This window comes from Chenopodium album, chromosome 6 (assembly GCF_948465745.1).
Source record: "Chenopodium album chromosome 6, dcCheAlbu1.1, whole genome shotgun sequence".
Taxonomy (NCBI): domain Eukaryota; kingdom Viridiplantae; phylum Streptophyta; class Magnoliopsida; order Caryophyllales; family Amaranthaceae; genus Chenopodium; species Chenopodium album.
In genome coordinates this window covers 11,173,316-11,245,404 of record NC_137839.1, presented here as the reverse complement: position 1 = coordinate 11,245,404, position 72,089 = coordinate 11,173,316, and the positions used below count along the sequence as shown (strand labels likewise).

The 72,089-nt window shown below is 34.9% G+C and overlaps 4 protein-coding genes, 1 non-coding gene and 1 pseudogene across 6 annotated transcripts; 1 reads left to right on the top strand and 5 right to left on the bottom strand.

Moving 5' to 3' along the window:
• Window positions 1–9,380: 9,380 nt before the first annotated feature.
• On the bottom strand, window positions 9,381–15,954 carry LOC145636675 (3,7-dimethylxanthine N-methyltransferase TCS1-like). The gene is made up of 5 exons (XM_081688238.1): window positions 15,880–15,954; window positions 12,568–12,987; window positions 11,164–11,439; window positions 9,655–9,969; window positions 9,381–9,446 (listed from the first exon to the last, which is right to left on the bottom strand). The coding sequence occupies exons 1-5, from the start codon at window positions 15,952–15,954 to the stop codon at window positions 9,381–9,383; spliced, it is 1,152 nt and encodes a 383-aa protein (XP_081544364.1).
• Window positions 15,955–20,584: 4,630 nt separating this feature from the next.
• LOC145637598 (small nucleolar RNA R71) lies at window positions 20,585–20,691 on the bottom strand. Its single transcript, XR_014114365.1, has one exon. It is a non-coding gene; the product is annotated as a small nucleolar RNA R71 (small nucleolar RNA).
• A 2,967-nt stretch (window positions 20,692–23,658) lies between these two features.
• Window positions 23,659–35,458, top strand: LOC145636674 (nuclear poly(A) polymerase 4-like; annotated as a pseudogene). The gene is made up of 8 exons (XR_014114143.1): window positions 23,659–23,814; window positions 31,627–31,650; window positions 33,235–33,348; window positions 33,549–33,612; window positions 33,720–34,049; window positions 34,140–34,304; window positions 34,510–34,798; window positions 35,136–35,458. The product of XR_014114143.1 is annotated as a nuclear poly(A) polymerase 4-like (transcript).
• Window positions 35,459–51,505: 16,047 nt separating this feature from the next.
• Window positions 51,506–60,425, bottom strand: LOC145636673 (uncharacterized). The gene is made up of 8 exons (XM_081688237.1): window positions 60,194–60,425; window positions 52,782–52,881; window positions 52,567–52,697; window positions 52,420–52,498; window positions 52,189–52,300; window positions 51,934–52,112; window positions 51,730–51,850; window positions 51,506–51,640 (listed from the first exon to the last, which is right to left on the bottom strand). Exons 1-8 carry the CDS (start codon window positions 60,423–60,425, stop codon window positions 51,506–51,508), a joined length of 1,089 nt encoding a protein of 362 aa, XP_081544363.1.
• Window positions 60,426–67,265: 6,840 nt separating this feature from the next.
• Window positions 67,266–68,333, bottom strand: LOC145636672 (uncharacterized). The gene is made up of 2 exons (XM_081688236.1): window positions 67,748–68,333; window positions 67,266–67,675 (listed from the first exon to the last, which is right to left on the bottom strand). The coding sequence occupies exons 1-2, from the start codon at window positions 68,331–68,333 to the stop codon at window positions 67,266–67,268; spliced, it is 996 nt and encodes a 331-aa protein (XP_081544362.1).
• A 95-nt stretch (window positions 68,334–68,428) lies between these two features.
• On the bottom strand, window positions 68,429–70,264 carry LOC145636671 (uncharacterized). Its single transcript, XM_081688235.1, has 5 exons — window positions 70,029–70,264; window positions 69,487–69,941; window positions 69,196–69,391; window positions 68,944–69,118; window positions 68,429–68,857 (listed from the first exon to the last, which is right to left on the bottom strand). Exons 1-5 carry the CDS (start codon window positions 70,262–70,264, stop codon window positions 68,429–68,431), a joined length of 1,491 nt encoding a protein of 496 aa, XP_081544361.1.
• Window positions 70,265–72,089: the final 1,825 nt, after the last annotated feature.

The window sequence follows — 72,089 nt, the reverse complement described above, 5'->3', positions numbered from 1 at the left end:
TTATATTTTTAAACAAATCGTTGAGTGACACGTATCCACTGTGAGCCCCACTAACGGATTCCATCTAAGAATCCGTTAGATGGTGGTAAAATCAAATTTTTTTGTGGTGTTATAATAAAATGTGAGATAATGTGGAGTTAATATCCATTTTTTGTGAAATTTGTAGTGTTATTCTATTAACAATGATTTTTTTTTTTTACTGTAATTTATACTATGTAGTATTATTTTATATAGGAGACGAGGATTAGGTGGCTCTTGAGTGGGGATTAGGTTGGTGTAGATATCCAAGTAGAAGGGGGGGACGGAGATGGTTTTGGAATTTTACCCACCGGGCCGGGGATGAATTTTGGACCCGCCACGGAGATAGGGATGGGGATGGGGATAGGTATGGGAATGTAACGCAGGGCTAGGGATGGGAAGACCAACATCCGCCCCGCCCCGTCCCATTGACATCCCTACTGGTGGCTAGTGGGTGAAGCTGGGCAAACACGTAGGAGAAAAGAGTGATTGAGAGAGGCAAGGGAGAGACGGGGAGGACAACCGAATCTAGTGGTTTGCTCGCTGGCAGTTTAGGTAGCCGTTTCACTCAATCGATCTTGTGGTTTGTTCGCCGATTGGTAGCCAATGGAAGGTGTTTTAACTCACTAGTTAGCTGTCAATATGATGGTTGGTGATTGATGGGGTGGCCTCCAGCCTGCTGCTCATCAGATGTGATCGGTGTCTCAGTGAAGGTGTAGTGAGGGAAATTGAAAGTATGGGAGGGAGACTAGGAAGGTGAGAGAGGAAGATCGAAAACCTGAAATCCCCTTGTTTTTGTGGACTAGGGACCAAACCTGAATCCACCGATCCAGTCTGGTCTCGTTCGATCCAAACTGACTCGGTTCCGGTTTGGTTTCATGTCCTAGTATATATGAAAATGCACACCCTACTTCTTTTTTTCCTAAAAACAAAATAATCGGAGAATGCTACACTTATGGATTGAATACTAGAAAACAATGAACACTTATTTTGTTGTTGTCTCCTCCACCAATTCGACATTTTTTTAATAAATTTAAATTGTCCTCTAACAAAAAAATTGTTAACATCTCATAAGTTCCTTCAATTCTATTATGAACTTGAAAAAAAACTATATCATGCACATGAGTGTACCTAAACACGTTAATCGCATAAACAATACCCAAGTGCACACCCTGGCCACAAGACATTGCATGCACACTCAGGTGTATGTAATAATTTGCGGACAAAAGTCGAGAATCAAAGGTTGCTTTACAATGGGGAATAGTAGTATTTGTAGGTGGCCAGTTCAACTTTTATAATTGAGAAGTAATTGATGTGAAAATGATGGGAAAGATTTGTGTAAACAACAGTGGTGGATTTGTATCATCCTCTTCCTACTTGTTGCTCGGCTCCACATTATTTCACATTATTGTGCTCTTCCTTCCTTTAATTACCAAATGCATCTTTAGAGGGTCTTAGAATAACATAGGTGCATATCAACATGATTATTACTTGGCTTTGCACATGTATCATGACATCTCGATTATTATATTTTATTCTTTTTATTATACCAGATTACCAGTATACATTGACGTTTAAAAAAAAAATAAATGTTCAAACAATGTTGGAACTCCTGCTCTTATATTTCATGTAAAATAATGTACAGTTGTATTACTACCACTACAAATGAAAAACTTATATATGGGCAAATACAAGTTTATCTGTCAGATAAACGAGATAAATAATGTTTTGTTAATCTGGTGGCATTTCTGTAAATATATTCAAAAAACGTGGTCACTTATTCAGTACTTTTGGTGATCTGTTCAATTATTGTTTGCAACTTGCATTTACTGTTTGATGGTAAAATTACACATGTACCCCTCCACTAGTACTTGAAAAGACGGTTATTTAATTTGTTTATCATACTAGACACAACTTCTTATATATATGACTCAAAAGTAGTTTAAAAAAATATTAAAAATAAAAAAAAGGAGATCGAGCATTCTTATAAATGTTACAAGTAAGACTAAATTGTAAGTTGTAGATTTTTGCAACATGCAATCTATGTAACAAAATTTGTTCATTCACTCATATATAAAGTTGTCAAAGATATATTAGGTCCCTAGCCTCTCTTAGTCTCTCCTCCCATGGTTTTCTCTTTCGGAATCTCAAAACTCAACTTGTATATATGAAAAAAAAAATGTTATATTAAGTCCGTACCCTATATTTGTATATACTTCGTAATTTCGTTTATGAGTAGAAATAATAGAATAGGATTTACTGTGGTGGGCATTGGTATTGTTTGGTGCACTATTGCGTGAGGTTCTTGAGCCACACGTACGACTGTTCATTTAGGCCTACAAGTTGAAGAGTACAATATCATGGTCCAAAATTATTAGTGTCTACAACTTATTGACGAGCCTAGGGCCTTAGGCTTTGTATTATTAGAGTTTTGTCCTTCAATGTAAACATAACATGACAAATTGTTGGTGAATTCTACTCCTAGTCTCCCTTTCTTTAAGATAGAAGCTAGGTTTAATTCAACATATTCAATAAAAAAATTCAGTATTTGATTGAGTTGGTTATCTAACATACTTGTAGTATTTAAAACCAGTGTGATAAAAAGATTATGGCCCTGTTTGATAGTTAGCTTATTGGGGGTATATTAGCTTATTTGACTAACTTTAGCTGATTGACTAGTCAAACAAGCTAATACAAGTGTTTGGTACTAAGCTTATTGAAAGAGCTTATTCCACTAAATAAGCTCTTTTTGAAAAAGCTCATATTAGGAGCTTTTTCAATTAGCTTATTCATTAATTATTGTGAAATTACACTTATAACCTCATTTAATTTAAAATCCTATCTAAACTACCTACCCCACAATTAGCTTATTGGTCATTTTACATACTCATTCACCTTTAAGCTATCAGCTATTTACCAAACACTTTTATATAATCAGTTAATACAATAAGTTAGTCAAATCAGTTAATAAAATCAGCTAGTCAAAATCAGCTAACTCAATCAGCTTCAGCTTTCAGCTTTCAGCTTTCTCCCAAACAGGGCCTATGAGTTTAAATCTCATTCACCCTTATGCGTCGGTATGGAGAGTTTCCAACTGCATCCACATTTCAAACTATTGTAGCTCTCACGCAAGAGAGTGTGATAAAAGCATACAAAGTATAAATACAAAGTAATGTATTTATGTAAAAATATATATACAAAGTTGGAGGGCTAAAATCAAATAGTAAAGGGTTATTTTTTTTTTTTGAAAGAAAGAAAATGGTTAAAATTAAACAGTGGAGGGTTAAAATAATAACTATTGGAGTATACATAAAATATAGTAATCGGTTATGAATAAATAAAAAAAGAATTTAAAGTTTGTAACAAGTTTATAATAAAAATGTAAAAAAAAAAAAAAAAAAAAAAAAATTATACTTTGTTACTTCTTGTGGGAAAATTTCTAACTAATCTTTGCTCTATAATCCTTCTTTTTATATCTTTGTTAGCATTACTAATATGACTGTATTCTTTAATATTGACATTAGATAATTGATTATTATTAGACACTTCAATTAATCTTGTAATATATAAAAACTAATTATTCGATCAATTGTTTTACCAAAAAGTTAAATTATATATGCAAAACTAAATATTTTCAAACTATATATATTTGTTAGCATTGCTAGTATGATCTCATTCCTTAATATTAATATTAGATAATAGATTATTATTAGACACTTTAATTAATCTTGTAATATATAAAAACTAATCATTCGATCAATAGTTTTATCAAAAGTTGAATTATGCAAAACTAAATATTTTAAAAGTAAGAAGTAGCCGCTGAAATACTCAATATTGCTTCAAGCACCAATTAAATAACACATTCACAATAAAACTTATATCTTTATACTTTGTTTTGTGTAAAAAAATCTCTAACTATTTTTCGTTTTATCATCCTTTTTTTCAAAAGATATAATACAAATGCAAATTAAGTAAAACTTTTAAATTTCCTCAAAAAAAAAAAAAAAAATTAAAAGTTTTAATTTAAATCATATTTATAATAAAACTTCTAATTTCAATACTTTAATTTGTTTACTTTTTGTAAGGAGAAATATCACTACTTTTTTTTTTTTTTTAACTACTAGTAATGGTCTCATTCCATCATTAAAATATAATATTACATCCGATTTTTTTTAGTTGCAACTTTGGAATATTTTATATCTCTCAAATAATACCCCAAAGTTGCAACTAAAAAAGAAATTTGAGGTAGTATAATTGATTAATATAAGGCACACTAAGCCAATTATTAATTTTGAATTTTTTTTTTACGTACTAAATAGCGAAGGATTAAAGTGAAGGATTAAAATCAAATAGTGAAGGGTTAAAAATAATAAAATATCAAATTCATAAAATAGATATAGGTTACTAATAAATATAGCATTATGTGAAATAAAATACAATGCAAATAAATAGAAAGTTTCAAATAACATATTCACAATAAAACTTATATATTTTTTTTATACTTTATTTTTATATAAAAGCTCTCTAACTGAGGGTGTGTTCTATTCACCTGATTTTCACTGATATGAACTTATCTTAACTTATCTGAACTTACATGAACCTTATTAAAACTTATTTTAGTTGTAATTTGTAATTGGGTAACCCTTATACTTATCAAATCTGATCTGAATTTATCTGAACTTAATTAATTGAACTTATCTGAACTTATAATTACACCTGAAATAAGTGAAAATAAGGTGAACAGAACATACCCTTGTCTTCATTTTATAATTACACTTATATATTCTCCTATTGTGTCAATTGTATAATGTCTATAGTTACTAAACAAATAAAGGGAATACTATTCAAATATATACTATTACTAAACAAATTAATAAAGTGACACTTGTAAACATATAAGATTCGAACTCGAGACTTGAATACATGGAACTCATTTTGAATGTTGCAGTTGTAACTGAGATTGCGTGATATTCACCATGTTAACAAATTGATGCCCCAAATAATTATAGTATACATCTCTCTTATTTGCAAACTATAATATGAGTTCGAATACTATTCAAATAAATATTGTTACTAAAAAAATACAAATTTACAATCTTTTCGTTAATAATATACTTGAAATTTATTGCCCAGTTTATGTTTTAATTTCATTTTTAATTATCATATAATAATGGACTTAAACATTTCATGGATTAAAAAGCTTGATGTTTAACTCTAAACTAGAAGTTTAATTTCTTTCTAATCTATTATTATGATAAATCAATGAGCTTCATGTGTTGTCTTTGTGAAGAATCAAGTATTGAAGAAATATAAAATTTTAATGTTTTAAAATCTGGGAAAAATGAAGAGCATTGGAATTAACGATAATTCAATTTCATAATACACCATTATTGAAAATTTATAATCAATTTTAATTTACATTGTTAGGATGACAATATATTTTTATTTGTCTAAAAACAAATTGCTTAATGAAAAACAAAACATTAAAAAAAAAAACTTATTAGAAATCAACAACATGAAAGCAAAAATTTAAGACAATCTGGAAAAATTAAATTATTTTTATTTTTTTTAGTTTCGAACATAAGATTCGTACAAATCTAAACAAAAGAAAATTTTATAAAACAATTTTGTTGGTCAAAACATTGCATATTCAACAGAATCTTTGTAAAAAGAAACAAATTTTAAAGCAAAAGATGGAGAAAGTATATAATAAATAATTTACATGTTAAACAAGAACATAAAGAAATCTATAAAATAGATTAGTTTGTTTAAGCATTTCTAAATTCAATTTATTTTATTGAAGCAAACTTGAAAATAGATTTCGTTAAGCAATTACATAAAAATTCTGTTAAAAAAAAATAGAAACTAAGTAGAACATGATGAACAGAAGAGAGAGAAGCGAGAACAAAAATGGAAGCAAAAAAAATTACAGAAAAAAATGAGATGAGAGAGAAGGGGTAGTTGAGAATTTGGAACCATTAATTATATCTTGAAAATAGAAATAGAATTTGAAATTCAGACTAAAATTTTCATTTAAATTTGAAAAAATAATCTGAAATTTTTATTTTGGGCCCCAAATTAACCACCTACCATAAGTTGACACACTCCAAGTGTATATATGGCCCACATACACCTAGTGTATGTATAGCCTTTACGATTCATATATTTCGTATATACATTCCTTATATCAACAATTCAGTGCTCCCATGATCCCATCACTAATAACCGACAATATATTTTCAAGAAAAAGCTGATGTCAAATTTTATTCAAAACATGAGACATGATCACACTAGGCTAGATAGACCAATAGACATGAGAATAGGATATTTCTACAGTGTCATTTTTCAATAAATGACACCACAACATAATGATGTATCAAATTATAATTGGTCCATTTTTTATTTATTTTTAAAAGACTAAATGTACTATATAGTATATATGCTTGTAAATACATGTACTCCGTATTTTTTTATAAAGAATAGTGTACATCATTATACGAGTAGTTTTTTTTTAACAAATCATTTCCAAAAATTAAATTAAAATTAAAATTAAAATTCTGAAAATCAAACTTAAAAAATCAAATCAAATATTCAGTGTGTTCATCATCGTTAATGGCCATTTTTTTTATGATCTCTCTCCTGGGCAATTAGGGTGCAGCGATTAGGTTGCAGTTTCCGACGACTCCTCCGGTGCACGTGGATCCGGCAAAGGTTCAAGGCAGCGGCTCAAGGTTTCGACGAATTTTCAAGCGGTTTTAGGCGTATTTTGGGTGCCTTTTTGGTGCTTTTTTAGGGGTCTTTTTGGGAGGGTTTCTGGTGCGGTTTTCAGGCATTCCGGCATGGCAGTTCTTGGACTATTTGGTGACGGTTTTAGGATCGGTTTTGGTCAATCTCAGGAAGGTTTCAAGCGACTTTCCCGGGAAGGATTAAGGATATGGTCACTTTTCCGGCAATTTCCAGGCAATGTTACTGACTGTCATTCTTCTTCTCTAGAAGCATATTCCATGATCTTGAATTGATTTTTAATTATAAGTATATTTTCGAAAATTTATTAATATTATAAAATAGATTTTCACAAAGATGATGAACGATGATGAACAATTTTGATGTAGATGATGAACGAATTTAATTTTATGATTCCTAATTATAATTAAAAATTCGAAAATTAATTTTTATTATAAATTAGATTTTTCATAATTTATAATTTTGTATTAAAAAGAATACAAAAAAAAAAAAACAATTTGAATACATTATGGACATTAAAAATAATTCAAAAAGAAAATAAAAACACAAAATACAGGCTAATCAGATTTTGCCACATCAACAAGTTGTGGTGTCATTTTTAAAAAAATGACATTATAGAATTTTTACATGAGAATATAGCTGATCTCAACAGTCAATTGCCTTATTTTTCAGACAACCACCATTACATACAATTATACAAGGATCATTATCAACATGAACAGAATAATAAGTTACAAGATAAAAAAAAAAAAGAATAACGGAAAAGAATAAATTCAATAAGAAAAGCGACATAATATTATATTATGTGAAACTTAGGAATATTTTATATCTTACAAATCATACAAAAAATTGCACCTAATATGCAAAGGAAGTTGTTTTTGGAAACAATATACTCCTCAGGTATTAAGGTAATAATATCAAGATGCGATGCCTTAGAGACTAAGTTCAATGAATGTTCAAATGTTCTTCAGCTCCGCTTAGCAAGGGTATATCCGAGGGCTCCACCTTGATGTCCGAGAGCTCGGCATGCAAAACAAATAAGGTTAGCTGCCCGGGGGGGGGGGGGTGTGACCCGGGAAAACTCCTTCGATGCTTAAGTCAGCGAATATGCTTTCTAGAGAGAGAAAGTAGAGAGAGAATAAGAGAGAATTAGGAAAAAAAATTTCATCATTAATAATTGGAGAGCTATTTATAGATGTACTTATCTGGTGGTAAACATCGGCACGGGCCCGACACGACTCCGGCACGGCCTAGAACGGCACGGTCGCCGGCACGGCACGGCACGGCGGCCCACCTGTGGGCCTAGGCCGTGTCGTGAACACTTTTTTGGAAATCGGCACGGGCACGACACGTAGCACGGCGGGCGGCACGGTGGCCGGCACGTGGGCCGGCACGCTGGCACGACCCGCCGGCACGGCACAAGGCACGGCCGGGCACGGCACGGCACGAGCCTGCCATATAATAAAATAATTTAATTATTTTGTATTATTAAATTATCGTACCGGCTACCGTCATATAATAAAATAAGTTAATCTTCAATTTTTTGTGTTTTCGGATTATCGCACTCGTATTTTTTTTTTATTTTTTATTATATGCATTGTTGTTTTTTGCTAAATTAATAAAATTGTTTTTATTTGTTTATATAAACTTAAACATAATTATTAATTAGATAAATAATTTATATAACCTAAATTAAAATAAAGTTGTTCAAAAAATGTAAACAAATTATATTAACATTAACATAAACATAAATTAATCACATATATTAAGTTGTACTAAAAAAAAATATATATATCGTTTAATTCGTTTTTTTTTCATTTATTAAAAAAAAAAATTAAAAAGGGTGGCACGATTTGGCCCGCGGCCCGGCACAGCACGGCCCGCAAGGCACGTGGGCCGTGCCGTGCCGTGGGCTGGGGTGTGCCAATTTCAGGCACGGCACGGCCAGGCACGGCCCGCGGCGGCACGGCACGGCCCGTTGCCCATGTTTATCTGGTGGCAAAGTTGTATTTGTGTGGAGCCGGGCCCACGGTATGGGACCTCTAATGGTTTGAGTATATTGTCAGGCCAAAAGTTGGGGACCTTTAATGACATTAAGTATTCTGGGCCAAATTGAATTGGATCAAGTGATCATTGAGTTAAATGGACCTTACATGTGAGGGGGAGTGTTGAAGATTATCCTACATTTAACACATGTAAGTGTCCCTCGTTGATAAAAAGAAGAGAGAGTTAAACACTTTGTAAGGCTAAGGGTCTACTCCTCCTATTGCCATATGGTTTTGGGATGAAATCTCCTTGGATTTGTGAAGTGGACTCTCTCTCTCTTGATTTGCGGGTACGGCCCAGACCCGCATTTAATACTAATTACCACTTTATTTCATGTCAAGAGAATATAATCTCGAGTTTCGATAGCGAGTTGCCCTAATTTTAGGAACAACCAATTTACATACACTTAATACAAGGATTAGTAGAAACAAAAATACAAAAATAATATGCTAACAAAGAGATTAATAATTGGAAAAGAACAAATACAACAAGAAAAGCAAGATAGAAGAGCAAAGAAGCAGCAATGCATCCTTCTATACTAACACTTAAATAATTTCTTCTTTTTATCTTAACTAGGACTCTTCCTTGAGACCTTGACCTCGAAACCATTGATGAATCGATACCAAATGATCCAACTCCTTCACAAATATGAATAAACCAAATCAACCTAACACACACAAAGTAAGAAATGAAAATAGATATTCCTTGTTTCTTAAAGTTTTCTGGTTTGACTTTTTTGTGCGACAATCACTCTATAATTAATCAAGAATAACTTTTTGAAACAGAGGGAGTATTTATCTATGTTCATGCATATCATGCTTATTTTTTTCTAAGTAAAATCGTAACAGAATAGTGTTTTGCAGCTTGATCTTGAGCCAAATACTGGTATGCATAATATTTAAACTTCTCATATAAAGGGGTAATTATTTCTTCACCAAAATGATGCGAAAGTACTGATTCTGTGTATGCTCTAACGAGGTTCGTAATTATCTGAGATCTTTCCCGTTTGTCCTCAATTTCAGGTACCATATCAAGTTCCATTGTCACTGAATGTTCGACTAAAAATGACCCTTCCTTCTGCACTATGCTTCCAAGTTCATCTGTGTTTGCCAAATACAACGGAAACTCAAAATTGTCTAGCTTCTCTTCCTTGATTACTCCCTGAAAAATATTCATTGTAAGCTATCATTAATAACTTCTTCTAGCTTATTCGAAAAAAAAAAAAAAATTATCTACAGATCTACTCCATATGATACATATAATAGAATTAAATCAAAATACTACCTCTGTTTCATACTACGTATTTACTACCTCCGTTACAAGTTATATGCAACGATTAAACATTTTCCCTCTCTGCTTTATGTTGGAATTTTAAAACAAAGAAGTTACAGTGTTTATTCTTTTGACTGTTGGGATTTATTGGCTATTGGAATCCCTTAATTTTAGCTTCCTCTTATTGCTAATTTAATGGGCATTATTGCTGATTAATGTTGTCACTTAAAGACTAGCCGTTACCCCTTTTAATGTTGATAAAAGCTAGCTCTTATTGGGGATTAATGGGTGGATGTTACACCACTTGATTGATGACCATTTTCCCCTTAATTGTTGGTTGTTTTTACTCCCTCCAATGCCTTATAAATAAACCTTATTGACCTCCGAAAGAAAAACAACAATCAGTCTTCTCTCTTTTTTAAATATATCTAAACACGAATTCTTTCTGTTCTGTTTTCTGGGCAAGTATTCTGAGTTCCAGTCTGGTTTGTGAGTGCACATAAACTCCGGCGCCGTGCTTATCCTAGAGGGCGACCGCTTCTAGTCTACTGCACCGGGAGGTAGCGCAGAATCGTCTTTTAGGTCGGTGGTTCACCATGACACGACAATTGTCAATTGGTCTACACAACATTGAGATAAGTATTTTCTGTTTAATTTGCTTATTTACTGACACTTTATGTCAAATCGTGACACATAACCTGTAACGAAAGTAGTATCATGTTGTTTTTCATACCATACTTAGTTTCATTACCAAGATCCTTAGGAATTTTTTTATTTGATTTTGAAACAATTTATTTTATCTAATATATTGTGCAAGTCTATGTACGGGTATTAGGATATGGGTAAGTTGACTAGGGAGTAGGGACGAGCCGACGAGGTCTTATGGGTCGTGGGTAGGGTTTGGGTAGAATATGGCTCAAAAAACATTATATCCAGACTCGTTTCCTACTCAATGCCACCTAGACCAACCACCTATACCCTACCCGACCCATAAGGTCTGGGAAAAAAAAAAAAAAGAACATATGCATTATGTAGCAAAAACGCAAAATTAGAAGGAAGTTGATAATGGAGAATGTGTAAGACCTCTAAAACAAGACAAGTAAGGGCTTGAGTCATTATTTTGGTCATCAAGAACGGCGTCCATGGCAATGAATCCGTCAAACATGGTGAACCGGTGATTGTTAAGAGCATAAATCCATTTGGTACTACTTCTTTTGAGCGACATTTGAGAAACTGATTGAAGTCCTGTTCAAATTGAGCCCAATAAGCTTCAGCAACTGGTTTGGGACTTGTTTCGGCTATGTGAGTGTTCCCCTTGTTTATTGACATGCCTTGATCATCATAAAGCCCGGGTGGAATCTGTACATATCTCAAATCGAGGTGTTAAAAATTGACACGACTCAAAACAATTTGATGTAATTTAAATTGACCTGATCTAGAATACAATTGGTACGGACACAAATATTTAACAAAATTACAATCTAAAATGACTCAATTAACTAGACCTAATCCAATGGCATAAAAAATTTTGATTATAAAAATGTAGTACTAATTTTTTTATCTCTAAATAAAAATCTCATTTCTCTAAATGCTATCGTATATATACAAGTAGTTATTATTGTAGTTTATAGTACATTATATTGTGCTTGAATGAAAAAGTTTTTGAGATAGTTCGATCTTGCAATCACATATTGATAAAAAAACCAAGTTTGGCTTATGTATATTATACTCTGTATAATAATGATAAGATGTAAATAGTTCGTTGCTGGTTTATTTGAGGAAGACTATTTTGCATAAAATAACTCACAAGTAGGGTGTGCAAAACAAAGACAGAGACCTTAATCAGAGCGGAACCTAACTTGGTTAGATCAGACCGAGCCAGAGTATCTAGGTCCAGTCTCCGGTCCATGGCATTAGACGATTCCTACCAAATTTCTGGTCTAGATTTTATTTTATTTTATTTGTACCAGAAACCCATGGACCAATAGTCCAATACATTTTTTGTTTAATTAATGTCAAGCTTACATTAACTTTGTCACGCATTATACACTTGCGTACATAGTTACATCTAAAAAACTAAGAAAAATATGTGGCCATTACAATAGTTGGAAAAGACCCATTTTTATTCATTTTGTACATTGAATCAATAGTCCATTATGGGTCTGAACATTTTAGACCCGACTAACAAGGCAATACGTCAAGGCCGAATTTGAGTTTGCATTAAAAAAAATTGAGTTAGGGTCTATATTGTAATATAATGTAATATCTAACACAGTCACACAAATTTGACCTATTTTCATCTCTAGAAACAACGTTAAATTTAATTATCACTCCTTATATATATCACATTGAATCGAAGGATTGATTTAACTAGCCACACATTAAATGTGGGACATTCTGCCACAACCACAACAAATCACTAAAGATAAAGAATGCTCAAAGTAAGAAAAAAAAAAATCAACTTAACAAGTGTTTAACAATACAAACCTTGGATAACCAATGAAGAGTGTAATTGGAATGAACAAAGTGCAAAGTCTTGTGAGGAAAAAGCACGTCATAATAGGAACCGGGCACACCCATCAAGAAGCAAACCGGCTCACCTTCATCCTTTCTTTTTAACACCTCCAAATTCAGCAAATCTTTAAACAATAAGCTAAAATCATTTGAGGGAAGGTCATTCATGTACATATGAAGTTTAGGTTGTTGATGAACTTCACTATCATGCTTCAATTCCTTGCACTTCCTTTGCATAATTTCTATCACCATTGATACTAGGGCCAATGGAACTTGTCCTACTCCACATCCCAAATCAGCTACATTAAGACCTTTAATTAAGCCTTTATCCTCCGAGATTAGAGATTGTATTGTACTCTCTATTATGTGTTGGTTCATTAACCATACTTCATTCTGTTATAATTGAACATGATTAAAATATAATTAACACTAGTTTAGACACGGTCAGTCTAATTTATTTATTTTGTAAAAAAGTTAAAGTTATTATGTCTAATTTTATTTATTTTTGTACGGTAAAAAAAAGTAATTCTTTTAACATCAATAATATAAATCAAATTTTTTGTTACTACTTTTTCTGGAGAATCTAATATTATTCCATTTATCAATATTTAAAAAGAGGTTGGAATAATAGTTTAGATAAATGTATACGGGAGAATCAAAAAGGAAAAAAAGGGTTTTGGAGGGAAAAAACAGCATCAAGATGTGACATGTGTCACTCCCAGTGTTTGTTTTAGTATTAAGGTTATTGATTGATGGATTATTCTTAAGTAATTCATGCAAGAGAGGACAATTTTGATAATTATAATAGCGCCATATATATGTTTTTTTCAGGGTAAGATACAATGGGAGAATTGGTTCGTCTTCTCCCAAGACCAAAACCTAATCTATCTACCATATATGTGAAACCATGAATAATTTTTGTTTTGGTATTAGCATTGGTAATCGTTGACTTTAACCCAATCAAAGGAGAAATCTATCTACCATATATGTGAAACCATGAATAATTTTTGTTGGAAAATTTGTCAAAAATAAGCCAACCTTTATGGGATTAGCTCAAAATAAGTCAACCTTTCAATTAACTCAAATTAAGTTGACTTTTATTAGATATCTTCTCAAAATAAGTGGTAACCTGTTAAATTAAAAGGTGACAGGTTGTTAAGGTAAAGTATAACACGTGTCATTATGTAAGTGGTTGGTCTGTTTTTTTAAAAAAATATTAATTAAGATTTTTTTTTGATTAATTTAGTTTATATTCAAATAAATAAATAAATAAAATTAAAAAAAAAAAAACTAAAAAAATAGAAAACTCCCAGCCACCACTAGCTGCCAAGCCCCCTCCCCTTTCCAGCGACCGACTGGCGGAAACTTGGGAGGGCCGGCGACACGACCTCTTTGTCGGCAACACCGTTCCTTCCCTTTCATCACTCCCTTCCCTAAATCCAACCCTAAAAAACCCTTAACCCAACCCCTGAAACCACCATAATCGACATCCAAATTCATTAAGGGTGGTTTCGTGGGTTGGTTTTAGGGTTTTTAGGTTACGTTACTGGGTGGGGAAGGGGTCGATTCAGGTGGGGGACGAGGAGAGGAAGCAGTTTCCGACAAGGGGGGAACGGGGAAATAGGTGGTGTCGGACTGTCGGGGTAGGGGGTGGGGAGCGGGAATGGGAATGGGAAACTGTTAAACTAACTGCGTAGGATTTCGTGGGTGGGGGAAACTGGGAAAGGGAGGAGAGTAGGGTCACCGGCGCTGGGGGATGAAGGTGGTCGTCGGCGTCGGCCACTGGCAGGGGTTGGCTGTGGTTGGGGGTAAAGGGATGGCTGGGTATCTTTTTATTTTTTTAATTTCAAGATTTGTTTTTATTTTTTAATGTTTATAAAGTATTTTATATAAAAAAAATGACCTATTTGGCAGGTTGTAGGTCATTTGACCTATTAAAAGAAAATACCCCTTAAAAGTCTGCTTGTTTTGAGTTAATCAAAAGGTTGACTTATTTTAAGTCAACCGCGCAAAGGTTGACTTATTCTTGACAAATTTTCCATTTTTGTTTTGGTATTAGCATTGGTAATCGTTGACTTTAACCCAATCAAACGAGAAATTAAGGATTAAACATCTATAAATCCTTAGTGAAAAAAAGGATTAATTGTATTTTACTATCATTTAATTTGTGTTTGTGTAAAATAAATCAATTAATTTGTGTTTTGTTATGAGAGAAACATCTTTAAATGCTTAGTGAAAAATAATTAATTGTATTTTAATAGTTCTCAAAATACCATGTTTTGATTTAACCACCTGTTTTTTTTTTCTTTTACTTTATTTAACAACCTACGCACTAAAACACAAAACTTTAGATTTCACTACCTCTTAACTAAAAAAATATCGATTTTTATGTCAAACTTGTTTTATTAAGATTTTAGGGGTCACTGTTATCCTTTAGGTTCGATTTGAGGTAAAAAAAAAGTATAAAAAATGTTTCATTTTATGTGTGTCACGCAAACCAAGGTAGTTCTTAGCACGTAAATCGAGACATTTTCAGTAACGTTTTTCAATTTTGATCTCAAATCAAATCCTAAGCTAAAATGACTCTCAAAACCTTAAAAGAGTTGGAACAAAAATCGATGTTTTTATTTAAAAAAAAAAAAAAATTTATTGTTTAGAGGTGGAGAAATCTAACATTTTGCATTTTTATAGGTGATTAAGTAAAAAAAAAATAAAAAATGGGTGGTTCAATCAAAATAGGATGTTTTGACGGTCGTAAATAAAATTATAAAAACATAACGGATCAATGTACAATTTTAAAGATTGGTGGACAACTAGACAAATAAGGTCAAAGTTTAACCAAATATAGAAAGAAGGCCTTAGTGGGGCAAACGAAACCCATTTTGAACGGGGTTTTATCCTGGCTGGGCTCATTTCAGCGGAGGGGAAGGGTAGGAAAAACCCGCCCAAAGTCCCAAAATGCCTACTAGACTACTAGTACTAGTAGCATTAAATTATTAATTATGAAATTATTAATATTGATAAATAATTAAATACATATGATCAACTGACAGTGCCTTTTTTGAGTAAAAAATTTTCTTAATCAAATAATGGTTAAATATTGATAATTGATAAATACTCTATTACTCAATATTTATAAATCAATTTTTTTTTTTACTTATGGTCATAAGTACATGTGAAAATGCATTAAAAAGGGTTAAATACATGTTTAAGCTAATCAAACAGATTTTTTTTTTAAAAAAAAAAAATCAATCAGAAAATTCGAGATAGATAAATCAAAATTACCTGGACAAAAGAATTCTGAGCATAACTGAGCTCCCCATCACCTTTATTCATATGAAGAAATTCAATAATTCCCATTTTTTTTTTTTTTCTAATATCTAGCTTCTCCTCCTTGTTTTTTCCTTTCTGAAATCTCCACTATAAAATTGATATTCCTATTATGGCAAAAAAAAAAAAGCTATTTAAAGCAATTGAGTCTTCACTAATTAAGCTTTATTTATTTATTTATTTATTATTTTTACACATGGGCCGGTAGGTGTTAAGATAATAATATTGTAAGTTTATGAAAATAATTATATAGTAACCTTGCCATACGCATGAATTATACATTATTTACAAATTGTCAAATTATAATAATGATCATGTAACATGCAATTTTAATAAATTATGAACTTATTAATTAAGAAATTGATCTAGTAGACATCATTGTCATAAATTATGAATTATCTTTAATTATTTATTATTATTAGTTGTTTTTGCTGGTCAAAGTGTTCATTATTATTCTACATGATACTATGATAGCAGATGAATTATCTTAATTATACAATATTCTTATATTTAAATCAAATCATGCAATTTAATTATTAGTCATATTGTTAAAATTTGAATTATAGGCTTCCAAAATAACACATGTATGTCTCATATTAAAAAGAGATGAGACCAGAAGAGACTAAAAGCTACTCCTCATATCGCCATATGGAATTAGGATGGAACCTCTAGGGACTTGTAAAGTGGACTCTCTATCTATTAAGGTGATGGTGCGACCCAAACGGTTTGACAATTCAGTTTGAAATCGGTTCGGTTCGAAAAAGGGTCAGTTTGAAATCGGTTTAAGTGCCTTACGGGTCGATTTCGGTTCACTACAAGAAAATAACCTTTTCGTAGTGATTATTTTAACCTTTAGTATCGATTGTAATTGCAACAAAAAGCTTTCCCAACGAATGGTCATTCGATACAATATCCCCCGTTGCCTTAGCCTTTAGTAGTGGTTTTCAATATCGTTGGGGTTGGCCTCAATAATCGATACGAAAAACTCCATCCAATCGTGGTGATTATTGTAGCGATTACAATCGCTATAAATGTTTAACTCATTTTCTTAAAAAAAAAAAAAACATGCGTATGATCTTTACAAGATTCAAACATGCAACCTCAAACTCTTATATTAAATGTTTCACCAATAAGCTATGACATATTTTTTGTATTCTTTGTCAAACAATATTTATATATCTAGTGTTGAAAAGGCTTTTCGTATCAATTTTTAGGATTTAGTGGCGATTGTAAATGATACGATTTCTCAAAATTATATAAATGTATAAAAATAGTGTGGATATTATTATTATGTTTTCCGTATCGATTTTATATGGGAAAACCAGGCGATTGTAAAAATGATACGATATCCTTAATTATTTCACAAACATACTTGCATATTGTAGCGAATGTACAATCGCTACGAAAAGAGATTTTTCTTGTAGTGGTTCGGCTTATTATTGAGCGGTTTTAATTCAGTTCGAGTTGAAAATGGTTCTGTGCAAACAGGTTGCGGTTTGTACGTTAACGGTTTGGTGTTACGATTTTTATCCCGGTTCACACGGTTTCGGGTTGGAAACGGTTCGGTTCTTTTTCGGTTCGATTTTATTTCAGCTTGATTCTTATACGGTTTAACATTATTCGGATCGGTTCTATTTTGGGTTTACTATAATAAGATTTGAGTCAATTTTCGATTTTTAAGCGGTTCGGTTCTCATTTGGATCGGTAACAGTTTTGGTTTGAAATTTGACAGTGTTTAACCTCTTTTTCGGTTAATAGGTTTCATTTTTAAAGCTAGAATTTTTTGAGTTTCTTTTTCAATTGATAAATTGATTAATAAAATTCTTTATTATAATTTTGTATTAACTCTAATTTCTTTTTGAAATATCAAAGGATGCAATCATCTCATCTAAAAATTTTGAGAATTACAATAATACAGTACATCGTAAGAATTTGACTAGGCCAACTTTGGTCCAATATAATTCCGAGCAAAATATGAAGCATTGTGATGATGTTGTTTAAAGAGAAGAAGATTATTTTTGCTTAATCCATCATTATATAAATAAAGTCAGAGAAAATAATAATGTACTTTGTACTAAATCAAATATGTGTGCATAACTAGATTTCATTTAAAATTCCTTTCAACGTTATTTTAATCTTCCCTTTATAATAAGTGTTTTGTAAACAGTTTGGTTCATAAATTGTTTGGTTTATAAACGGTTCAATTTATAAGTGGTTTGGTTTATAAACGGTTCGGAGAAAACCGGTTGCAATTTGTTAATGGTTCGGTGTAAACGATTTTTTTATCTCGGTTCAAACGGTTTCGGCTTAGAAACGGTTTGATTTTATTTTAGTTCGGTTTAGAAACAGTTTGATTCTTATATGGTTTAACAATAGTCGGATCAGTTTAGTTTCGGGTTTACTAAAATAAGGTTCGGGTCGGATTTCGGTTTCAAAAATTCAGTTTTTAATCGGTTCGGTTCTCATTTGGGTCGGTTGGTTTCGGGCAATTAGATGGTTTATGTTTGTGATATGTCTATTTTATATAGTGTTTTACCCCCGTCCCTTGGTCATAATTAGTAATGTTTTTGGCTCTTTAGAGCCATTTTTATTACTAATTGGTGTTTTCTAGTGTTTTCGTAGTTTTGGTTTAGTTTTGTAAGAAATTGCAGTTTTGGAGCATTTTCTCGGGTTTTCATGGATCAACTACGGAGATTGGAGGAGCACGACCATCTTTGAAGCCCAAGACTGGTTAGAGTCATCAAGCCGGTGATTAAGGGCTCGGTAAACGGGATACCGAGGTATTTGGACCGAATGATCAAGACCCTAAGTGGATATCCGGATTGGGCGGAAGAAATAAGCCCAATCGAAGTTCCAAGCCTCGAGGTGAAGCAAGGGCCCGATCGGGCAAGCTTAACTCAATCGGGTGTGGCGCGCGAGAGTTGTGCTGGTGCGTGGCCAAAGGCGCGCCCGATCGGGTGAGCTGCTAGCTGGATCGGGCGCGGCTGTTTAGAAGAGTACGCAGAGAAAAAGGCGGGCCCGATCGGGGGGCCCTTCGCCTAATCGGGCGCGTGTTTTTAGAGGAACTGATTAGTTTTTCAATTAGGATTCGTTTTAGGGAGGTGTAAGTACGATTTTTGAACGTAATTTTAATTACCTTCTCTTTTAGATTTTCTCTCTCTACTTAACTTTTAGATTAGTTTCTCTCTCTAATACTTTGTTCTTGACTTTATTCTTAATTCCACTTTATTCTTAATTCCAGATTTCTTTGGTAACAATTTCTCTTCTAGCTCATAATCTTAGTTATTTATTTTATTCCTTTGATCATGTCTTGTTTTATTGTTTTGATTAGTTTAGTTGTAATTATGTGTGAGTAGCTCTATCTCTAGGGTTTGTGGGGATCCATAGATAATATGAAGGGGTAATTTATTGTTGTTAATTGTCAATGCTAGATTAATTTCCTATTGATTGATTTAGTGCTCTGTGACTAGATTTGTGCAGATCTTTTATGCATGAGTTTGACAATATTGATTCGAGATTCGACATATCAGAATTAATGTTTAGGTCTAGTTTCAATAGGCAGGTTAATTTATAAATGTTTAAGTCGAGATTCGAGAGATGAGATTTAATACCGGTAGATTAATTGTGTGATTGTAATACGTAGCGAAAGCCCTTTATGATCTGATTAATGTATGCATTGATGATTGATTATTATGTTTTACCCTGGAATATTATTTATTGGTGAACCTATGCCCTAGGCCTTTTATTCATTGTTTTCTCCTTATTCTTAATCTTCGTAGTTTAGTTTCCTTCGATAATAATATTTTAGTTACTTTATAATCTAGAGTATATTAATTAATTAGGAATAGAAAGACTCGTTTCTCTGTGGATTCGACCCTACTTCCATATCTACATTAGTTAGAGGATTTAGGAATTACTTTTGATTAGGTGATACGACTTTAGCCTGTCAAAATTTGGCGCCGTTGCCGAGGAAACGGTTTTATTTTTATTTCTGATTATTTTTGTAGTCTAGGTTATTTCTTTTTGTCTAAGAGAACGTTAGTTCTTTGAGGCAAGTCTCATATTTGCTTTTAGTTTTCTTTGTTTATGCCCAGATGTTCCAAATCAGGTTACATTCCATTCGATCCTGAGATCGAACGATCCTGAGATCGAACGATCCTTCCATAGACAGAAGAATCTTTACAAGCAAATTCTGGCAGATTCTGGTGATAATAATAATCACCGAGATCCTCTAACTGGTTCTAGCGATTCAGAGGTATCATCAGATCCAGAATCAGAGATGACGGCTCCAAAGAAGCTTAGTGATTACTCACAACCAAAGCTTATAGATTTTCCACTCCTTACTCCCACTCCAGCTTTTGATGGGGTACAATTTGAGATTAAACCCCAATTTATAACGATGATAGAGAGGAAGCAATTTAGTGGAGCTAAGGGTGAAGACCCAAATCTTTATATTGCAGACTATTGTCAGTATTGTAATACCATCAGGCAAGCTGGGGTCACACAAGACCAAATCAGGGAGATTCTCTTTCCTTTTTCTTTGACTGGAAAAGCCAAATTATGGTTTAATGGATTAAATAGAACTGCACTTGGTATAACTGACTGGGAAACTCTTGTTTTGAATTTTTATAACAAATATTATCCTGCAGAGAGAACAGCCGTACTACGGAGTGCAATTCAGAACTTTGCCCAAGAAGCCGATGAAACTCTATATGAGGCTTGGGAGAGGTTCAAAGACCTACAAAGAGAATGTCCTCACCATAATTTGGCACAATGGCAGTTAATCGAAGCCTTTTACAATGGCATTGGAAATTCATTTAGAATAATCTTAGATTCTGCAGCTAGTGGGAGGTTTATGAATCTTAATGTTGATGATGCAGGTCAAGTTATCGAAGATATGGCGATACATAATTCCCAATATGGGAATCCTAGAGGCTTTTCTAACAAGGGGAAGCATAGTGTTGACTTTGTATCCTTTTTGCAAGCTCAATTAACCTTTATCTGCCAGAAATTAGATAATCTTAGCACTGCCAATGTAGCTAATGTTTCTGCAATTAATAATAATGCTAATGAGGCTTTATGTGAAAATTGTAGAATTCTAGGTTATTGGGAACAAGATTGCAGGAGTTCCGTGGAGCAAGTTAATGCCTTTCAAGCTTATAGGCAGAATAACACATACTCCAACACCTACAATCCTGGGTACCAGAATCATCCGTACCTTTCCTACCGGAGTACTAATATTCAAAATCCACCACAAGAACAGGTGCCACAACAACAATAGCAGAAATATTACCTCCCCAATGCTGGCCAGAAGAGCTTACCACAACAATCCTCCTCATCTTCCGACCCTGCTTTGGTAGAAATTAGAGCTATGCTGGTTAATATGCAGAAGCACATGGAGAGTAGAGATGCCCAAATTGGTTCAATTCTAGCACATAATAAAATTGTAGATAATCAAATTGCGCAACTTTCTGCTACTATACAAGCCCGTCAACAGGGAGCTTTTCCAGCCTAGCCGATCAGGCCTACGGATCAAGCCTATGCAATTACTCTAAGGAGTGGTTCAAACTATGAAGGGCCCCCTAAGCCCAGAGATGATGAACCTGTTTTAATAAATAATGCTAATCTGGATTCCGTTAAACCTGACAATGTAGCTAATAGCCTTGCAGGGCTAAAGCATAGTACTAATATAACTGATTTTACATTACAGGGTACGACTCCAGGGAAGGTGGCCACTCCAGATAAGAGAAATGATACTCCAAAGCCAGTTATCAAACTTCCATTCCCCAATCGTCACTTGAAAACAAATTTGGATAAGCAGTTTGGTAAGTTTCTAGAGATGGTAAAAGATTTGAAGGTAACAGTTCCCTTCACTAAACTAATCACACAAATTCCTGCATATGCAAAAATTTATGAAGGAAATATTGACAAGAAAAAGGTCTATTAGTGAGGTAGAGACAGTAGCTTTCAATGCAGAGTGTAGTGCCGTACTTCAAAATAAATCTCCACCTAAATTAAAAGATCCGGGTAGTTTTTATATCCCTTGTCATATTGGCAATCTAATGATTGATAATGCATTGTGTGATTTGGGTGCTAGCGTTAGTGTTATGCCATTATCTGTGTGTTCCAAGTTAAATATGGGTAAATTAAAAGCTACTAATATTACTCTACAAATGGCCAACCGTTCTTTCAAATACCCCTTAGGTGTTTTAGAGGATGTTCCTGTTAGAGTAGGTAAATTTTATATACCTGCTGAATTTGTCGTTCTTGATATGGCTGAGGATATGCAAACCCCAATTATTTTGGGTAGACCATTCCTTAACACTGCAGGAGCAATTATAGATGTCAGAAGTGGCAAACTGACACTATCAGTAGGGGACGATAAAATTATTTTTAATCTTAATAATACCCCTAAAAGCCCCATGATAGAGGAGAAGTGCTTTAGTGTTAGTGTGGTTCAAATTTATTCTAACAAGCCCCAAGATCTTGTAAAAGATCCCTTGGAGGCGATATCTTGTGTTGCATCCTTTTCAGATGAGATAGACAAATGGCAGAAGGAAGTTGATGCAATAGAAAGAGCCCTCTACACTATCGGTCTTGGCTTTGAGGATGAAAAGGTTGAATCAATCAAGCAAGTTGTGGAAATTGAGCCTACGGTGAGTGTTCTGCCGGATCGAGTTGCAAGTGCTAAATGCAGTGACAATTTGAAGCAACCCTCGATCGAAGTGGGATCTTTAGTGCGTAGCATTGAAGAACCCCCAGTCCAAGTCAAGGAGGATCCACTAGATAAGGTGAATTGGCGTCCCACAGGGTATGTCAGGAAGCCGCATCGTAGCCTAAACATCGCTCGACCGGGTGAGAAACCACCCGACCAAGCATTAGGTCAAGGTGTACTTGGTAAGAAGTTCGTGCGGGACCTAGATAAACCAGCGCTTTGCGGGAGGCAACCCGTATTTCTTGCTTTCTAGACTAGTTTTTTCTTTTATTTTACTCTATTTTTTTTTTATTTATATTTTTTTTAGAGAGGAGAGAGTGCAATTTTACCTTTTACAAGTGTTTTTGTACATGTATAGATTTAACAGGTACGAAGACTTAAGAAAAGAAGTTAAAAAAAAGAAGAAATCCGATTTGGGCACGGACCCGATCGGGTGAGGCTTGCCCGATCGGGTGCGAAAGTAAAGAAAATTCCAGCTTTATTTTCACCCGATCGGGCGCCCAATCGGGCGAAGCTTTCCCGATCGGGTGCGCAAGTGAGGTTGGAAATCAAGCTATTTTCGCCCGATCGGCCGCAATTTTTGAGAAATCGAGTAAGGAGAAAAGATATGTCGGGCGAATCTCGCCCGATCGGGCGAGCAAAGGGCGAAAATTCCCTTCGTATTCGTGCCCGATCGGGCGCGCAATTAAGTTTTCAGAGTAATATATTTTTGCCCGATCGGGCGCGCCACTTTTTGACCGACCTATTATTTTCTTTTCTTCCTCTTCTTTTCTCACTTTCTCCTTATTTCATCTTCTTCTTTATCACTTTCTCTCTCTAAAACCCCCATTTTCATACCTTCAAACTCTACTTCTTTTCAAGATCTTCTCTAATTCTTCCATCCAAACTCAAATTTTTTTACATATTCTTAATCCTCTTATCTTTCCCTTCGATCTACACTAAATTTCTACCACTTTCTCTCATTTTTTTTCAAAACCCTAAGAGAGAGAAAGCTTCAAATTCCACCATTTCTCACAAAAATGGCCTCCAAAAGATCTAGAACCGTACGGGGTGAAAGCTCAAGGCAACAACAACCACCATTGGTTGACCCGGAGCTGCAAATTTTGGGATGGAGTGAGGTGGTGATGACCTCACAAGAACAACGGCAAAGGATGCTCAACCTCATCTCGAGGCAGGTAATTCCTACACGCTTTGTTCATCATTCTACGCTTTCTAGATTAGGAATCGATAAACCGGTAGAAAATTGTTTAAGGGTATCTGTAGACACCCATTTGTGTCTTCCCAAAACTTAACCCGGTGATGAGTACCTTTCACGTCGAATCATAATCGAATGAAGTGAAAGTGTAGAAAGTCTAGTGTTGCAGATAGTTTTAATTTCTCTTCTTTTCTCTCTGTTTTTGAAAACCTATTTTAAGAAAACAGCCAATATAGTTTGGTTGGTCCATGATATGGATCCAATAGTAGTGTAGTTGGATAGGGCTTGAAAAGAGCTTTCCAACGATATATTATAAGCCCAATTCCGATGAATATTGAGGAAGTTATGGCCAAATTACTAAACTAGGCCCAGCTTGAGCCTTATAAGCGGCCCAATGATCTAGGGGAGGGCCTAATATGGATTTATCATACCTAATGAAATTAGGAATGGTTTTATCCTTCTAGATTCTTCTAGAAGGTTCTTTTCATTCCTAATTCAATTAGCATTGATAAATTGACTTTTGTTGACTTTTTAGAGTTTTAATCAGAATAAAAAAGTGTTTTTGAGAAAAATACGATTTTATCCTCCTGTACGGTTAATTTCTATCTGATTTTAGAAAACACGTCAGAAATTTAATTAGCGCCAAACGCCAGCATTAGCGCCTGGCGCTAAGTTTGGCGCCTTGCGCTAGCATTAGCGTATGGCGCTAATGTCAGCGTCTGGCGCTAATCTCATTTTTTCGCGTCAGAACTTTGGTTCGATTTTCTATCTTTTTGGCTAATTTTCTCTATAAATAGCCTCCTAAAAACTTCGTTTTGATTCATCTACAACCATCAATTCTTATTCTTTCTAATTCGTATTCTCTCCAAAGCTTCTCTCTCTCTTTTCTAAACCTACCTACTTTTTCACAAAATTCCGCATTCACAAGACCTTGATACACCTAGCGTTGTTCGAAGTTGCCTTCGCCCTAGACGTGAAAGGTTTAATTTCTGAGGGTTTGGTCCCAAATCTCTCTTTCAATTCTTTAATTTCATTGTTTGATTTTATTATTTTCCTTGAAGTTACTAACGTGTGTATTTTGTTATTAGAAAGAGGTACGAGGCATCCAAGTAAGTGCTTTAATGGTTTTCATTGATATTATGATGTAGAAATCATGCTTAGATTGTTATTATGATTCCTAGTGTTATGTTAGGGTATTTTGATCTTCCTAGTATCATGTCTAGGGTACTTTTAATATCAAGTATGATTAAAAGTATGATGCCTTTTATTTTCTTCCTAATGTTTATGATCGTTAGTATCATGTTAGGGTTAAAGCTTTGATTTTTATTGCTTAGTGACATGCTAGAGTTTGTTATTAATCTTGTTAGTATCATGCCCATGATCTTGCTATTATTATGCTTTAACATGAATATGATGATTATAATTGTTATGATGATGATTTATGATTATTTTAATTATTATTATGATTATGTTGCTTGATATATATTTTATTGTTATTGCTTGATCACACCTTTTATTCATGTTTAAAGGGAATTGGTACTTGTAATCACGCTTAATAAGATAATTAATAACCTTGTTTAGGGTTAATTCGATTATAATTCAAGTGATCGCCAATAATAGATTTATTTGTGCATTAATATTCAACCAACATAGATTAAACAGGTTTAGATTAATCCTATTGATTGCATGTTAGTCAGAAAGCGCACATGAATACAATCAGAATAAAGTAGAGGCCTATTATTAGGGCAGGTTCAATCTCTTTTAGGTTGGATTTGTACCTTCATCCCCGAACTACCAGTCATGTTTCAAGACCTATTGGAGTTGACGATCTCCTGGATCGTTAAGGGGTGTAACCTTCACCCTGTGAACGATTTACAAGTTCCTAAAAATTGTTGGCGACTCTTTTGCTCTATCTTCTTTCCCTTTGGACGCCACCGTACTTTAGTGTATGATCCCAGTGGGGTTCAAGCTAGGGGTAATGCTTGAAATATTCCCTACAGTATCGGAATGAGCGGTTTATTTCAATTGCATTATGTTATTTATGACTATCTATCTTTGGAATTTATTTCTAGTTTTAATGTGATAAAATCTAATGCTTTGATTACTCATGTTCAATTCCGCTTGCTTAATAATGATGTGAGATTGACTTTGAAAGAATTTGGTAAATTATTTGAGTTGAAATCGGATAGACCTATTGAACCGTCTCAAGACAGCATTGTTGTTGTCTATCAATCCCTCACGGGGGATGCTAATCTAAACCTCCAACATGCCAAGGGCACTTGGATACAACATCCCGTGCCAAAATTTTGGCAACGGTTTGTTGGCCTCACTATCTTTGGGAGGCATGAACCCGCCAATGTAAGGAGGGATGAACTAGAGTTGTTAGGGTCTTACATGATCCCTAGGAGTGAAAAACTAAACATACCTCATAGGATAGCCTAACACTTCCAACGAGCGGCCAACGCGGCCGAGAGTGGTAGGTCTAGGGCCCCTATTTATTTTGGCGGTTTAGTCACCCACATAGCGGTCAAGCACCTTAACTTTGTTCCTAACAACTTTAGGAAGGTAGTAGGCCCAACTCATATGGACTTACCCTACTTAGGTAGCCTCAACTGGATCAATGTCATAGGGGGTGAAACTTGGTGGGTAATCCAAAGGGAGTTGGGTAGAAGGGACAATGCCTTTACGTTGCCTAACCCCGTTTTGACTAAGTTTGAGAAGGGTAAACCTTCTTACACCTTTGTTTTAGGTAACCAAGGTGAGGCTCAAGCGGCTCACCAGGCACCACCTTCACCACAACCTCAATTTCACCCTCAACCACCACCCCAACCCTACACTTATGACATCCCCACTTCTTCCACGAACTATAACATCGACCCAAACGCCCCTTATGACTTCTCGGCTTTTAGGAGCCAACTTGATAGGATTGAGATGGGGCAAGGGAGAGTGGAGAGTATGGTGCGAAACCTAGACACTAGAGTAGGGTCCCTAGATAGGAGGGTGGGGCATGTGGAGTGAAACCTTGGGAGGGGTTTATACCCCATGTATGATGACTATGCACGTCGGGGGGCTATTCCCCCCGAATCACTTGTTCCTGATTGGTTTCAATATCCTCAATGAGGATATTCGGACCCAAGTGCCTTTGGTACCTATGTGGACTACTCTTCGGTCCACGGTTATGGGACCGATGCTCCTTTTGGTGGGCTTGGGGGGAATGTAGACCCTAACTATTTTGCATGTGGTTTGGGTTACGGAGGTGGTGGTTCGAGCCATGGAGGAGCCGGTCCAAGCCATGGGGGAGGCTATTCAAGGATGGATGAAGATGAGGAGTAGTTACTCTAGCTACAATCCCAAGTCAATGAGGGCATTGCTTGATTTGGCTTGGGGGGATGATCTTGTTTTGGGTACTTCTCTTCCTTTTCTCTATTTATTGCTTTCTAGTGTAGTTTTATTGTTTTCCTTTAAAAAAAATACAAAAAAATTGAAAAATAAAAAAAATCCAAAAATACGTTCCAATGAATTATAAATCATGCTTCCCTGTGCCCCATACTTGAGAAAATTTGTTTTGATTCTTGGTATATGATGATAAGCATTGTGGATTAGTTGATCATGATTTGATGTTTGATTGTTTAGAACCCTAACATGCGTCAAATTTGCCCAACTACTTGTGAATATAGTGCTTGACTAGTTGATTTGGTTAGGAATGTGTGATAGTTCCTGGTATGTCAACGAATTTGAGTATTGATTTGCAACTATAAGTAATATTTATATGACTCATTATTATGCACATTGTGGAGGAAGAAGGCGTTCATTCTTTTAGGTAGCCTCCAGATGATTGTAGATACATTGTTCTCTTCTCGCTACCCATGTTGTTGCCTTGACTATATGTTGTTTATTAGCCATATTACAAGCCGATTTGCCCCATTGGTTACTAGGGAGCTATTAGTGAGTGAGGCGAGGGAGTTTGTAGTGTGCTTATTATTTGCACAATTTGGGTGGGTTTTGAGAAGTTATTTTGTTCTTGATCATGTTTATTTTTGATGAGTTTAAAAGTTATATCTTCTTGAGAAAAAAATAAAGTATGATGTTATGAAAAAAAAAAAGAGAAGTTCAAGAATAAAAAAAAAAAAAAAGAAAAATGAGTGAACTTCAAAAGAAAAAAAAGCAAAAAGAAAATTTTTTTTGTTCAATGTTCAAATGTTCTAGTTGGAGGTTGATCAAAAGAAAGAAAAAATTGAGATTCAATGAAAAATTCAAGTTTGGAAAATAAAGTTTGTTTATTCACTCCAGTTCTTCACTATTATATCTTATGAGTGAAATTGTAAGAGTTAGAATTATTTATATTGTTTGGAGTTGTATTTAGTGGATTATTGTTGGGGTTGAGTTGTGTAGGAGATGTTGATCATTATTTATTTTGATCATGGGTTATACCAGGATTTGCTCCCTTAAGCATAGCTTTTCTCTCACTTATTCCCAAATGATTCCTACCCTTTACCCTAGCATTACATTACAAGCTTTAAAGACCTTCCGACCTTTGTGCATAAGAGTTGTATGAATGTGAAAGTGTTGTTTATCAATGCAAGTTATGATTTGATATATTTCGAGTCGATTAGTAGGTTGAGCGTACATCTTTTTATACACACGAGAGTGTGAGTTAGGAGGGCATTGTTCACAATAAAGGGGTTGGTTGGAGAGCGATCGAGTACATCTTTTACTCGCCACATAAATGAGAGTTGAGTGCGTGAGCACTAGTCTTGAATTCTATATGCTCTTGTGGTTTGCTCTATTTGACAATTGTTAGGGAGAAAAGGGTAATTGGACGGATTTGATTGGTTGACTTTGAAGCATGTTTATTGGATCTACCCTGAATTGTTTGTGCTTGATTTTTACTTTTTTGGGTGAAGCATATTTATTTATTCATTGATGAGATCTTTGCTTAGGGACAAGCAAAGGTTTGGCTTGGGGGAGTTTGATATGTCTATTTTATATAGTGTTTTACCCCCGTCCCTTGGTCATAATTAGTAGTGTTTTTGGCTCTTTAGAGCCACTTTTATTACTAATTGGTGTTTTCTAGTGTTTTTGTAGTTTTGGTTGAGTTTTGTAGGAAATTGCACTTTTGGAGCATTTTCCCGGGTTTTCATGGATCAACTACGGAGATTGGAGGAGCACGACCATCTTTGAAGCCCAAGGCCGGTTAGAGTCATCAAGCCGGTGATTAAGGGCTCGGTAATCGGGATACCGAGGTATTTGGACCGAATGATCAAGACCCTAAGTGGGTATCCGGATTGGGCCGAAGAAATAAGCCCAATCGAAGTTCCAAGCCTCGAGGTAAAGCAAAGTCCCGATTGGGCAAGCTTAACTCGATCGAGCGTGGCGCGCGAGAGTTGTGCCGGTGCGTGGCCAAAGGCGCGCCCGATCAGGTGAGCTGCTAGCTCGATCGGGCGCGACTGTTTAGAAGAGTACGCAGAGAAAAAGGCGGGCCCGATCGGGCGGCCCTTCGCTCGATTGGGCCCGTGTTTTTAGAGGACCTGATTAGTTTTTCAATTAGGATTCGTTTTAGGGAGGTTTAAGTACGATTTTTGAACGTAATTTTAATTACCTTCTCTTTTAGATTTTCTCTCTCTACTTAGCTTTTAGATTAGTTTCTCTCTCTAATACTTTGTTCTTGACTTTATTCTTAATTCCAGATTTCTTTGGTAACAATTTCTCTTCTCATAATCTTAGTTATTTATTTTATTCCTTTGATCATGTCTTGTTTATTGTTTTGATTAGTTTAGTTTTAATTATGTGTGAGTAGCTCTATCTCTAGGGTTTGTGGGGATCCATAAATAATATGAAGGGGTAATTTATTGTTGTTAATTGTCAATGCTAGATTAATTTCCTATTGATTGATTTAGTGCTCTATGACTAGTTTTGCGCAGATCTTTTATGCATTAGTTTGTCAATATTGATTCGAGATTCGACAGATGAGAATTAATGTTTAGGTCTAGTTTCAATAGGCAGGTTAATTTATAAATGGTTAAGTCGAGATTCGAGAGATGAGATTTAATACCGGTAGATTAATTGTGTGATTGTAATACGTAGTGAAAGCCCTTTATGATCTGATTAATGTATGCATTGATGATTGATTATTATGTTTTACCCTGGAATATTATTTATTGGTGAATGTACCTATGCCCTAGGCCTTTTATTCATTGTTTTCTCCTTATTCTTAATCTTCGTAGTTTAGTTTCCTTCGATAATAATATTTTGGTTACATTACAATCTAGAGTATATTAATTAGGAATAGAAAGACTCGTTTCTCTGTGGATTCGACCCTACTTCCCTATATACATTAGTTAGAGGATTTAGGAATTACTTTTGATTAGGTGATACGACTTTAGCCTGTCAGTTTGAAATTTGAGAGTGCTAATCATAATACATCTCGTTTTTTCAGGTTTTTTTTCCTTTTATTTCCAAAACATCAACATAATCTTCAATTAGGCATCATCAATAGATTGATAGCACATGGACATTATGAGCCCCATTAACAAATTTTTGAATAGAATCCGTTAAAGGGTGGTGAAATCATTTTTTTTTAGTAAAATAAATCTATTTTAACTTTTTTTGGTGCTAAAAATATTTTCGATCTTTTTGCGGTATTAAAATTATAAAATTCATTATGAATGTTGCTATTTGGTCATCTTTGTTGATGATTTTTACATCATTACTCCATCCGTTTTTAAATACTTGTTCCATTTCTCCATGCGCGGAGTTTTAGGAGAAATTTAAGAAAGTAATAAAATATTGAGGTAGTGGGGTGGGTGGAAGAATAAAAGATTGTAAAAAGCAAAAGTAGTGGAGAGAATTGGAGGAGAGAGAATAGAGGGGAGAGAGTATGAAATTAATAAAAAAATGATTTATGTTGAGTCCACTAGGTTAAAGAAATTAATTAAATATTGTAAAAACTTTTTAAATAAGAAAATGGAACAAGTATTTAAAACGGTCGGAAATGAAAAGTGAAACAAGTATAACGGATGAAGTATTTCATAATAAGGGATTTTCGTGTTTACTCGTGAAGACCAAAATACTCATCTTCCTTTATTTATACAATAGAGGTAATTAAAAAAAATCAATTAATCAGAACCTAAAATACGAATCAATCAGGAAAACATTTTTAAAAAATAAAAAATCATTTACTTGAATTACGTCCATATATAATTGATATACTCTCTCAGTGTTTTAACTAGTGTTACACTTTTACTAACATACAATTTAAGGCAATTTACACTACTACAATTTCAGTATTTTATGGACGCTTTTACCTCGACGCTGTGGTACTAGCGTCAACGTATAGATCTATATTCCGCTTATTGTCGACGCTTTTCCAAGTCGAAGTAAACTATAGACACTAAAAAGCGTCGACAAAGTCACATGACCCGCACGTGTCCCTATAGTTAAACCGCCTAGGTCAGATATCATCAGAATTGCTAAATTGCTACGCCTCATCTATCTATGTGTTCTCCACTCAAATTCATTCCAAAATCTAAAATAATCTCCGATTAATTCATCACTTAGTTTAAATTCGTTCTGGAAATTGTGGGAATTTTCTTCATCAACTTGTCAATTTCATCGATTAATATAGGTAAACTTTCTTGCTTTTCCTTAATCTCTGGTTCGAATTAATCTAGGGTATAGTATAATGTTCGAATTTCTAATGAATTTTCTTTAATCTCTGGTTGAAATCGGAAAATCTTTGGCCTTTTACGGTTTTGAATTGAAAGAGAACAAGCATCGCCATATCGATACTTAGAAGAATTCATTGACGGTGCATCAGGTAACTTTCTACACTTAATTAGATACTAAACGTTTTTCAGTTCATAATTCGTGCTTTCAATTTCCAAATTTGTTGTTCCTCAAATTTTCCTTTTTTTTTTTTTAAAAAAAAATGGGTCGTTTGTTTGTTTTATGGCGATTTATATGGCTTGTTTGTTTGGATTTTCTAAATTTTCTCAGCCTAAGGTAAAGGATTTTTCATATTGTTAAGTGTAGCTTAATTTCCCCTTTTAATTTTGCCTAATTTTCATCTGCTTCGCTATAACCCAGGCAACTGATTTAACAAATGTTTTGGGGTTTTCCTATTTTGAATATGTTCTGCTTAATCGTGGCTGAATGCATTATGCTGATTTTTATTAATGATAAAAATAAGACGGTGTAGTTTTCCTGTTAATTGTTAATTTTACAGGATTTTCCATGAGGTTTCAGGTGCACATCACATTTGTCTGTATTGATTAAAATTAATATGAAGTTATGCTGAACAAAAAATTCCAGGTGTAATAAGATAGTTTTCACTTGGTTACTCACAATGTAGCATTAGAATTTTGGAAACTTTTGTTGGTGAAATAATAGGTGACTATAGATTTGTTGGTGGGATGGTATAGATCTGCCAGCCATTCAAGACCAACAATATACTTTGTTATATTGCAAACATTATTGTCTTGGAAAGTTGAACTTTGATCTTATAACAGCTAAGAGTATTGGGAAAGCTCATCTCTATCTCTCATAGAGTGGGAATTATCTTGTATTGAATCAATCACTTTGATTTATTAATACATCTATCTCTTTGTCTAAACTGCTAATTTGAATTTTGGTAGAATAATCTCTAGTAGGTGTATGAAATTCTACTTTTCTAGTCCAGTGTATGCTACTTCTAGTGCTATTATAAATGATTTGTATATGTTTTATAAGCATTGCACTTCGTCCAGGTGCCTAATTTATTGACAGTGAAACTGCTCCTATATATTGAAAGAAAAAAAAAATTATTTCTTTCATTCTGAGTAGTTGAGAGTATGGGCAGAACTACTAGGATGTTTGGGAAGTTGGGTTCCATTGTCTTCTGCCCCTTTTCTACTAGGATGTTTTGTGGTGGAAGTGACCGAGCTTCAACCAATTCCTGATGTGCATGTTCCAGTGATGAAATTTAAGTTTGATGGGATCTCTATTGATCTTCTTTATGCTAGTGTTTCCGTTTTGGTTGTTCCTGAAGTAACTAGTACTTTGATTTTTTTCACACTATAATTGGTAGTTCTTGTTTTGATGCCATCCCCCTTATTTGTTGTAGTCAGCACTATTGAAGTTTGTAGCATGTAATTGCATAATATCTTGCGGGACTGCATTTTTTTTGGCAAAGGGCAGTAGAAGTGTCTCTTTTGGGGTAGTTAGTTACAGTATCCTATTCCAATACTAGCTGCATCTTCTTTCTTCTAGTAACATATGATCTCCTATTGTGTACTTAGAGGATCTATTATATATATTGTTGGAGAATTGTACATTGGTAGTATTGTGATTGATTTCTTTTCCTGTAAGTTATTATTATAATAGTGTGACTCTAGCATGATAATTAAAATGAGCATTGTTGCAGGACTTGGATATTTCCGATGTTTCGGTTCTATACAATGTTGACAAAGCTACTGTTCGAAGCTTAAATGGATGCAGGGTTGCAGATCAAATTCTTAAGTTAGTTCCTAACATCAAGGTACACATGAAAACTTGGTTTCTTTAGCCTTGCAATGCTTTATATTCCTTCATTTTTTTAGTTATTAATGATTTTTGTTGTATTTTAGATTTTATATTTTTACTACAATATGATTATAGTATTGGTCCACTAGCAGCTTTCATTTGCTGTTGCTTTGATCCTTGAATGATTATAAATGATAAACTATCTTCTATTTTCAGCATTTCCACACTGGGCTTCGGTGTCTTTAAGTTTTGGGCGAAAAAACGAGGTGTTTACTCAAATGTGAGTTTCTATGCTGTTCCAAGTTGCTATTGTTGATAATATTCCCAATTTAGTTTTTTTTCCCTTCTTCTTCCTCTTTTGCTAATTCCATTAATCTATTGGCTTAGGTGACTGGATTTCTTGGAGGTGTAAATTGGGCAATTCTAGTTGCTCAAGTTTGTCAGCTGCATCCAAATGCAGTACCAAGTATGCTGGTTTCTCGATTTTTTAGGGTCTTTACCTAGTGGCGTTGGCCCAACCCTGTGATGCTTTGTGAGATTGAAGAGAAAGAGCTTGGATTTCCAGTTTGGGATCCTCGTAAAAATCATCGGGACCGTACTCATCACATGCCTATCATTACGCCTGCATACCCTTGCATGAATTCTAGCTATAATGTTTCTCCTAGTACTCTCCGAGTAATGATGGAGCAGCTTGAGTTTGGCAACAAGATTTATCAGGTAAGGTGGTTTGAAGCCTTTTTTTTTTTGTCTTTTTTTAAGATCACTCGGAAGACACTAATGAAGTTTTTTTTTACTTGATTATCATAGGATATTGAGCTTAACAAGGCACGCCGGGGCTCTCTGTTTGAGCCATATTTGTTCTTTGAGAGCTATAAAAACTATCTACAAGTTGACATAATTGCTGCTGATGCTGATGATTTGCGTTCTTGGAGAGGTTGGGTAGAATCCCGATTTAGACAGTTGACTCTGATGGTAAGACATTTTTGTTTTTGTCTGCAATGGACTAGTGGTGGCTTTATTGGTCTTTGCTGGGGCTTAAGCTTTATTGGTGCTTGTCAAGCTGTTTTACATTGCACACAATTGTTATTTGTTATCTTATGAATTCCAGTTGTCTCTTCTGCATTTCGTTATTGGTTTTTGTCTGAATAGGTCTTATTTTATCTGTTGTGCTTTTCAGATAGAACGTGATACTCTTGGGAAACTGCAGTGCCATCCCTGTCCACATGACTTGTTTCATCCATCCAGGCAAAGGCTTCATTGTGCATTTTTTATGGGTTTGCAAAGGAAGCAAGACGAGGTTGTTCGGGAGGGACAACAGTTTGATATTCGCGCAACAGTTGATGAGCTTAGGAATTCAACAGCAAGGCGAGGTTGTTCAGGAGGGACAGCAGCTTGTCGAGTTGATTGAGCTTGTTGCTTGCCCATGATTAGGATATCTTCATTTATTTAGTCAACAACAACTGCAGGTACACTAATTACCCTAAAAAAATAACTCCTTAAATTATAAAGCTTATCTATTCTTTGTATGTTAGTACTTGCTAGTTTTAGTTTATTGGTTATGACATTCATCTTGGTAAGAAGATAATGGAGATCATTCCTACATTTCTACAACCATCATAAATTTCTTGGCTTATCAGCTTATTAGTTTTTAACGCTATGAAGGGATTTGGAGGCTTTGGCTACAAAATGTGAACTTAGGGAGGAAGAGAGATGGCTCCCTAGTGTTAGTAGTTTTGATCTAAAATTTTATGTAGACTCACTTGTTGATGTATTGATCGATGCATATGCTTTAATGTGTTGCAGGGTGAAAATATTATGTAGACATCCATGTATGAATACCGAGAAACGGTAGAAAAAGGCTGACAACTAACACTGCAATATTTCAAGGACGGAAGAAAGATATATTTAAGCTCTTTAAAGATTTCAATCAGTGATTCGGAATTTATTCCACTACAACTAGTCACAAATGAATTCTAAGTTTCAATTTTAATTGTTGTAATAGAAACTCATTACTATGAGATATTGTATATATACTATTGTATGGAATAATTTCAAGCCTTTAAAATCCCACTAGCTTGAACCCCACTGTGATCATACACTAAAGTACGGTGGCGTCCAAAAGGGCAGAAGATAGAGCAAAAGAGTCGCCAACAAGTTTTTAAGGAACTTGTAAACCGTTCACGAGGTGAAGGTTACACCCCTTAACGATTCAAGAGATCGTCAACTCCATAAGGTCATGAACCAAATAAGGGTTCGGGGATGATGGTACAAATCCAACCTAAAAGAGATTGAACCTGCCCTAATAATAAGCCTCTACTTTATTCTGATCGTATTCATGTGCGCTTTCTGACTAACATGCAATCAATAGGATTAACCCTAAACCTGTTTAATCTATGTTGGTTGAATTTAATGCACAAACAAACTATTATTGGCGATCACTTGAATTATAATCACAATTAACCCTAAACAAGATTATCAAATATCTTATTAAGCGTGGTTACAAGTACAAATTCCCTTTAAACATGCAATAAAAGGTGTGATCAAGCAATAAATAATAAGTATCAAGCAACATAATAAATAATCAATATCATGAATAATAATTATAATAATAATAATATCATCATAAATAAAATAATTATCATCAAAATAATAATAACAATAATATTCACAATCATCATAAATTATAACAATTATAATCATAATCATGTTCATGTTAATATTAAAGCATAATAAAAATAGCAAGATCCTAGGCATGATACTAACAAGATTAATAACAAACCCTAGCATGTCACTAAGCATTTAAAATCAAAGCTTTAACCCTAACATGATACTAACATGAATAAATATTAGGAAGAAGAGAAAAAGAAATAAAACTTTCCGCAACACTAGACCTTTCCACACTTTCGTTTCATTCGATTATGATTCGACGTGAAAGGCACTCATCACCGGGTTTGGTTTTGGGGAGACACAAATGGGTGTCTACAGAAGCCCCCACTTTGACTGAGTTTGGAGAAACGCAAGTTTCGAAAACGAAAGTCAAAGTATCGATAGGGACGGAGAATGACTCAGAACGTTCTGTGATCCTAAATCACTCTTGTAACGCCGATACCTGCAAAACTAGCATTAGTTAAACAGATAAAAGAGTTAAGAAACGCGTATCTTGCACCGTCGAGCACACGTCTCTGAAAGTAACCGATTGTTGCTGCTCTGTTGTTTTGATGACCCTCTGCAAGCTAGAGAATGCCATCCCGCTTGAAAACTGCTACGCCTCGTAACTGCTTCCAAATTACAAGATTGCTTCGCCTGAAACGATCCTCTCCGCCATGATAATATTCCACATCCTAGGGGATACTATTGAAGATTGCTTCTCTTGAAACAATCTTCAGCTGTTTGTGACAACTCTCCATAATCCAGGGAACGCCACCTTGTTGTTTCGATGTTCACTCGTCTCTGAACATAGAGCTTCTTTTTGATATGATCTTCTGAATGACGTGTCCACGCGTCTCTGAACGAAGAGCTTGATAATAGGATGCCCACGCGTCTCTGAGCAAAAGAGCTTGAAAATAGGAGATCTTTGATGATATGTCCACGCGTCTCTGAACAAAAGAGCTTTGAAAGAAATGTCCACGCGTCTCTGAACAAAAGAGCTTGAAAGAAATGTCCACGCGTCTCTGAACAACAGAGCTTTGAAAGGAAATGTCCACGCGTCTCTGAACAAAAGAGCTTTGAAAGGAAATGTCCACGCGTCTCTGAACAAAAGAGCTTGAAAGAAATGTCCACGCGTCTCTGAACAAAAGAGCTTGAAAGAAATGTCCACGCGTCTCTGAACAAAAGAGCTTGAAAGAAATGTCCACGCGTCTCTGAACAAAAGAGCTTGAAAGAAATATCCACACGTCTCTGAACAAAAGAGCTTCAGTACTTGAACGTTTGTTGCGATAATGTCTTGAAGAAAAAATTTCCGAAGACCAACGTTTGTCGATCTCTAAAGCTCGCCTGAACTTTATTCCGCTAAAACCAGTATGTCGGTGTCTCCGTGATTAGGCGCTTTAAGCTAAGTGAGACGATCTTTCATCAGGTCGATCACTTATTGCAATTGTAATCAAACTGACTACTTAATTATGTCAAATTGCTTATAGGGGCTAACTGGCGTACCAAGGAACCCAAAATTGCTGTATGAAGTCGAAATCACCTTTCTGAGAGGCTTCGAGCTCTGTCGTTGCTGAGATATTTCTGGCGCTAGGCGCTGGAGTAGGGTCTTCCCTGTTCTGTTGCACCTGTATTTATTTTTTACTATAGAACTTTGACAATTTCTTTTTAATTATCTTAGGGTTGACCTAAGGCTTAATGTTGCTTGACTCATCGACTTGACACGACTCAAGGTATAAACTTGACTCGATATGTTTGACTGACTCGAGGTTGACTCGACTCAAAGTGAAATGACACGTGTGACTCATGACCCATGTGTGCATAGCGTTGATTATGCGACTCGAAAATGCAAAAAAGCAAAAATTTTCCGTCATTTTTGTGGAGGGTACCGACTTTCTCCCGAAAAAGAAAGACGTGAAAAAGAAAAATCAAAAGTTTGAAGATGCATGTTGAATGAGCTTAGTCAAATGTTGTTCGATACTATCTCTCAAGGTGCAAGGATTAATCCATCCTAGGCTATCTCAATGGTTGACTCCATAATGAAAGTATTTGGGTAACTTAGGCACGGAGGCTAAGCACTTCATACTTCGTGATGCAATGATGATTATGATTGATGAGTCATTTTGACGAAGCATGCTTCAGCGTTAAGATTTCATGACAAAGGGTTCCTAAGGGAAATATATTTGGTCATGTATGTGTGCAGTGTGTGAAAGTGACACTAAAGCTAGGCCACAAGAGTTAAGTGTGTGAAAAAATATATTGTTAGAAGAGCCAAATAATGGTGACTCTTAGGCTAGGTAAGCTAATGATGTAAGGACCAAGCCCCCCAAGTCTAGCTCTAAGTGAAAAGGGATGAGCATTGGAGATTCCTTGATATGATCATGGTGCAAGTGTGTGAATGTGAATATGAATGCATGTTTATTACGGCTGCACCTCGATGTGAGGTTGCCTACATATCCGTTAGGAATCAGGCCGAACGTAGCTCTAGCCAAACCTCGCACAAGTGTATATACCTCAAAAAGGTCTTTTTAAGGGTTGTAACGTGGTTAGGCTAAAGGTTGAAGAAGAAGGGGATAAAGGCTAAATACCCTAGATAAGCCCCCAGGGTGTGCAACTTTGCTTTTGAATCTTTGTATTTTCATGCTTGAATATCTATTCTTTTTTAGCTCTTTTTGCTTTAGCATTTATTTTACTTTTGCAAGTGTGGGCAATCCCGATCATGCGGTCTATCACTCACTTTGCATTCATGTTTCTCAGGCATGGTACCGAGCACTCGATAAGAGACGCAATCTGAGACGTGTTCTTATCGAAGATATTTTCATATCAAAGACATTGGAACACTTGCCCTTTTGTACACTTTTATTTATTTTTTTGCTATTTTTGCTATCTTTTGAATTACTCAAGCTTCCTTTAGAATTGCATAAGTTGCACGCTATCCCATCCCAAGGTTAGGTAGATGTAGGTTGAAAAAAGAAGGGTTTATCGTTAGACGAGGCTCAAAGTGGTTTATGAAGAAAGGATTGTATAATTGAAGGACGAAAGGAGATATGATGTGGCTACAAGGGGTGCCTCAAATCATTAGTATACCTTGTGCTTAATTCGACATGGGTTTTTTTTTTTTTTTTTTTTTTTTTTTTTTTTTTTTTTTTTAATGCAATGAAATGAAATGATCATATGCAAGGAAATAAATGCTCATTTTTATTAAAAGGAAAGGAAAAAAGACTACAAAATTAATCTAAGGAAAGGAAAAGGTGCCTATGCTAGACTTATTGGGGAAGGGGTAAAATGAGAAAGAAATAGAAAAAGAGGTCATAAAATCTTGTCGATGAAGCTCGCCTCTTGTCTTGTGTTGTTTCCCTTATCATCACTCGCTCTTCTTGTTAACTGGAGGTGTGGGAAGCTTGTTGTTATCAATCAAATGCTGGATAGCCTCCTTTAGCTTCCAACAGCTCTCAGTAGTATGACCCCTACCTTGGTGGTACTTGCAGTGTTCGTCTGAATTCCAACTAGGCGATCTTTTCTTAAGTAGGGGATCTTTAGTAGGTCCAATGGGAGTAATGATTCCCTTGGCATGGAGTCGATTGAAAGCATCATCGTAGCTAGTTCCAATAGGGGTAAATTCCCTTTTCGGTTGCTTTCGATTACCCATGGCTAGGATCTCACTAAGGTCAAAAGTACCAACACTATTACTAGAGTAGGTGTTTTCGGAAGAAGAAGGATAGTCGTTCTTCTTCCCTTTACAGCCACTGCTATCGTTGTTACTAATCTTGGCCTTCTTGTCGCGCGGAGGAATATGAAGGAGATTTGAATCAATGAAGTCTTGAACACGATCCTTGAGGGCGAGACATTTTTCAGTAGTGTGACCGCGACCTTTATGGTATCGACAATAGGAATTTGGATCCCAATTAGGAGAACGTTTTTCAGATGGAGGGTCTTGACTGGGACCAATGGAGTGAATGAGACCTTGATCGTGAAGACAGTCAAAAGCTTCATTGTAAGTCATTCCTATTGGTGTGTATTCTTCAATGGTCCGTTTTGCTTGCGGCTTAGGAGCATTGAGTTCTTCATTAAACTCTTGACGAGAGTTTTGTTCGATGGCCATCACCCGATTTGCTAATCCTTCTACCACATTCAAGAGCATGGCAATGACATCTTGCAGTTTTCGGATGTCCTCTTTTAGACTTGACGAGTCTTCCTTGGTATTATCTAAGAAAAGATTTTCATCCTCCTCAATTATGGCCACTTCATCGAGAGAGGTCATATAAGCTGTCTCGATCATGGGCTCTTCTACAGGTGTGATAAGAAGTGATGGATCAAAGGATCGTAGGTCATCTTCGATGGCTAGAATCTCGGAAGTTTCATTGTCATCGATCAGATCTTGAATAGCTTCTTTGAGTTTCCAACACTCCTCGGTGTCGTGACCCTTTCCTTGATGATATTTGCAGTGCTTATTAGGGTCCCACTTAGGTGGCCTAGCTTCTGGAACCGGATCTTTGATGGGCCCTATGGGCATGACTAGTCCTTTGTGATGTAGCTTCTCGAAAGCCGTTTCATAACTTATACCAAGTGGAGTGAACACCCTTTTTGATCTTTGGATTCGTGGTTTAGAGGTGTTTGTAGCATGCACCTCATTAGAGGAAGAAGAAGGATGGTCGCTCTTCTTTCCTCTTGCACTATTATCTTTCAGAAGGTCATCTTCAATGTCAATGCCTATATTATAAACAGCTTTGAAAGTATTCAAGTTGTGTTGGTACTTTAAGTTCTTTGAATACTTCCCTTGGAGATTCTTGATGAATATCCTCTCAGATTCTTTTTTAGTGGGAGCCTTGACCATATTAGCAGAAGTTTCCCTCCATTTGTTGAAGAAAGACGTGAACCCTTCGTTCTCCTTTTGTTTTAACATCTCGAGTTGTCTATGGTCTGTCTCGTCTTGGATGTTGCACTTATATCTATCTATGAAAGCGTTTGTTATCGACTCCCAAGAAGAAGTTTTTTCCTTTTCGAGAGAAAAGAACCATTGTTGACAAACGGTTTCGAGAGATAGTGGGAACAGAGAGGGGAAAATCTTCTTATCGATACCCTTAATGCTCATTATGGTTTCAAAAGTTCTTAGATGGAAGTAAGGGTTATCTGTTGCCTTGAATTTAGGGATTTCAGTGGCGTTGAACTTATGCGGAAGAAGTTCTTTGTCCAGCGAGACCCCTTGCGAACTCATGCCCTGAAATTTATAGTCACTAGACAGTTTGTTTAGACTCTCTTGCATGAGGTTCATCTGTTGTTGCTTCACGGGATCATCGACCTTGAGGGTGAGTAGCTTCAGTGTTTCAGTCATGGTAGCCAATTGGTTCTTAAGATCATTGACTTCTTCTTGAGTTGCCATTATCTTCTTAGCCTTCCTCTTTTGACGAATCGGTTTATCAAAAAGCGAGACTTGAATAAAGAGGTTGTCCTTGATTAATCGCTCTTCTCTCCTCGACCAAGTACTGTGGAAAAGGAATTTGGGGATACTTATTGTTAATTATTTGACTTAAACTTTATTCAACATGCAATGGATGGAGGAGGTGAAGAAAGATGGAGGAATGTGGAGAAGAATGATTTAGATGGAGGGATATGAAGAATTAGGAATAGAATGTACCCCCCAACTCAAATGACGAAAAAGACCGACTCATGCATGAACCTAAGACATGGCCACGGCGATGTGTACTCAAAGTTTGTGCTAAGACTAGTGAGTGTAGGTGACATGTTAAGACTCGTGTCATGACCATGTGGCTAAACTATGTGACCAAGACTCGATTAATGACTCGACAAGGTGTTATTGATAGCGAAAATTAACCGAATTAATTAGTAAACTGATTAATTAGACCCTAGGTGATGACTCGACAAATAATCCGAACTGTCGGCCAAGCGACAGGACTGGCGTCACACTATGGTGGTTGGCGCCAGACTATTAAGTTAATGTCTGGCGCTACACACTACAATGTGGCGCTACAGCTCAAACTTTGGCGCCAATATTGGAGCTTTAGTCTGGGACTGTTTTCGGTATTATTAGTCAACTGGGGTATGCCTAAAGTCGTACTAGGTCAATTCCGATTTAAAAGAAACTTTATTGACTCAAATTAATTAATTAGGCAAAGTTCTTTAAGTCATTAATTTTAATCTCAACACAAATCAACAAACGGTTAAGAGAAACATAGAATATATATGCACAACAATTAATGCACAATTAGTCAAGTAGGCACAATATGATGCAATGAGTTCGCAACCTAACCATGGCTCTAGTTCTCTAAAGTTCGGAATATGGTTTAGTCAAATAGGGTCCATGGTTAATTGTCCAGATGCACCGCGTAGAAGCCTAACCGTGAAGGGTTAACGCGTGTGGATAGGACACCGCGAGTTTTTAGAAAAAACTCACTTCCATGGTTTGGTGAACTCAACCTCTCAGATGTACCCTTTGTTGCCAGGAGCGTTCAATCGGGTAGATAGAGCATGAATTCCCAGAGGGTTATGTCCATATGTAGAACACATATGGGTTTCAGAAAAGTGAGAAAAAATTCAATCAGGAAGCAGGATCGAGCAAACAATACGAAAAACCGGTCGAAATTAGAACGCATATTTCTGGCTCGGTATTGGGGGAAATTGGCGCCAACTTTTAACTGTAGCGCCTGGCGCCAATACTGGCGTCTGGCGCTACGGCTAAAAGTTTGGCGCCAAGCTCTGGCCCCTGACGCTACTTCCCACATGCCTCAGCAGCTTTCTGTGCTCAATAAAATCATCCAGTTTCGCGCGGTGTTATTTCAGTCCTAGTTGTGAAAGACATTTCTCAAATTTCCTACGTGTAAAATCCTATGTTTTTGACTCATTACGGATGGTCTTTCCAATGAGAACCTTTTTTTTTATGCATATGACAATAATGTTAATCAAAATTACGCACATGAAATACTTAGAACTTTTCGAGTCTCATCCACTCATTCTAAATCATTGTCGAAACAAATTAAAAAATTAAAATAGAAATCCTCCCCAGTGGAGTCGCCAAAAACTGTAGGGAATAATTTCAAGCCTTTAAATCCCACTAGCTTGAACCCCACTGTGATCATACACTAAAGTACGGTGGCGTCCAAAAGGGAAGAAGATAGAGCAAAAGAGTCGCCAACAAGTTTTTAAGGAACTTGTAAACCGTTCACGAGGTGAAGGTTACACCCCTTAACGATCCAAGAGATCGTCAACTCCATAAGGTCATGAACCAAATAAGGGTTCGGGGATGATGGTACAAATCCAACCTAAAAGAGATTGAACCTGCCCTAATAATAGGCCTCTACTTTATTCTGATCGTATTCATGTGCGCTTTCTGACTAACATGCAATCAATAGAATTAACCCTAAACCTGTTTAATCTATGTTGGTTGAATTTAATGCACAAACAAACTATTATTGGCGATCACTTGAATTATAATCACAATTAACCCTAAACAAGATTATTAAATATCTTATTAAGCGTGGTTACAAGTACAAATTCCCTTTAAACATGCAATAAAAGGTGTGATCAAGCAATAAATAATAAGTATCAAGCAACATAATAAATAATCAATATCATGAATAATAATTATAATAATAATAATAATATCATCATAAATAAAATAATTATCATCAAAATAATAATAACAATAATATTCACAATCATCATAAATTATAACAATTATAATCATAATCATGTTCATGTTAAAATTAAAGCATAATAAAAATAGCAAGATCCTAGGCATGATACTAACAAGATTAATAACAAACCCTAGCATGTCACTAAGCATTAAAAATCAAAGCTTTAACCCTAACATGATACTAACATGAATAAATATTAGGAAGAAGAGAAAAAGAATAAAACTTTCCGCAGCACTAGACCTTTCCACACTTTCGTTTCATTCGATTATGATTCGACGTGAAAGGCACTCATCACCGGGTTTAGTTTTGGGGAGACACAAATGGGTGTCTACAACTATAATATATTTATATATGCAATATAAAAATTTTGGTATAATTTTGTTGTACTTTTTAATTTTTTTTGGTAATATATATTAGTATACTAGAAATCATTGTCAGTAAATGAAATATTTTATTTTTTTATTTTTGATATTTTTTTAAAAAGAATATATATGGACTAGATAAAGCGTCCCCAAATTAGAAAACGTGGACAGGAAAAAGCGTCGCCAAAATGTTAGATAACAAATGTATGAAAATCTGGACATAGAAAAGCGTCACCAATCCTAAAATTCTTGACTACGTACAAAAAGCGTCCCCAAACTGTTGCAAGTTGCGACGCTCCGTATAAAAATTTAGACACAATAAAGCGTCGAGATTGGCGACGCTTTTTGATGTCTAATAAAATTTTCAACAAAAAATTTTGCGACGCTTTTTGGTGTCGAAAATAAGGCTAAAAAGCGTCTAAAAAGCACGCCTTTTGTAGTAGTGTTAATTGATTTAAATAAACAAGAGGTAGGGTAGTTTGCGTATTGAAGAATTGTAAAAGAAAGATATATAGTGAGGCTAAGTAGTATATTGAAAAGTAATAAATGTGATAGGAAATAAATAATAATGATAAAGTATTAGTGGATTTGGGAGGGTAGCATAAAAGTAGAAAGATATAATATTACAATGAAACACTTATTAAAACACCGTCGCATCTAGTAAGTGTAACACTTATTAAAACACGGTGGGAGTAGAAGAAATAAAATGGAACCTTAAATTTTGATACTCCCCACTATTCTCTAAACTAGCTAGGGTGGCTAATGCGTCCTAGCCAGCCATATTTAGAGAGCCCTTTCAGTTGTTGGTAACATTGATGAGTGAAAATATGTATTTAAAAAAATGTTTTTATTAGGGATGCAAATGTATGTTTGCACACTTTTCTTAAAAGTTTAAAAAGAGGAAATAACATTAATGAAGTCAAATAAATGTAAAAAAAATAAAATAAAAAAATTAGAGTGTATCATTTTCCAAACACTATTCATAATAGTTAAATCATTAAATCACACAAGGAATTAGATGTAGGGCTTGTTCACATTTACTTAATTTCAGTTCAGTTCAGCTCCAATTAGTTCAGTTCAGTTTAGTTCAGCTCCAATCATTTCAGTTCAGTTAAGCTCCTAATTTCCCTCTCTCATAAAATATTCATTTCAGCTTAATTCAGTTCAGTTCAGTTCAGCTCCAATTAGTTTAGTTTAGTTCAGTTCAATTCAACTCAGTTCAGTAAATGTGAACAGGCCCGTAATTATCATTATATCAATTTGGGCATATAGGTAAAGAAACATTTTAAGAATATAATAATTGTCCTCACACTATTCATAAGTCTTTTATTTTTACAATTTTTAGAACGTATAAGTGTTTTTTTTACACTTTTTAAAGGTAAGGATATAGTTTGTATATTTTCTGTAAGTATCTTTTGAGATTTCCTGACGTGATTAGGTTCCTTGTAACCCTATATATTGGAATCAATGGAACACACTACAATGTGAGGAGTTTTCACAAAATCTAACATGGTATCACAACTTCAAATTACGATCTAGCTTCTGCAATATTTTTTTCCCTTTTATTTTTTCATTGTTCAAGTAAAAGACAAACTTTTAAATAAATAGGATATACAGTAAATATTGTACATCCGTTATAAAGTTATCCCTAAAATGAGCAATCGTTACCCTAAGTTGTATAAAAGTTACCCTAAAATAAATAAAAGTTACGAAGTATATATTTATGTTTTACTAGGGGGCTAGAGCGCGCTTCGCGCGCTTTTAGTTTGTAAATCGTGTTTGTTTGTCGTGTTTAGAAATGGGGCAATGTTGGGGGTTTTTACAAATATTTAAGTATGCTATGGTTTTTAGATAATATGCAAAGTGTGTAGTTGTGGATTGTAATGTAAGAAAGTAATTATTGCTAGAAAAAAAAAAAGCTAATATAAGTGTTCGTAATATTATTATTTTGATTTTATGCGTTCTTTTTCGGATATCATAAATTAAGTGGATTATATACATCATACACCATATACGATGTGTTACAATAGCATTGACGTAAAAAGTGCACGTATATGTTATTCTAAAAGCATAGCTAATCTATAGAATATTAGGAATTCAATAAACATATTAAATATTCATTTAATTTTGATGGTTAATTTATAAATGAAGCAACGTAAATTTCAATTTTTTTTAAAAAGAAATATTATTTTTGTTACTTAAAAGGATTTCACTCTTACGTTTTAAAATAAATTGATCACTTAAAAGGTTTGGGAAAAATTATAACATGCTCTAGTATAAGTGTTTTTCGTATGTGAAAAAAAATGCATCTGTTTAGGCATTATTTATATGTAGGCCTAAAACCAAAGTGTTTGCACGTACATGTGCATAGCAATAACTCATAGTCTCATATAACCTAATATATAAGTCTATAATTTAATGTTTATGATGGGAGTATTAAGGAAGGAGATGAGAAACTGATGAATTTAAGGTCTATAAATAAGTATTTTAATGTGTTGTTGATTGGAGATAAGAATGCTAAGTATTGAATTAGTTTGGATAGTTATTGTTGACTTAGCTATATTTTTATTTTTGGTAGATGTTAGAGTTTGTATATGTATTGGAAAATATTAATTAGTGAAGGAGTTATGAGTGAGTAATGTGCAATTTTTAATGATATTAATTGTAATTTTGACTTGAGTTTGAACTTTATGTTGATGGTGTTCATTTGTGTATATATATATTCATAAAGCAATTGTGGTTTTGTGCATGAACAAGTGAATAATTGATGTGGGATGGCGAGTAGAGGTGGTAGGCGTGGACGCAAGCCTTTTGTGCAAAGGTCTCGGGAAACAGTAGCCGAAACACATGCTTGGTTGAATGATATGGCAGCTGATTGGGAAGGGCTGTACTTTAAATTTGTGTTTTCTAAAGCATATCATTCAGAAGGAATTATTGTATGGTTTTTTTAAAACTCAGTTTATATAGTGATTGTTTATTATGGATAATTTTTTTTATGGTGTTATTTAATGTTTGAATTGGTGCAGAATGTTCCGTTGGACTTTGCTAAAGCACAGTTTGGTTCGTTTTCAAAATCAATGGATGTTGTTGTGCAACTTTATGATATTTAGTTTAATGCTCAGTTGAAAATTAAGAGACGTGTTATTAAATGTTTTATAAAAAATGGAGTTGCTGCCGTGATTGACTATTATCATATACAAATTGATGAAGGGGCGATTGTTAGTTATGAGCATGGAAATCCTATAGTGTTTGTTGTTACATTACAATTGAGTGCTGATTTTTAATGTATTTGTGTTGGTGCAATAATAATCTTTGATAGTGTGAATTAGAGTGCTATTATTAGCCTAATGTGTTATGAAATAACAATTGAAATAAGCTTAATGTTATGAAAAATAAGAATTGAAATAAGCCATGTATAGAATTTAAAAATCTTAGGTGCTTTACATATTTGGTATTTTAATAATTCAAAATAATAAATCGATTCAAATATGATGGTACGATTTCAAAAATTAATAAAATACACTTTGTTTTGTTATTAACATGATGTTGCTGTTAGTCTTAAATTGAAATCGAGTACTGATAATTTTTCGAAAAAATTATTACGTGACTTTAGTATCGGTAGTTAGGTTTCATGTGTGACAAAAAAAACTAAAGTGTTTTCGCGTGCTATGTGCGTCGTATGAAACAGTGAAACTCTTCTTCTTCTTCTGCATGGTATGATAGATAAATGAAAAGACATGATTTTTAATAAGTGACGGTTTTCTCTTTAATAAAAGGAAGAAATTGATCATCACACATTTCCCCAAGTTTGCTCTACTTTTCTTTGAAAGTTGAAAAGCTTTTCCTTTCTCTTTCATCTTCTTCTTCCGTATTCTCAATTGAAATTCAAACCATCACCATGGCTGGAAATGAGGATGATGATACTATTTTTAATGATTGGTACCGAAAGTTTTTAGATAAGAGCAAAGATAATTTACGCGGACAATTTGTGGCAACCGCGGAAGTCCGAACGGAAGCTACAAAGAAGTTGGATGAATTGATGGAGGCAATGAAAGATTGTGATGCACAATTAGCTAAGTGCGCTGAGGTTGCTCAGAGGAAGAGCAAGGGTAAGGAGGTCAAACTCGGAATCAAGGGTAAGGAGGTCTAACCCGAAAGCAAGGGTAAAGAACCTAAACTCGGAAGCAACTATGATACACCAATTAAAGTTGAAAGCGATTATGATGAAGAGCCAGTGAGAATGAGAAGATATGTAGGTTTCCAAGGTGAGCCATCTAAATTTAGGGATCAATGTAGTGGTGGTGAGTTGGCTTTTGGTGCTGGGGCCGAAGGAGGGGAGGCTGATATGGATATCAGCGAGGATGAGGGCATATTGAAGCATGTAATTGATTCAACGGTGGCTGCCTATGCTGAAGCAGAACAAGAGGAACCTGCTGTTGGGGTTGAGGGTGCTGGTGCAGTGCAGCAGGGGCAGCAACAGCCGCAAGTCAACCAGGAAGAGGAGCAAGAAGATGAGGAAGAAGAGGCTGAGGAGCAGGACGATTCCTCGGAGGCGGATAATGGTTATCCTTACCATTATAATTCTTCTAAGATGTCTGAAAGCGATGACGAAGCCTATGGTTTTGATTATGACTAAGTATTCAAGTTTTTTTTTCTTTTTTGTTCGCTTAAGTAGATATGAATTTAGGGGTTTGTTAGTTATCTAAAGACAATTTATTTATTTTGGATTAAAATTATGTATTAAAGTTGGATGAATTGATGTATGAATTTAGGTGCTTTCCCTTTTAAAATTAAGTATTCGAATTATTGATGATGATGTGTTTACAAAATGTTTACTGACTCTGATGGTGGACATTGTGTGTGAGATTAAATGCATTTTGTCTAAATTTATTAATGCTTCTCATTGGTTTGATAGTGGTTGAACGAGATATATTAATTCATTTTCGAGTCATAAAGCCACAATGTACTTCACCATAAAATCAAAGTGTTCAATGTGGAAGAGAAGTGATGAATAAGGGGAATGACATAGTATTTAGACTATTAAGTTAGGATAAGATATGAACTTATTTTAAATATGTGACATGCAGCCATGTAGGTTGTTGTCTCCATATCGTTTTGCAAGTTGTGTAGTTGTTGTCAATTTCCATTCAAGCATCAATTTCTCCTTCCTATTACTAAATGATGTTGAGCTATTCTATAGTGAACTAAATGATGTTTTCTTCCTTTTTATTTTCTTTCCATTTCAGTGTGAGTGGGTCTGCTTGTTTGTTTGTACCTAGGTCTTATTGAGCAATGCAATATTGGGTGTTATATGTTAGGTGAAGGTTTGTGGGTTGGCTTTGAATCAGCCAGAAAATAGCAAACACTGACCTGTGTCTGATTGCCAAATTCAGTCTGATTTGCTATTCCTTGATGATGGAATTAAGGACAGGTTTATTGGGATTGTTGTTGATAGTATATTGTTAAGTAATTAAGGTCGAAATACATATTATATTAGGCCATGGTTTTCTGTTCAGGCTTATTTAACAAGCCTATTTTGATTATTTTTTGGAAATAATTGAATAACTATGTAGAGGTAATATTGTGTGTTGAAGGTTGATAGTTGCTTGCTGTTGGATGTATGAACGAAGTTTCAATTTCAAGGAGAGTTACTGTAGCACAAGATGGCCTGTTGGTGGTAGAATTAGTGCATGTGGGGTTAAGGCTTAAGGATTTGATTGTATAATTAGGAAGGACAAAATTGAGCAGCATTTTTTGAATAGATTGGCTTCAATTCTTTTGGAGAAGAATAGCTGAAGTAGTTAATTTAATGTTGGAAAAATTATTGGTATAAGTAAGGCTGATTTTAGAATTTAGTACCACTGTTCTCAAGGCCCGATCATTGTTTCTGAGAGATCATAAACATACTATTTGTTTCTCAGCCTTTGTGTACTTCTTAGGTAGTTAGTAGCTTGTTTTGTGTGCTTCTGGACAAGTGTTTTTGTGTAGAATTATCTACAAAATTTGACATGTTCAATTATATTTTTTGAGGGAAGTCTATTAGCAGAATAATGTTGAATATGAGTTTAATTTCTGATGTAGTGTGTAATGTAAACTGCTAAGTTTTTATGTTTATCTCTCACATGAGTTGTGATGTTGGGTGCTAGTTTAGTCACTGTAAACCATTGAACAAAATTATTGGTTAATCAAATGTCTCTCGATTTTATTTATTCGCATAATTCTGGCATTGAGTTTGTACTGCAAAGTTCACTATGCTCTTCAATTTTAAAGGTATTCTTTGAACTAGACTTCAAGGAAAGAGTAAATTGCTTCATTATTTAGTCAAATTATCAATAGTAGTTTTGATTGACCAAATCCAAATTGAGGGCTTAACATACTATGTTCAGATACAGCTAAATTAGAAGATAATCATTATACAGATTAGAGAGAAAAGGAGAAGACTTTGAGGAGTCTAGATTGCAGATGGCAGAGATCATAATTTGGAGCCAAGAATACATTTAAATTAGCAGCAAATTATCAGCTGTAGTGTTTGCTAAAATGGAAAACATTGAACATACAACAATGACAAACATCTCCCTGAGGTTTCTAGCTTTGAGTAGATAAGATGTTAATGAAATTTTCTGGTTAGATATTTCTTCAATAGTCACACTTTGTAGCATTTTGAATATGTGTCTGATGGGTGGCTGTATCTTAACGAACTTAAGTAGAATAGAGAAAAGTATTGTATATTGAAATCTGCTTTTTTTTACTTGCTACATAGCAAATCGGCCTATATTTATATTTCAAAGGATGAATCTGGGTTTTTTACACATTAAATTTCATCAAAACAATTGTTACAAATTCACTAAAATTAATTTTTAAGAAAGGAAACCAAAATCAGTGATGTAAAATAATGTGATATTGTGTGAATTTTGAAGGGAAAAAACATGACGATTGACCATTAATAAGGAAATAAATCACAAAAAACAATTGAAATGCTGATATGTTTTTAATTTAAACAGCTGATTCACACATTACAATTATTTTCTTTTTTTTTTTTTGGTAATTTTCTTAAATTATTTCATGATCTAGAGTGTCTGTATAGGTGTAGTTATGCAAAGAATTAATTGCATGAGTGAGTGTAATCTCAAGTAATAAGGGATAAACAACAGAATTGTTAATAGATGCTGCTAATTGGAATATTGCATACATTGATTGTGAAACATTAGAGTATATAATACAAGGAATTGTTGAATTCATGTATTAGTTAAGCATGCAAAATAGACATTGTTTGTAAGCCTAAGTGAAAGTGCATGCAAGGCAAAAACAGTAAGCTGTCCATACAGCTACAGTAACTAAAGCAAGGTTTAAGTGCTAATCAAAAGGATTAATGTTTGGTAAGTGGTCAGAGAAGAGCTAACATACTAACAACAATCAATAAGGTCTCAAACAAGAACACAACCCAAAATGATAAGCAATGCTTATCGGGAACAATGTGTTCTAATACGAGCCCTTAGATCAGCAGATCAGGTATTCAGGGGTGGGAAACTGACTGTACTACCCACCTAAGCACCCCTGCCCTGTTTAATGATTGTGCTGCGTGAAGTATGGTGTGCATTGGTGTGTTTTTCAGAGCTGCATCTAGGTGATCAAAGTCACTCCAATCATCCTGAGAGAAATAGAAGAAAGTTTCATGACAAAAATAGATATAAATAGGTGATTGTACTCAATAAGCTATTTGTATGATTAAATAGGAACCTTGATTTTCCTCTCAAAGATTTCTGATGTAGACAATTCGAGGATTTGTTCACACACAGGACCAAAGGCAGTTAGACGAAATGTTCCGGTGTTGTCTGCAGCATCATAGGTGAAATTGACTCTGCAATGTACCGGTGTCAGTGTATTTTAATTAGAAAGAGTCATTGGTTGCACAATATAAGGATGCTGAAAAAGAAAGTGTACCTTTCAGTGGAAGTGCATTTTCTGTTAGGGCAATGTGGGCAGAAAAATGGCACATTTGCAGCAACGCCACATCGTTTACCACAACCATCACAGCCAATATAAGCAATGATGTTGCTTAATTGTGCATCTGGAATTGTGACTGTGATTGTGTACACTTCTTCTTGGACAGTGTTGTCAACCTAGATGAAAAGGTGTGAGGTAAAAAAGTAAGTATTGGTGGGAATGGGATAGGGAGTAGTTGATAGAAAAGCTCACAGTTTTACTGATGATTTGATCAAGTGTTGTGAGAATTGGTTCATCACCAACATTCATGAATTCAAGTTGCCTTGCCATGTAGTCAGCAATGACATCTGGATGTGTATGGGCCCTATCGACATAAAAAAAAAGGGCAGAAAGAAGTTTGTTTAATCAAGGGAGCTTAAAATATGTTTCTATAATGCAATGTAATTTGAGGAATAATCATGAGTACTTAGTTTGTTTATTTACCAAGCTCTTAAACCCTCAACTTTTTCATCAATAGGGGCTGGGTCAATTGTTGTAGACATGCTTGATTGAAGGGAAAAGCCTGTGAAGATAGCATCAACTTGATTTGGCAGAACATAAAAACTAATAGATAGTGTAAATGTGTATAACCTCTGTGAGTTGCAGGCTTCAGAGAAGTTAAGCCAACAACCAAGGGATTGGATGCCCAATCTTTGAGGAGTTCACAGTCTGAAGTTGCAAGCGGGCCCCATGCTGAGATGATCATGGGTCTAGTACCAGTGCTACAAATGCAAGGAATAGTAGATTAGTATATTGCTGCAGGTATATTGTTAGAGGTGTTGTTAGTGTGGTAACAAATTTGTTACCTTTCCTCAACAATGCTGATAATGTGCACATCAGCAACCCTACCTGACTTGTATGTCACTTGGCCCACATCTTTCATGTGGACCACCATACCTAGAAAATCTAGCAAACAAAAACCATTGAGCTTGTAGACACCCATTTGTGTCTCCCCAAAACCAAACCCGGTGATAAGTACCTTTCACGTCAAATCATAATCGAATGAAGTGAAAGTGTGGAAAGTCTAGTGTTGCGGATAGTTTTAATTTCTTTTCTTTTCTCTCCGTTTTTTAAAATCTATTTTAAGAAAATAAGCCAATCCAGTTTGGTTGGTCCATGAAATGGGTCCGATAATAGTGTAGTTGGATGGGGCTTGAAAATAGCTTTCCAACGATATATTATAAGCCCAATTCCGATGAATATTGAGGAAGTTATGGCCAAATTACTAAACTGGGCCCGGTTTGAGCATTATATGCGGCCCAATGATCTAGGGGAGGGCCTAATATGGATTTATCATTCCTAATGCAATTAGGAATGGTTTTAGTCTTCTAGATTCTTCTAGAAGGTTCTTTTCATTCATAATTCAATTAGCATTGATAAATTGACTTTTGTTGACTTTTTAGAGTTTTAATCAGAATAAAAGAGTGTTTTTGAGGAAAATACGATTTTATCCTCCTGTATGGTTAAATTCTATCTAATTTTAGAAAACGCGTCAAAAAACCTGATTAGCGCCTAACGCCAGCATTAGCGCCTGGCGCTAAGCTTGGCACCTGGCGCTAGCATTAGCGTCTGACGCTAATGTTAGCGTCTGGCGCTAATTGCCAGTGTTGGCGCTAATCAAGTTTTATTCACGTCAGAACTCTTATTTGTATTTCTATCTTTTTGGCTGATTTTCTCTATAAATAGCCTCCTAAAAACTCCGTTTTCATTCATCTACAATCATCAACTCTCATCAAGAAATTCTTGATTCTCTCTCTCTTTCTAAGCCTAGATTTTTACAAACACAATTCCTCATATATTAGCACTAGACACACCTAGCATAGTTCGAAGTTGTCTTTGCGCTAAACGTGAAAGGTTTGATATTTCTTAGGGTTTGGTCCCAAATCTAATCTAAACTTTCTTAATCTCTATTTCAATTATTTAATTTAATTCTTTGATTTTATATTTTCCTTGAAGTTACTAACGCGTGTATTTTGTTATTAGAAAGAGATACGAGACATCTAAGTAAGTGTTTTAATTGATTTATTGATATTATGTTATAGAAATCATGTCTAGGTTGTTATTTTGATTCCTAATATCATGTTAGGATGCTTGATGTTTTGAATGATAACAATGATTCCTAGTATCATGTTTAGGGTAACAACTATAATTTCTAATCTCAAATATGCTTATTATGATTCATGCGATGCTTCCAGTTTTTCTAAATTCGCGGTGTCCCATCCACTCGCGCCAACCCTTCACGGTTAGGCTTCCGCGCGGTGCATCCGGACAATTAACCATGGACCCTCTTTGACTAACCCATATCCCGAACTTTAGTGAACTAGATCCATAGTTAGGTTGCAAACTCATTGCATCATGTTATGCCTATTTGACTAATTGTGCATTTTTGGTTGTGCATTCTCTATGTGTATTTTTTTAACCGTTTGTTTGACTTGTGTTAAGACAAAATAAACTGCTTAATGGCTAAAAAGACTTTGCTTAATTAATTAATTAATTTTGGTAATTAGAGTCTAATAATTTAATCAGAGTTGACTTAGTACGACTTTAGGCATATCCTGTAGAGTAATAATACCGAAAGCAGTTCCAGATCAACGTTCCGGCAGTGGCGCCGAGATTTGGACTGCAGCGCCACTCTGTGGAGTGTAGCACCTGGCGACAGCTCTGTCGTCTGGCGCTACACTACATAGTGCGGCGCCAGTCCTGTCGTTTTGGCGATAGTTCAGTATATTGCTCGAGTCATCACTTTGTGTCTAATTGAACAGTTTGCTAATCAATTCGATTATTTTTATTAATAATAATGCCTCGTTAAGTCTTTAATTGAATCTAGTCACATGGTCACAACACGAGTCTTAGCGTGTCACCTTCACTCACTAGTCTTAGCACACACTTTTTATATGCCACCATGACCATGTCTTAGGTTCATGCATGAGTCGGTTTTTTCCGTCATTTGAGTTGGGGGTATATTCTATTCCTAATTTTTTCATATCTTTCCATCTACATCATCTTTCCATTCTCTACATGCTTTCTCCATATCACAACCTTCATTCTTCCTACCTTCTTTCATCCATGCATGTTGAATCGAGTTTGAGTCATGTGATTGACAAACAAAATTAAAAAATGAGGGTAATGATGAAACAAATGCACAAGGCAAGCTTCTCACCAAGAGTTCATGCTTTTTTCTTCTTTTTTTTTTCAAACCCTTTCCCCCAATAAGTCTAGCATAGACACTTTTCTTTTCCCTTATATTAATTTTGTAGATTCTTTCTTTTTTCCCTTTTAATAAAATGAGCATTTATTTTCTTGCATATGATCATTTCATTACATTTTAAAAAAAATAATAAAATAAAATAAAAATAAAAATCCATGTCTAATTAAGCACAAGGTATACCAATGATTTGAGGCACCCCTTGTAGCCACATCATATCACTTCTCACCCTTCAAATATGCAATCCTTTTTTGATAAACCACTTTGAGCCTCGTCTAACGATAGACCTTTCATTTTTCAACCCATATCTACCTAATCTTGGGATGGGATAGTGTGCAACTTATGCAGTTTTCAATATTATAAAAAGCTTGAGTGACTTCAAAAAAGAAAAATAAATAAAATAAGAAAAAAATAAATAAAAGTGTACAAAAAGGGCAAGTGTTCCAATGTCATTGACATGAACATGTCTATAATATGAACACGTCTCAGATTGCGTCTCTTATCGAGTGTTCGGTACCGTGCCTGAGAAACATGAATGCCGAGTGATAGACTGCATGATCGGGATTGCCCACACTTATAAAAATAAATTAAATAAAGCAAAAGAGAAAAGAGAGCTAAAAAAGAGTTAAAAGCCTCAAGCATAAAAATATAATGATTCAAAAGCAAGGTTGCACACCTTGGGGGCTTATCGAGGGTCTTGAGCCTTTATCCCCTTCTTCTATAACCTTTAGCCTAACCACGTTACAACCCTTAAAAAGACCTTTTTGAGGTATACACACACTTGTGTGAGGTTCAGCTAGAGCTACGTTCGGCCTGATTCCTAACGGATACGTAGGCAACCTCACATCGAGGTGCGGCCGTAATAAAAAATTGCATTCATATTTACATTCACACATCATGGTCATATCAAGGGATCTCCAATGCTCATCCCTATCTACTTAGAGCTAGACTTGGGGGCTTGATCCTTACATTATTAGCCTACCTAGCCTAAGAGTCACCACGATTTGACTCTTTTCAATATATTTTTCTCACACACTTAGCTCTTGCGGCCTAACCTTAGTGTCACTTTCACACACATCACAGATACATGACCAAATATAATTCCCTTAGGAACCCTTTGTCATGAAATCTTAACATAACGCTGAAGCATGCCTTGTCATATCACTCATAATCATCATTGCATCATAAAGTATGAAGTACTTAGCCTCCGCGCCTAAGTTACCTAAATACTTTCATCATTGAGTCAACCATTGAGATAGCCTAGGATGGATTAATCCTTGCACCTTGACAGATAGTATCAAACAACATTTGACTAAGCTCATTCAACATGCACCTTCAAAAACTTCGCTTCTTTCTTTTTCGCGTCTTTCTTTTTCGGGAGAAAGTTGGTACCCTTCACAAAAGTGACGGAAATTTTTTTGCTTTTTTGCATTTTCGAGTCGCACGATTACAATACAATGCACACACGGGTCATGAGTCACACGGGTCATGAGTCACACGTGTCATTTCACTTCGAGTCGAGTCAACCCCGAGTCAATCACAGCGAGTCAAGTTTATTCCTTGAGTCGTGTCAAGTCAATGAGTCAAGCGACATTAAACCTTAGGTCAACCCTAAAATAATTAAAGAGACTAGCAAAGTCCTATAGTCAAAGATGAATACAGGTGCACCCCAGCGGCAGCAAGAGCAGAATAGGGAAGACCCTACTCCAGCGCCAGAAGACAACATCTAGTGTCTGACAACAGATTTCAGCGTCTGGCGCTAGATCCCAGCGTCTGGCGACATAGCCAAATCGCGGCGCTAGAGGCATTGCAACGGCGACAGAACGCTCAGCCACTCAAAGTAGTTATTTCAACCTCTTTCAGCAATTTCGGGTTCCTTGGTACGCCAGTTAGGCCCTATAAGAAATTTGACATGATTAAGTAGTCGGCTTGATTACAATCGCAATAAGTGATCGACCTGACAAAAGATCGTCTTACTTAGCTTAAAGCGCCTAAACATTGGCTCATCGTAAGACACTGACATACTGGTTCGAAAAACAGCAGAGGCACCGACATAATGGTTCACAAGCAGCAAAAGCGCCGACGTACTGGCATAGCGGAAGCAAAGTTCAAGCGAGCTTTAAAGATCGACAAGGGCTGGTCTTCAGAAGTTTTCTTCGGAATATTATCACAACAAACATTCCTATTATCAAGCTCTTTTGTTCAGAGACGCGTGGACATTTCTTTCAAGCTCTTTTGTTCAGAGATGCGTGGACATTTCTTTCAAGCTCTTTTGTTCTGAGACGCGTGGACATATCATCAAAGCTCTTTTGATCAGAGACGCGTGTGCATATTATTCAAAAGCTCTATTGTTTAGAGACGCGTGGACATATCATCAAAGCTCTTTGTTCAGAGACGCGCGGACATATCATCAAAACTCTTTGTTTAGAGACGCGTGGACATATCATTTAAGCTCTTTGTTCAGAGACGCGTGGACATATCATTGAAGCTCTTTTGTTCAGAGATGCGTGGACATATCATCAAAGCTCTTTTGCTCAGAGACGCGTGGGCATATCATTAAAGCTCTTTTATTCAGAGACGAGTGGACATATTATTCAAGCTCTTTCGCTCAGAGATGCGTGGGCATCCTATTGAAGCTCTTTGTTACGAGACACGTGGACATATTAAAAAGAAGCTCCATTGTTCAGAGACGAGTGAACATCAAAACAGCAAGATGGCGTTCCATATATTGTGGAAGGTTGTCACAACGATAAATATAGTAACAAATCGGTTACCTTTAGAGACGTGTACTCGACGGTGCAAGATACGAGTTTCTTAACTCTCTTATCTATTTTAACTAACGCTAGTTTTGCAGGTATCGGCGTTACAAGAGTGATTTAGGATCGCAGAACGTTCTGAATCATTCTCCGTCCCTATCGATACTTTGACTTTTGTTTTCGAAACTTGCGTTTCTCCAAACTCAGTCAAAGTGGGGGGCTTCTGTAGACACCCTTTTGTGTCTCCCCAAAACCAAACCCAGTGATGAGTACCTTTCACGTTGAATCATAATCGAATGAAGTGAAAGTGTTGAAAGTCTAGTGTTGCGGATAGTTTTAATTTCTTTTCTTTTCTCTCCGTTTTTGAAAATCTATTCTAAGAAAATAAGCCAATCCAGTTTGGTTAGTCCATGATATGGGTCCGATAGTAGTGTAGTTGGATGGGGTTTGAAAAGAGCTTTCCAACGATATATTATAAGCCCAATTCCGATGAATATTGAGGAAGTTATGGCCAAATTACTAAACTGGATCCGGTTTGAGCATTATATGCGGCCCAATGATCTAGGGGAGGGCCTAATATGGATTTATCATTCCTAATGCAATTAGGAATGGTTTTAGTCTTCTAGAAGGTTCTTTTCATTCCTAATTCAATTAGCATTGATAAATTGACTTTTGTTGACTTTTTAGAGTTTTAATCAGAATAAAAGAGTGTTTTTGAGGAAAATACGATTTTATCCTCCTGTACGGTTAAATTCTATCTGATTTTAGAAAACGCGTCAAAAACCCTGATTAGCGCCTAACCCCAGCATTAGCGTCTGGCGCTAAGCTTGGCGCCTGACGCTAGCATTAGCGCCTGACACTAATGTTAGCGTCTGGCGCTACTTGCCAGCGTCGGCGCTAATCAAGTTTTATTCACGTCAGAACTCTGATTTGTTTTTCTATCTTTTTGGCTGATTTTCTCTATAAATAGCCTCCTAAAAACTCCGTTTTCATTCATCTATAATCATCAACTCTCATCAAGAATTTATTGATTCTCTCTCTCTTTCTAAGCCTAGCTTTTTACAAACACAATTCCTCATACATTAGCACTAGACACACCTAGCATAGTTTGAAGTTGCCTTTGCCCTAGACGTGAAAGGTTTGATATTTCTGAGGGTTTGGTCCCAAATCTAATCTAAACTTTCTTAATCTCTATTTCAATTATTTAATTTAATTCTTTGATTTTATATTTTCCTTGAAGTTACTAACGCGTGTATTTTGTTATTAGAAAGAGGTACGAGGCATCCAAGTAAGTGTTTTAATTGATTTATTGATATTATGATATAGAAATCATGTCTAGGTTGTTATTTTGATTCCTAGTATCATGTTAGGATGCTTGATGTTTTGAATGACAACAATGATTTCTAGTATCATGTTTAGGGTAACAACTATAATTTCTAATCTCAAATATGCTTATTATGATTCCTGCGATGCTTCCTATGTTCTTTCCTAATATTCATGTTAGTATCATGTTAGGGTTAAAGATTTGATTTTTATTGTTTAGTGACATGCTAGGGTTTGTTATTAATCTTGTTAGTATCATGCCTAGGATCTTGTTATTATTATGCTTTAACATGATGATTATGATTATTGTTATTATGATTATTATGTTGCTTGATACTTATTATTATTTATTGTTATTGCTTGATCACACCTTTTATGCATGTTTAAAGTGAATTTGTATTTGTAATCACGCTTAATAAGATAATTGATAATCTTGTTTAGGGTTAATATGAGTATAATTCAAGTGATCTCCAATAATAATAATAATTTATTTGTGCATTAATATTCAACCAACATAGATAAACAGGTTTAGGGTAATCCTATTGATTGCATGTTAGTTAGAAAGCGCACATGAATACGATCAGAATAAAGTAGAGGCCTATTATTAGGGCAGGTTCAATCTCTTTTAGGTTGTATTTGTACATTAATCCCCGAACTACCAGTCATGGTTCCAGACCTATTGGAGTTGACGATCTCCTAGATCATTAAGGGATGTAACCTTCACCTCGTGAACGGTTTACAAGTTCCTAAAACTTGTTGGCGACTCTTTTGCTCTATCTTCTTTCCCTTTGGATGCCACCGTACTTTAGTTTATTATCACAGTGGGGTTCAAGCTAGGGATAATGCTTGAAATATTCCCTACAGAGCTCATTATGCTTAAAGATGATATGTTTTGAGGCAGGAACATGTAATTTAGAAAATACAAGCAGCTTACCAAACCGGTCTTCTTGACCACTGGTCTTAGGAACATCAGCAATAGGAATGTATTCTGGCAAAACAGGCCCCTCGGTTCGATCAACAACTTGGATCTTAGTCATGCCTCCAAAGGTCAGCTCACATTCTCCTGGGAATGAACTGAATTTGGGGTTCACTGTTCTGACTGGAGCATTAGAAATTTCATACTTTTTTTTTTTATTCAAAGAATTTTTGGAAGTGGTCACATTCATCTCCGAACAAAGTAGCTTTCATGTTGTTTCCCTGTAATGTAAGACAAATAATTTCATGTTAAGTAGCATTGAACTACAAATGTGAACATAAGAAGTTTAAATGTTGGCATATACCTCTTCATCTTCAAAAACTAGTTTTTGGAACCTTTTTTTGTTAGGAGGAGATCGAATTGAAGACTTTTCTTTAACAGTGACTCGCACTTTGTATGCTTTTGTTATTGGTGAAAGCTTGTCCAAGGATGTGTAGTCGGATTTCATCTGTGGGGCATCAATGTTAAAAGAGTTGTTACATGTATTATAATTCTAATGAGTTTTTTTTTTCTTGTGTCACACTTCATGTATTGTTGGTTAGCAATAAATACCATCTTAAGATGTTGCACAACAACTATATAATGTGTTATAATTGAGTAAAAGAAAAGTACAAACAGCATGGGATGATATTTGTTCTATTTCATAAGTTTGTGTCATTAGTATTCAATGCTAAGGCACATGGGAAAATCTACGTATGAATAAATAAGTGCAGCAGGGCATACTTTTAACTTCCAGGTAATAAAGTGTGACCTAGTCATATATAAAAGGAAGGTAAGTGTTCACAAAATCACAAGCTTTTCCTTCATTTTCTTTGCCAGTATTTAATCTTAGTGTTTTCAAAACTAAGTAGATAACAATAGCCAGCAAAGGCAAGGCTAATATGGAAAGCAGTAAGCAAGCTGACCTTCCCAACCAGCCAAACTCAGGATCTTTGGAGGAAAGGGTTGCTGCTCTTGAACAAAAGGTGGAGAATTTAGAAGCAGTGGTGCAGGCGCTTTGCTTTGAGTCGGAAGATAAGCAGCCAAGTCCAAAGAAAGAAACTCCAAAAGAGGGGACCAACAAGTTTAACTTTAATTATACTTGTGATGATATCCACCACCATTCAAGCCCTTCATATTCACTAGAGAGTGATGCTTCCTATGGTGGTTCTTTCTAAGGGAACAATCAATTTATATCCACACTTGTTTTAGGTTTCTAAGCTTATTATAGTTAGTTCTTAAGTAATAACACTTTATTATTGATGTTGTTATATATGTATTACCAACTATAAGTTGGATTTTCAAAGTAGTAGCAGTTATCTATTGCTATGTTATCAATTTGTACTCTGTCTTTGGATTTTCTAAGTAGTAGTTACTATTGTTATAAGTTGTATTTTCTAAGTAGTATCTATTTGGTGTTGTGTGAATCTATCTATTGTCTTTATGTTTGGTAAGCATTAGTTCCTTCTTTTTCACTATATATGTTAAACTAATCTATTTTGTGAATTCTTTTCCACTATATATGCAAAACTAAGCTATTCTGTATAAGGTTGAATAAAAAGGCATGCTTTCCATGTGAACTTGAAAAAAAGATAACTCTGACCATTACAAGGCATTGTGCTGTAATTCAAATAAGTCAGACTTAATATGGGTAGCTGATATTGAGCACTAATTAATCAGTTCATGTAAAGTCCATGAATTATTAGCATCTTAGCAACCAAGTCTAGTGTAAAATAATTCTATAGCCTTAGTAAAACAAAGCTCTACAGCTAAGTGTACCAAAATGAGCATCTTTTATAAGGATAGCATTTATATTAGAGATTACAAGGTACTATCAAGAGTTAGTGTAAAGGGTACAAATCAGCATTTCAATATAATGTATGGTGAATGGTCTGTAAAATGTGACATTCGAATCTAGAAAGCTATGCAATGCACATTGTTCAAATTCAGTATTTGATCAACTTGAAAATAAAGTCAGATTGCTATACTAATTATATTTATGTGCCATATAATTTAAAACATGGTATTTAGCTAAGATGGTATGATAATGGTTCTAGCAAGTAAGTAGGAGCTAGTGTCTGTGGTCTACTATTGCCATTTGACTATAGAAACCAGCATGCCATTGTTAAGCTGAAAACATTTTTAAAAAAGGGAAAATTTGCAAATTGCAGCCATTTAAAGTTACTATTTTGCATATTGCAGCCATTTAAATTTTTTTTTTGCAAATTACAGCCCAAAAGTTCATATAAATTGTAAATTGCAGCCCAATTCAACTTTTCATCGGTTTACATGGCGAAAAATCTTCGTTTAAGGTTTTAGGGGCCATTTTAGTCCTTAAGGACACGAATTAAGCTCGGAATTAGCAAAAAAATAACATAAATGTCTCTTTTTTTTTTTTTACAGTTTTCCACAAATCGATTTATTTTCATAACGCAAAACGAGGCACTTACGTTATTTTTTTGCTAATTTCGAGTTCAATTTGGACCCTTAAGAACTAAAATGACCCTAAAACCTTAACCAAAGATTTTTCGACATGTAAATCGATGTAAAAGTTGAATTGGGCTGCAATGTAACACCCTAGAAATTCCTTTCATTTAAAATACATGTTTTACCCTTTTTAAAAATTTAAATAGGAATATCTAAGATATTACCGCCACCGTGAAAACGGCTAAGGCAACCATCAAAGACACACAGCGGAAGACTAATTTCAAAACCATTCAAAATAAGTCAACTTGAAAAGTCAACCAACGAAAGTAAAGTCAAAACCAAAGTCAAACGAAGTAAAATAAAACCATCCTACAACTTAGAACCATTGTAGGCCCTTATTAAAACCAAACCAACTTTAAAACTTTTGCGTTAGTTATGCATGATAATAATATCATAAATAATTAAAGCATTAAACACATCATAGACTTATAGAAACTAGCATGATTCGCTCTTCACTCATGCCCATTCATGAATATGCTTCATCACCTGAAAACCTCCTCTCTACTTGTCCCCACTACTCGCCATTAGAAAATGGGTCGTCGTAGGGCCAAAGTAAAGACATGGCCAAACACACACAATCACCAAAGCTGAGTACATAAGCGTAATTAAACACACTAACATGCTTTCACCTATCAACACACACTTACCTCATTGCACCTGTTTACAAGCACACACAACAATCAACAAGACACATTAACTAGACACTAAATAATTCATTTAGCGTTGATTACGCATCGAACGGGTTTCCAACTATACCTCCCCCAAATAAATTGAGGTTAACTGACACGGGAGCTAACCGTGCCAGCGACAAAACCACTCAAAGGTGGCGGAATTCCTGCGCATAATAATAAATAAAAAGGAATGTACAGCGTCCTGTACTCCATTAGAAGTTATGGTTAAATATAAAACCCCATAACTCCCCCCATTGTTCATACTCAAGGTATATACGTTCCAAGAGTTTTGGTGCGTAATCTCTTTCACTTTACGTTATTTACCTTTTATTGGACTTGATGATGACTCTCAAAGCATCATAAAACAATCAACAATAATTATTCAATCAACCAAACATACCAAATTAATTGTTGAATAACTAGTGACCACATATTATTTAATATTGAACCCTTTTTAATTCTACCTCGGTGTCAAAGACAATTTAAACGCATAATGCGCCAAAAATCCTATCCCTTGGTGTTAAAAACACCTTAAGTGCACAAAGGCACCAACATACAATTTATTCCTTGTGTACATAGACACTTATTTAGCTCCTTCCTCATGCTTAAAGCATCAATAAAAATTATTTGAACCATAATAAAATTCCTTTTCAATATTCCAAACATAATTAAACATGTAGTTTAATTAATCATGCCTTCTAACATGCCATAAATAAAAAATGTGGTTCAAACACAACATGCCCAAAATATAATTTTCCAATCCATAACCATCACAAATAATTTATGCTTCACAATTCAATCACCAACACCATTAATTCACAATTCCATACATAAACCTTAGCATGATACTACTTGTAATTGATTGAAATCAAGCCTAGCATGATTCTACTTCATCAAAATATGCTAAGTACGCGTACGTACCTTAAATAAGCTCTTAAAATAACCGAGTACTTTACAACAGTTCTCGAACCAAGTCTCCTACATAAAGGGACAATAATACTATATTAATTACCCTTGTATACACAATTTCCAGCAACTTAAACTCACTTTAAATAACTTATAATAATCTGAAAATAATTTAAAAACCCCTAATTAAACTCCTTTTTAATGGATAATCACACCCTTTTATTAAAAATTACAATTATACTACTTTAAATAAAATTCCAACATTTTAAACTAATCAAAAATCCTTTAAAACTTCATCAAAATACATCTTTATACTTAAATTAGTTTTGTGCCCGTGCGATGCCCGGGTTGTTTATTGAATTTTAAGATTAATATTTAATCTATATGTCAAATTTTAAAACATATCATTAATACAAATTTAGTTAGGAAATTATGTGTTTTAATTTTGTGACAATTTAAACTATGTAGTAGGCATGTAATGACTAATAATAATAATATTGGTGAAAACATTTCTTGACCCGTAACCTGAAATAATGACCCTGTCCGAAATGACTCGTGATCTGACCCGATTGACGGGTAGGTTTACACACAGTAATAAAATTATATTAGATTTTGAAGTATTATTATTTTAATTGATTAGAATATATTATAAATAATAGATGTGGTACATTTTGAACTAATTCCTTCGCTCCAAAAAAATATTATGATACAAAAAATAAAATTATATGATAATTTATGAGAGTCATAATGTAATTATTTTTTGAATAAAATTATAATTCAATTTGTAAATATTGGTACTTTATCGAAAATAAAACTCTAAATTAACAATTTTATCTTAAAATTCTATCTAAATTTGATTGAAAATAGAATTCTAAACAAACTTTTTATTCTACAAATTGAATTATGTATAACTCTATCTTACATGTGGTGACACTTGGCGAAAAGTTAGAACGCCAAGTGTCGTTGTCTCGTCGCCTGACTAAAAGTTTAGCTTTATATATTAGTTAAGTTTAGCTTTATATATTAGTTATATGATTATCCATAGAAACATTAAATTATCTCTTACCCCTTTTTAAACTCAAGGATAAAATTTAAAGCATAAGAAAAACTTCGTTAAAAATCAAAAACTGCTCGAAAATTATATTTAGAGGCTGAATTTGGCCACGAGAGGGTGGTGCTCACTACAAAAAGTAGTGAGTCTTTTTTAAAACGTTGTTTCCACTTGAAAAACACTACTTTTTTTTTATCAAAATCGGAGGAGTTTAGAACCTGATCGGGATTAAAACGGGATTAATATTAACGAACGGAAATCTAATAATTAAAACATGAATTTACGTGTTCAAAATAATCTGGAATTAAGTTAAACTAATAAGTAGTTATAATCACCAAAATTTCAAAACATCATTACTATAAAAGCCCTAAATCAATTATTCATAAAAACCCTAAAATCATGATTTTCAATAATTAAAAACCCTAGGTTATAAAATTTACAAAATCTGAAAATTATAAAGTTTAATCATCAAAATACAATTTGATACTAATTAAATTAATTTCAAACAATAAAATCAAAACCCATAAATCAATAATTATAATTACACAAATTAATAAAACAAAGGAGAGAGAAAATAAGACTAACCTTTTTGTGTGGGAAATTTTTGGGGATTCATGAGGTATTTATAGAGTAGAGAGTGTAGGGTTAAATTTGGGCTTATAAATATGCGGGCTTGAGTTATGGGATAGGGCTTAAGTTATGGGTTTTGGAATGGGTTATTCCAATAAGAGTATGTAGGAATAATTTACATTGCCCAATAATTAATAAACGTTTGGCCAAAAACATATTTTACTTTTATAAAATTTTATATTTAAAATACTTTAACCCTTTAAAATATTTAATTAAAATACTAGAGCCCTTGACAATACATTTTATTAATACTTAAATACTTTATAAAAATACATAAAAATACGGGGTATTACATGCAATTTACAATTTATACGAACTTTTGGGCTGCAATTTGCAAAAAAAATAATTTAAATGACTGCAATTTGCAAAATATGAACTTTAAATGGCTGCAATTTGCAAATTTTCCAAAAAACAAAAAAATTGAAAAAGCTGGAGTTAAATTGAAGAGCAAAAGCATTTATGAACGTACCTTGTTAAGGTGGATTTGCAAGCAGTTATTGCTAGCACACAGCAACAGAGAATCAAAGTGACAGAGAGTAAAGTGTGAAGTAAATGTTCACTGTGAAATGTTAGCATCTTTAATAGCAGAAGAGTCTTTTAGATTTAACATGAGGTTCCTTGTAATGTCCAATGTATTCTACTATGCTTTGAAGCGTTTTATTGTCCAGCAGATAAGAAGTGTATAAAGTAAGAAAATGGCAGGGAACCTGGTGTGTAAGAATTCTAAATTTTTTAGTAGATTAAGGTGTAACATAGTATTGACCAGCAGTTAATAAGGTGTGTGCAGGAAAAGTAAATCAGGACATTAGTTTTGTGGATAATAGAATGAATGAGATTTTGCTGCAATACAACTGTAAAAGTAAAGGTGTAATCCAAAAGGCAAAGATAAGATTTGCCTTTCATAAAATCATAAACAAATTTTTGGGTAATAAGGTTGGAAAACCTAGGATTTTGCTATTTTTGTGTTACCAATTTTAAGTTACCTAAGATAGCATAAGTAAATTGAATAGTGCATAAAACAATTACATGCAAAAGTTATATAATTAATATTGTACATAATATAACCATAGTAATTAGCAGTAAATAGTTGCACTTTCAACAAAATCTAAATGTGTGCTTAACCAAAAAGGCGTTACAAAGATTTTAAACAATTAACCTTGTCCGTTTAGTTACAAAGATATATAAAGCGCAATCACCTGCATTTATAACATGTATAAGATTATATTAGTTAAGATATGGAGAATAATTAATTGAAAATTAACTGGTAGATTTAGTAGATAGGGAGTTATACCTTTAAATTGATAGATCATGTTATGCCAGATAATTGCAAAACATCGTACGCTACAACGTTTTTCAGTACCGGTGATGTGTGGTGCTCAGCAGGCTGTGGTGTGATTACAGTCACTTTATCTGACTTCTTTGCCCTTGATAGTGAAACATACAACTGTCCATGGGAAAAGCATGGTTGTGGGAGGTAAACTATCACTTGGCTTAATGTCTGGCCTTGAGATTTGTTTATTGTCATTGCAAAGCTGAGCTTAAGAGGGAACTGTATTCGCTCAAACTGAATATGATATTTTGTTGATGATGGAGGTAGGAGATTAACACGATGAATGAATACAAGTTCTCCTTGACGATGACCAGTAGCTATAGAACAAACAATCACATTCCTTCTGAAAGACTTGCATATAAGACGTGTTCCATTGCACAATCCATCTGCTTAATCAATATTTCTAAGCAATATTACAGGACTGTTTATTTTTAGAACAAGTTCATGTGGAGTCATACCACCAGGGGCAAGCTGGTTTAGGAACTCGGTTGGGTAAATTGCACAGTTATCATCTAGCATGATGTCAAAGCTCTTGTAAACAACAGGGTTTCCTGGGAATTTATTAATGAGAAATGTGTTGATGGAGTCAACTGCATCATATAATGGTGTGAGAATGGCTCTCTTTGCGAAGATATCTGGTGAAAAAGTTGCATGCTCTAACTCTGGGAATGCAGTAGCAGCTAGGTAATTGATAGGATCATCACCTTCATGATAATAACTCACAATGTAAGGAGGAACCTGAACATAAGCATTTCCATTAGACTGTAGCTGGCCATTGCCCAAACTCAGTAAAAATGATGCATATGGGAGATCCTCTCTTGCTCTGATGTTTTCAGTAAGGTGTAACTTTTCTAGCCAAGGCCATATATGTGAGTTTACCAGGCTTGCTGTAACAACTTCTCTTTGAGTTTTGTGAGGAACAACCGGCATAACCTGCCTAAAATCTCCCCCAAATACTACAACCTTCCCACCAAATCGTTTTTCTGAGTCACAAAGATCACGTAGCAAAAGCTTAATTGATTCAATGTTTTCTTTTTTGGCCATTAAAGCTTCATCCCAAATAATCAAAGCTGTTTCTTTAATTAAAGCAGCTAAGCTACCTTGTTTAGGAACGTCACAAGCAAGAGATGTTTCTGAATCTAGAGGAATTTTAACCTCAAGTGCGCTGTCCTCCCAGAAGGTATGTTTGCTGCAGCAATGCCTGATGTTGCTGTTGGGAGAACAATCTTCCCTGCCATGCGCACTTTCGCATATAAGGCATTGTATAAAAATGTTTTACTAGTTCCTCCAGGACCGTCAACGAAGAAACAGCTAGGCTTTCCTGATTCGACTTGAGAAATAATTCTGTTAAATGCAATTTGTTGAGCTAAGTTAAGTTTGCCTCTATAGTCAACACACTCTTGAGGAATAGGTGCATACAAAGCATCAATGATGTCTTTAGTTCTGTTGATCTCTTCTGGCACCTCTTCATGTAAGTGGTCAAGTTGGAAATGAGCTAATGATTTTTCCATAGACTCTAAATGACGTTCGATTGACTGTATAGTTTGCAACCTAACACGGACTTCATTCTGAGGATTGGCATGTCTGTAATCATCAGATAGATCATTGTAGAATCACTGCCAAAGTCTATTGGGGTCGCTGGGGTGCAGAATACACAAACAACTGCAAATAAGCGGCGTAAGGCTGATGGCAAGTGAATTTCTGATGCATCAGCCAAACATGCATGAACTACATTGTCTTCCTCACATAGACCTCTTTTAATAGCTGCTTCTTGAAAAGTGGCACAAAGTAATCCATTAACAGTTCGAAGATCAGTAAATGATTTAGGACTGCGTACATTTATCAACAGTAGTTGTAGGAAGAATCGTTCTCATTCTGCTGGTGTAACACTTGCCAGCCGACCAACCACAAGTTTCTTATTTTGCCTCTAAAACCACGCTTTCTTACTGGCATCCCATCTATTGTGCTCCATAAATTCACTATAAAGGTATCTTGTACCTTAAGGAGAGGCTGCATTTGCCTTGAAAATTCTGTCAATTGAGTTTTGGATCTACGATCATTCTGAATAGCAGAATCTAGTTGTTCATGATCCCGTAACTGAACTATTTGCATGTTTTCCAAGTGCACAGCCAATTGTTGCACAGGAGGGTGCATCTCAAAGAGATCAAAGGAAAAAAAATTCTCCAAGTTGCCTCACATGGAGACACCCATCGACCAGACTGAAACTTTTCTATTTCATCTTCATAAATATTTTCTCTGCCAATAACATTGAAAGAAACTCTGTCATGGCCTTTGTAGACATACTTGTATAGATACTTCATAGCCTTAATAGATGAGCATACTTCTACATTCAAATGGCAATCAAATAACATAGAAAGGTATGGATTGTATGGAATGACCCAGCGGTTATCAAGGCTTGCACCTCGAATTCGGACACTTTCTCCCGTATCCCTTCTTTTGTACATGGGATTTCCATCATCGTGGTTTGTTTTTTCTTGTAAAAAGTTTTTTGGATAGCCATATTTACAAGACAAAGGACTGTTTTGCTTTGTAGTCATACATGCACAATCAGGATTAATTTCTCCACATGGCCCATGCATCATATGCCGGACTACAATTTTCCGGAGTGCTGGAGAGCTGTGGGGGATAATTCTGCAGAGACAAAGCGATCAAGATCTGATGGGTTTTTGATTTTGCAACTTGGTTTCAAGATAATAAGGAAGTGTGCATGAGGAAGACCCCTTTTTTTGAAATTCAACCACATATATCATAGCTGCAACTTTTCCAAAGATATGTTTCTTCATTATTTGATTTTTCAAGAAAATCAGTGTAGACCGGAAAATACGAGCAACAAGATCTGATCGGTTTTGAGCTACTTCCCCAGGAGCCAATTCTGCTTTGGTCTCTAGCCAGTTTGCATTGCAGGTCATTGTGACAAACAAATCAGGCTTACCAAAGCGCTGCAATAAAGCCATTACGTTTAAGTAACGGCGCTTCATGTCATGTGGACCACCAATAAAAGTCGGTGGTAATATAACTCGTCGGCCTACATTTATGGGATTAGTTTCTGTAGACACCCATTTGTTTCTCCCCAAAACCAAACCCAGTGATGAGTACCTTTCACATCGAATCATAATCGAATGAAGTGAAAGTGTGGAAAGTCTAGTGTTGAGGATAGTTTTAATTTCTTTTCTATTCTCTCTGTTTTTGAAAACTTATTTTAAGAAAAAAGTCAATCCAGTTTGGTTGGTCCATGATATGGGTCCAATAGTAGTGTAGCTGGATAGGCCTTGAAAAGAGCTTTCCAACGATATATTATAAGCCCAATTCCGATGAATATTGAGGAAGTTATGGCCAATTTACTGAACTGGGCCCGGTTTGAGCCTTATATGCGGCCCAATGATCTAGGGGAGGGCCTAATATAGATTTATCATTCCTAATGCAATTAGGAATGGTTTTAGTCTTCTAGATTCTACTAGAAGGTTCTTTTCATTCCTAATTCAATTAGCATTGATAAATTGACTTTTGTTGACTTTTCAGAGTTTTAATTAAGATCAAAGAACATTTTTTGAGGGAAATACGATTTTATCCTCCTGTACGGCAATTTTTATCTGATTTTAAGAAAACGCGTGAATTTCTGAATCAGCGCCAAACGCGAGTTGTAGCGCCTGGCGTTAATGTTGGCGTATGGCGCTAATCAGATTTTATCTGCGCCAGAACTCTGTTTTGATATTTTATCTTTTTGGCTGATTTTCTTTATAAATAACGTCGTAAAAACTCCGTTTTCATTCATCAACAATCATCAGTTTTCATCCACAATCATCTACAATCTACCATTTCTCTCTCTCTCTCTTTTCTAAACTAGTTTCTCTCAAATACAAAAATTCCGCATTCATTAGATTTAGATACACCTAGCCATATTCGAAGTTGTCTTCGCCCTAGATGTGAAAGGTTTAATTTCTTAGGGTTTGGTCCCTAATCTCTCTTTCAATTATTTGATTTAATTGTTTGTTTTATTATTTTCCTTGAAGTTACTAACGCGTGTATTTTGTTATTAGAAAGAGATACGAGGCATCCAAGTAAGTGCTTTAATTGATTTATTGATATTATGATATAGAAATCATGTTTAGGATGTTTTATTGATTTCTAGTATCATGTTAGGATGCTTTTCTTAGTATGATATTTAGGGTGATTTGCTTATATCAATTATGATTTCTATGATGCCTTTTTATTGTCTTCCTAATATTCATGTTAGTATCATGTTAGGGTTAAAGCTTTGATTTTTATTGCTTAGTGACATGCTAGGGTTTGTTATTAATCTTGTTAGTATCATGCCTAGGATCTTACTATTATTATGCTTTAATATGATTATTATGATCATGATTATTATAATTTGTTATTATGATTTTGGTCATTATTATTATGATTATCATGTTGCTTGATATTTATTGTTATTGCTTGATCACACTTTTATGCATGTTTAAAGGGAATTTGTACTTGTAATCACACTTAATAAGATAATTAATAATCTTATTTAGGGTTAATTTGATTATAATTCAAGTGATCGCCAATAATAGATTTATTTGTGCATTAATATTCAACCAACATAGATAAACAGGTTTAGGGTAATCCTATTGATTGCATGTTAGTCAGAAAGCGCACATGAATACAATCAGAACAAAGTAGAGGCCTATTATTAGGGCAGGTTCAATCTCTTTTAGGTTGGATTTGTACCTTCATCCCCGAACCCTTATTTGGTTCTAGACCTTATGGAGTTGACGATCTCTTGGATCGTTAAGG

Bases quoted from the DNA above. Each gene is read 5' to 3' on its own strand.
- LOC145636673 (XM_081688237.1), bottom strand. From the start codon at position 60,425: ATGAATGTGACCACTTCCAAAAATTCTTTGAATAAAAAAAAAAAGTAT. The intron at 52,698-52,781 runs GTAACAAATTTG...TTGCATTTGTAG, and splicing joins ATCAGCATTGTTGAGGAAAG to CACTGGTACTAGACCCATGA. The intron at 51,851-51,933 runs GTACACTTTCTT...GGTACATTGCAG, and splicing joins AAATGCACTTCCACTGAAAG to AGTCAATTTCACCTATGATG.
- LOC145636671 (XM_081688235.1), bottom strand. From the start codon at position 70,264: ATGGCTTTATTGCAGCGCTTTGGTAAGCCTGATTTGTTTGTCACAATG. The intron at 69,942-70,028 runs GTCTTCCTCATG...TTGTCTCTGCAG, and splicing joins GTTGAATTTCAAAAAAAGGG to AATTATCCCCCACAGCTCTC. The intron at 69,392-69,486 runs GTGAGGCAACTT...ACATGCAAATAG, and splicing joins TGGTCGATGGGTGTCTCCAT to TTCAGTTACGGGATCATGAA.
- LOC145636675 (XM_081688238.1), bottom strand. From the start codon at position 15,954: ATGGGAATTATTGAATTTCTTCATATGAATAAAGGTGATGGGGAGCTC. The intron at 12,988-15,879 runs GTAATTTTGATT...CAATTATAACAG, and splicing joins CTCAGAATTCTTTTGTCCAG to AATGAAGTATGGTTAATGAA. The intron at 11,440-12,567 runs GTTTGTATTGTT...AGATATGTACAG, and splicing joins CTCTTCATTGGTTATCCAAG to ATTCCACCCGGGCTTTATGA.
- LOC145636672 (XM_081688236.1), bottom strand. From the start codon at position 68,333: ATGGCCAAAAAAGAAAACATTGAATCAATTAAGCTTTTGCTACGTGAT. The intron at 67,676-67,747 runs GTATGACTCCAC...TTGATTAAGCAG, and splicing joins AAACCAGCTTGCCCCTGGTG to ATGGATTGTGCAATGGAACA.